The sequence below is a fragment of the Delphinus delphis genome, chromosome 16 (genome assembly GCF_949987515.2).
Source record: "Delphinus delphis chromosome 16, mDelDel1.2, whole genome shotgun sequence".
In the NCBI taxonomy this organism is placed as follows: domain Eukaryota; kingdom Metazoa; phylum Chordata; class Mammalia; order Artiodactyla; family Delphinidae; genus Delphinus; species Delphinus delphis.
In genome coordinates this window covers 44,029,431-44,101,519 of record NC_082698.1, presented here as the reverse complement: position 1 = coordinate 44,101,519, position 72,089 = coordinate 44,029,431, and the positions used below count along the sequence as shown (strand labels likewise).

Sequence of the window (72,089 nt, the reverse complement as noted above, 5' to 3'; positions counted from 1 at the left end):
TGCTGCTTTAGCACAACCTGGTGGTGATTAATTTTAGGTACAGTAAATGTCAGAAAAATCAATAAAGTTTTCTAGTTACTTTAACTCTACTTGTAGTAATATCATTTTAATTCAGAAATTTAAATATATACATTCATAGCCAACTATTTAAAAAAAGAAAGTGGGATTTCCAAAAAAGGAGTTAGCCAAAAGCAACAGCAAAATTACATGATTACAGTAGGCTGAATCTGCACATAATATCCCTTAAACATCAGAAAGTAAAATAATTACACACATACCCATCATCAATTTATTTCAAAAAATTTAATACTGGTACTCTAATGAACAAAAGTATAAACATCTCTTTATGACCAACTGCTCAGAAAAGCATAAACACTGCTTTCATTTCCTCAGCATCTTTTCCCTGGCACTATTCTTTAGCTCTTACAGCAATTACTTTGTTGGGTCAATTTAAGAAAAGTCTAAAAAGTAAGGTGTTATATGACTGGCCACTGGTTATTGATATAAGCTCTTATTCTTATAACAATAGAATATTTGTGTATATTGTTAAACTGGATGGCATTTGATATATGGCATGCCAGTCTTCAACAGGTACTGAAGTTTATTAAGAAAGGTGTGAAATCAGATTATCCTAATATTTAAAGTATTAATGATGACATTCTTTTAGAAACAAAAACAAATGCCACTGGTTATTGATATAAGCTCTTATTCTTTATAACAATAGAATATTTGTGTATATTGTTAAACTGGATGGCATTTGATATATGGCATGCCAGTCTTCAACAGGTACTGAAGTTTATTAAGAAAGGTGTGAAATCAGATTATCCTAATATTTAAAGTATTAATGATGACATTCTTTTAGAAACAAAAACAAATAAAATGATATCATAAAATGGTTTTGCTCTAGCTCCTTTCACTGTTTCATACTTTTCTTCCCTATATTAAGATGTAAATATTTAAGAACTTACCAGACACTGAACTTCCCAGTATATTCGGGAAGATAAGATTTGAATGTGTTTGCTATAAAATGATACAGGTAAATGCTAAAAGAGCTCAGAAAGTAATTGCAAAGATGTGTTTTATACTACACTTGTCCTGCAGGTGTTTACATAACTAATTTCTCTACCTCACCCATTCTATAATATTCATTACAAACACTGACTCCTATCTGCTCCCTAGGCTCATCTGACGCACAGAACACAGTAAATTATTTGAGTGATTATTTTCTCCATTCTTTGAGGATGATACAAAATCAGTACAATTCTAGATGCTATAGGGAATTAGGGCTTACTTCTCTCCTGGAAACCTAATTGAGAAAAGCTTGTGATAGACACTAGCACACGTCCTTTTCTTCCCTAACCCTTACTCTCCAAAATACTCTAGCCTCAGACCCAAGGTGCCTATCTACCTAATGGCAGACTTTGTCCTGTATTCCTATCCACAGGGGAAAGTTGTCTGAATACACTCAGCTTCATATATTTAACTCTTAGGCTTCTCTTAAGCTATATTTTTCTCTACAGTCCCTACCTTTGTCAAATTCAGTATGTAAAAAGTCATTTTTTCATGACTTTTAACTTATTTTCTATCCACAAACTACAAAAATCTTCATTTGTTTCTGGAGAGCTAGAATACACAATTTTTTGGCATAATATTTTGTATAATATAAATATTGAGTTATCTTATTCTTGTGAACTGATGATGACAGTAGAATATTTTGCTCAAAAAGCTGGTGAGGATTTTGAAAACCTTTGCTTGACTCTCCTAAGAGGATAAACAAATGCTAAAGGATGGTAAGGTTTATATGCTAACTGGCAAATTCTTAAGGATTATTTTACTGAGCCATAGCAAATAATTTAAGAGCATCTCATTCCACACTGTACGGGTCAGTCTTTGCAGGCTATCCATCTCTGTAACAACTAGTCAACTCTGTCACTGTTGCACAAAAGCAGCCATAAACAATGAGTATGGCTGTGTTCCAATAAAACATTATTTATGGACACTGAATTTCATATTAATTTTCATGTGCCTTGAAATATTCTTTTTTTTTTAACCGTTTAAAATTGTAAACACAATTCTTACCTCACAAGGCCATGAAAAGCAGGCAGTGGGCTGGATTTCACCAACAGGCCAGAGCTGGGTCCCGTACATAGGTTTTTGTATGTTATGCAAAATGTTTAAAAATTACAGGCTCCAAATCTAGAGACAGGAGACTTATGTTTTTTAGATCTCTCATTTTAAAACTTATACCAAATAAGTTCTCTACTTTCTGGATAAATATAATCATGTAAGAGAAAAAATAATTCAGAATACAAATTCCTACTTTAAAAAAACAAAGAAAAAAAAAAAACCCCAGAAAGCTGTAAAATGAATGTCTCACCTTAAAACATATAATTAGGAAACACTTAAATTTTTACTCTATGCAATATAAAACAATATGCATAGATATGGTACATAATTTTTTAGTTTTTAATTTAGGAAAAAAGATAATGAGGAAAAGGTTTATAAATTTCTCTATCCCTTTTATAAAAGTTGCAACTGACACCAGAAATCTCTTGCATGTACAACCGTCAACTCTGACTACAATATGAATTATACCTAGGATTTGGAATTTGCCAACATGAGTTCTGGATGCTCTATTAAAAACGAACAATTATATCACAGAACATTATGGGTTCTACAAACGTTGAGACACTTTTGAAAAGGAAACTCCTGCCTCCATAATATAAGGAAACAAGAATATTCTTTCCATAGTCATAGAGTATAAAAAAACTTCACAGTCTGATTTACCTTTATCAAAGGTAAAATGATTCACGGTTACATTTCATGGATTATTTTGATGCTCAGTGGTTCCTAAACACAAAATACATTCTGCATGAACTCTTATCTGTTTGGGTTTTCCAAAGCAAGACACCAATACAAAATGTATTGAATTGGCTGGCAGAAGTCAACGGGCTAAAGAAAAGAAATTAAATATAAATGTTTACCAACTTTTATCCATTTTAATTTTACAACAGCTTTGGGTATTGAGACCTAATTGGTTTCTTGTGTCTATCCATTATGAACATAATTCAATCTTCTATTTTAATACTTCTCAGGGTCACTATTTTGCTGTGTATTTCACTGACCGTCGTACAAGATCATCTCGTCCAACTTCAACCATTTGTTCTTCCCAAGATTTCATTTCGTTGTAATAACGAACTTTATCATCTTTAGCAAGTTGAATATATACCTGAGAAAAAGTATAATCGTTAAAATGATTTCTTTAGAGGAATCTTTGCAATTAATTTCTGAAATGCTTTCCTATATATACTCTAGAAATTACCTTACTATTCTACATGTGTAAGGGGGGATTGGAAACGAATGTTTTCGTGAGATAAAAATTAGATGAAAAAAGGTAAGAGATAAAGATTTTAAATATTAATGAAGTTGGTACAATTTCAGGGCTTGGAGTATGGAAAAGGAACAGGGGCCAGATGTGACCACCACTGGATACAGCGACACTAAGTTATGAGTGACACTGTTTTAAATACCAATTTTATTTGCAGTAAAAAACTACCAGGGGGCTTCCCTGGTGGCGCAGTGGTTAAGAATCCACCTGCCAATGCAGGGGACAAGGGTTCGATCCCTGGTCCGGGAAGATCCCACATGCTGCAGAGCAACTAAGCCCGTGTGCCACAACTACTGAGCCTGCACTCTAGAGCCCACGAGCCACAACTACTGAGCCCATGCACCACAACTACTGAAGCCCATGCCCTAGAGCCCCTGCTCTGCAACGAGAGGCCACCGCAATGAGACACCGGCGCACCGCAACAGAAAGTAGCCCCTACTCGCCGCAACTAGAGAAAGCCTGCACAGCAACGAAGACCCAACACAGCCAAAAATAAATAAATTAAAAAAAAAACAACCTACCAGGGACTTCCCTGGTGGCGCAGTGGTTAAGAACCTGCCTGCCAATGCAGGGGACACAGGTTCGAGCCCTGGGCTGGGAAGATCCCACATGCCGCGGAGCAACTAAACCCATGCGCCACAACTGAGCCTGTGCTCTAGAGCCCACGAGCCGCAACTACTGTGCCTGTGCACCACAACTACTGAAGCCCACGTGCCTAGAGCCCGTGCTCCGCAGCAAGAGAAGCCACCGCAATGAGAAGCCCGTGCACCACAATGAAGAATAGCCCCTGCTCGCCGCAACCAGAGAAAGCCCACGAGCAGCAACGAAGACCCAGTGCAGCCTCAATTTATGTATGTATGTATGTATGTGTGTATTTATTTATTTATTTCTATATAAGTAAATAAAAGAATCTGCCTTCCAATGCAGGGGACATGGGTTCAATCCGTGGTCAGGGAACTAAGATCCCACATGCCTGCCATGGGGCAACTAAGCCTACGTGCCACAAGTAGAGAGAAGCCAGCGCACCACAAGTAGAGAGAAGCCTGTGCACTGCAATGAAGAGCCCATGCTGTAACGAAAGATCCTGTGTGCCAGAACGCAGCCAAAAATAACAAATAAATATTTTTAAAAATAAAATAAAATGAAGCCAATTAAAAAAAAACTACCAAAAGAGAAAAGCCAAATTGGTTCCAAGAATATGAAAATGATTTAAAAATACTTTGTGTAATATAACATTGTTTTCACATGAATCAAGCCTTGCTCTAACATATACTCATAGATATTCTAACTAGACACTTGAGACTAAAACCATACTACTTACTTGCTTTTGAGAACTAGAGAGATTTTTCCAGCTTTCATTTATAGTTTTCAGCTTTACCTGTAAAACAACATACCGTTAAGTACCATCTTTACCTGTAAAACAACATACCTTTAAATACCAGATACAGGGATTTCAATGATTAAAGAAAAATGTTTTTTTATTATTCATTCCAATAACAAACACTCAAATATCAAGAATCACAAAGATTCATCAATTCTTAACATTTTTTCTAAGTAAAAATTATTAAACTGTTAAAATGTACAAATATTAATGGTATGAAGGTATTTTAAAAGTTATCTTTTTAAAATCTGAGATATAATTGACATATAACATTAGTTTCAGGTGTACAACATAACGATTAGGTTTTTGTGTATATTGCAGAATGATCAGAGTAAGTCTAGTTAACATCCATCACCTTACATGGTTACAAATTTTTGTGTGTGATGAGAACTTTTAGGATCTACTCTCTTAGCAACTTTCAAATGTGCAGTACAGTATTTACTACAGTCACCATACTGTACCTTACATTGCCAGGACTTATTTATTTATAACTAGAAGTTTGTACCTTTTGATCTCCTTCACCCATTTTGACCCCCATCCCCACCTGACAACTCTAGCAAACACCAATCTGTTATCTGTGTCTATGAGCTCTTTTTATAAGATTCCACATATAAATAAGATTATACGTTGTCTTTCTCTGATTTTTTTTCACTTAGCATAATACTCTCAAGGACCATTCATGTTGTCACAGATGGCAAGACTCCCTTATTTATGATGGCTGAATAATATTCTACTGCATATACACATTTTCTTTATCCATTCATCCATCAATGGACACTTAGATTGCTTCCATGTCTTGGCTACTGTAAATAATACTTCAGTGAACATGGGGGTGTATATATCTTTTTGAGTTAGCGTTTTAGCACAAGGGTTCCCTTTTTACCGCATCCTTATCAACACTTGTTATTTCCTGGGTTTTTTTGATAATAGCCATTCTAACAGCTATGAGCTGATATCTCATTGTAGTTGTAATTTACATTTCCCTGTTAGTGATGTTGAGCACCTTTTCAGGTACTTGTTAGCCATCTCTATGTCTTTCTTTGGAAAAATGTCTATTCAGATCCTTTGCCCATTTTTTTTTTTTTTTTTTTTTTTTTGCGGTACGCGGGCCTCTCACTGCTGTGGCCTCTCCCATTGAGGAGCACAGGCTCTGGACACGCAGGCTCAGCAGCCATGTCTCACAGGCCCAGCCGCTCCGCAGCATGTGGGATCCTCCTAGACCGGGGCACGAACCCGTGTCCCCTGCATCGGCAGGTGGACTCTCAACCACTGTGCTACCAAGGAAGCCCCTTTGCCCATTTTTTTTTTTTTTTTTTTTTTCTTGCGGTACACGGGCCTCTCACTGCTGTGGCCTTTCCCGTTGCGGAGCACAGGCTCCGGACGCGCAGGCTCAGCGGCCATGGCTCACGGGCCCAGCCGCTCCGCGGCATGTGGGATCCTCCCGGACCGGGGCACGAACCCATGTCCCCTGCATCGGCAGGCGGACTCTCAACCACTGCGCCACCAGAGAAGCCCCCTTTTGCCCATTTTTTAATCAGTTTTTTTTTTTTTTTTTTTGCTGAGTTGTATGAATTCTTTAAATCATTTGCAAATATCTTCTCCCATTTGGTAGGATGACTTTTCATTTTGTTGATGGTTGCTTTTCCTGTGCAGATATTTATCTTTTTGGATTCAGAAACATTAATAATCAAGTATAAACTACATTCTGTCATAGACTAACTTCAAAGACTAAGTGTTTTATTTCCTCTCTGTAGCTTAAAATTTTCTTCTAAAATTTGTGCCAACATGTTTAGGTGTAGTCACAGGAAAAATACAACACCAGTTCTTATTCTACTTAGCTGAACTTAACTATGTGACTTGGAAAAAGTCATATTACCTCCCTTAGGCTTGGTTCTTCATCTATAAAATTAAAGGGATGCAGGGATCCCATAGCGGGAGGAGAGGCAGAGAGGACAGTGAGTATGCGTCACACAGCTTGTGCTGTTGCTACCAGAGAGCAAAGACTGAAGGGAAAAATGGGTGGGTGGAGAATAAGGGGCAGAGAAGAGACAGAGGGATAGGAGAAGGAGAATGTGAGGGAAAGAGGGATATGGTTTGAAAAGTACCTGTTTAAAGCTAGGAGAATATCATTAGTGATTTTAAGGAGAAGTAGAGTTAAAACAATGAACTTTACTATTCTGACCAGAACTTTGACTGAATTTTATTTTCCTATTAAGAAAAAATGAGGTACCAGATAGTATCCGAGCCTATGTTTTGAATATTTTAAACTTACCTTTATAAACACATTTAGTATATTCAGGGACGGTTACTAAATAACTGTCCTCTTAGCTTTGGAAAGAATTGCTTTAATGCTCTCTTTCATAACATATCTTTTCTTTCATAACATATCTTTTTCATAACATATCTTTTTCCTTGTATTTAATCCATAGGGACTACCCTGGTGACACAGTGGTTAAGAATCCGCCTGCCAATGCAGGAGACACGGGTTTGATCCCTGCTCCGGGAAGATCCCAAATGCCGCAGAGCAACTAAGCCCATGCTCCACTACTGAAGCCCGTGCGCCTAGAGCCTGTGCTCACAAGAGAAGTCACTGCAATGAGAAGCCAGCACACTGCAACAAAGAGTAACCCCCACTCGCCACATCTAGAGAAAGCCCGAGTGCAGCAACGAAGACCCAACATAGCCAAAAATAAATAATAAAATAAATAAATTCAAAAAATATATTTAATCCATAAAGTTTCACACTCAATGCATTAAACAATAATTTATGAAGTTGCATGAATAATCTTTCACCTAAAAAAATAAATCATGAAAAAAAAGGGATGGAAAGACATTTACTTCTGTTGCTTCCTAAAACCCCATTAAATGAGCCCTTCCACCATGTGAGGACACAGTGAGAGGTGCCAGCTATGAACCAGAAAAGGGCCCTCACCATGATGGTGCCTTGATCTTGGATTTCCTAACCTCCAGATCTGTAAGCAATACATTTCTGTGGTTTATTTATTTTTTAAAATTAAACTAAAATTTCTTAAGGCATAAAAACCATATGGACAAAGACAACAGGAGAGGGCAGTACCAACACAACATTTTGGAAGCTGAAAAGCAGGTGGAGAAATGATACCTAAACCCAAAAAAGTAAAAGGCAAATTGATTTACAATGCAGAATTCTCAAGTAGCTCAGAAATTTGGCAGCACCAGACAGGTATAAAATAGAGGTGAAGGTCAGGCTAAAACATGAGATCGACTGAAAGTCTGTTTAAAAAAGAGGTTAAATCCCCACCATGGGCAGATTCTACGATATTCATCCTCTTAAGAGGGTAAAATAGTTACTCTGTGGATGCCCAGTACAGTTGGGGCAACAGTAACATGCTGAAAACAGGGAGATTAAGTGAAAACGTATATCCCAGAAAGAAATGCAAAAAAGGCCAAAACAATACAGAAAAGCTAAGAAAACTAAAGGACCAGTTCAGAAGATGCATAAACAAATAATAAGAGTTCTAGAGAGTCTGAACAAAGAAAAAAGAGAAGGGGAGAAAAAAGAAAACAGATCACAGTCAAAAGACCAACAATCAAAACGGCTTTATACTTCTCGAAAGCAATTTAAAAAGCTACCAGAGAAAGGAGCAATATTTTTAAATTTTTCAAAGAACATGATTTCCTAGAATTCTATGTCAAGTCAAACTATCAAACAAATGTAGACAAGCAAGAACTCAAAAAATTAATCTCCCATGTACTCTTACTGGGCTGGGGGAGATGCTGTAATAGAATCAGTAAACCAAGAAAGACAACAGAAGAAACAAAAGCACCACAAGGGTGATGATGAAGATCCAGGATGTCAGCTATGCACTAAGCATAGAAGGCAACAACCAAACTGGAACATATCAGAGGTTCTGGATTGAAACTGACAGAATATTTAATGCATCTAAATGTACTCAAAGCTAGTGAATATTGAAGAATTTGGGTGGAATTATGGATAGTACATAAAAAACTAAGCAAATACAAAAACAAGACATGGGGCTTCCTTGATGGCACAGTGGTTGAGAGTCCCCCTGCCAATGCAGGGGACACGGATTCGTGCCCCGGTCTGGGAAGATCCCACATGCCGCGGAGCGGCTGGGCCCGTGAGCCATGGCTGCTGAGCCTGCGCGTCCGGAGCCTGTGCTCCGCAACGGGAGAGGCCACAACAGTGAGAGGCCCGCGTACCGCAAAAAAAAAAAAAAAAAGAAAATCAATTTCAGGGAAAGTTTTGCAAGAAAGGAAAAATAATCATAGCAAATGGAACACCTCAGCTATGAATATGGTTTACATTATCATAAAATATTAAGTACTCTATATTGATCTAAACAAAATTATGATAACTATATTGGGGGGTAGGATGATGGAAATGTGAACGGCGGAATAAGAAAGAGTTAAATGTTCATCAAATAGTGAGAGGTAATGCCTAAAATACATGTAATGCTTAGAATTTTTTTAAAAAATCAGGAAGTAACAATACAGAACATTATTTAGAGATATGGAGGTAAATACCACAAGAATCGACTAAAACAGAATGTATTAGTCGTAAGGAGTAAGGAATAGATAGAGTAAGGAATACGACAGCACGGTAAAACTAGTATCTTTCATAACAAGTCTCATTTTGATTCTTTAAACTATATGGATGTATTTTTTACATGAATAAAAATGATATAATTGAGTTAATTTTAATTTCCAGGGATAAGGCCCAGCCATGAAGCTTCTGAAGTGATTCCAAGATGCAGTCAGAGTTGAAAACCACTGATTCAGATTCTCAAGCATATAATCTTCTTATACTAATAAGAAGACTATCAATAAATCCAAGGTAAGTTAGTGACTGAGCAAATTCCAACTAAAAAAATAAATAGGCTTGCTTTTTTAGTAATGCAGGGCCATGGAAACTAAATTTAAAATCCCAAGGGGAGTAAATCAGTAAAAGTATATAGCCAGGAAAAAGTACATCACATATATACATTATTTAATCATATGTTCAACAGGATTTGTAAAATGATCTAAGTAACCCAAAGAGGCAGAGTGGCAAAAAACCTTCATCTCAGATTGACAAGAATTAGGAATCTGAACCGACTTCTCTTACCATGGCTTATTATAAAAGGAAAAATACAATTGTCAATTTGGAGCCTCTAAGAAGGAAATAAATGCAACACCAAGTCACAGCAGGAACGACAAGCTTTTTTTTTTCCTGCACATTCCTATGACATTCACATGTGTAATACATTCCTGTGGGCAAAACTAAAATTTTATTAAAGGATGTAACATGAAGCCATAGGTTACACTCAAATCCCAGTACAAAATATTACACCTCAACCCTACTTTCCCAGTGACTGTAAAACAGTTAAGAACTGCTGGATAAGAAGTCTCCAGAACTTTAACAACCCTATAAAGCTGAAAATTTTATGTTTTTTTGAATTTTAAAAGTTGACTCTCTCTCTCTCTCTCTCTCTCTATATATATAGGCAACTACATATTCAAATTACTTGTATGTGGTAAGAAAAAGGATTCTTCTTTAAAAGAGATACAAGAAAGAGGGCCTTATTTGTATATAGTATTTGTTTATAGTAATTTACCACTTTTCTTCACCATTTGACATGTGGCACCCCTAAAATTTCCTGTCTAGGTATTTTAAAAATTAGAATAAACAAAAATTTTAAAAATAAACAGTTCTGTTTTACCTGTGATGTACCATCCTTAGCTTCCTGAAAACGTTCAGCTATAAAAATGTTATAAGCTGAGCGAGGTCTTTTTGGTTTTCCAAGCATCGTTAACTCCTAAGTAATAAAAATGGAAGAGTGAGATAAAGTTTTAACCTCTATGAGACTTAATTTCATCTACAGAAAAACTTTATTCACTACTATGCATTACAGAATGTTCTTTAAAGTGAACATTATGATTCTTATATAAAGTATGTGATTGTTCCCTCTTGGGGTCAGAATTTTTATAGTAATGTTTTGAAAATTCTAATAGATTTTGTGAGTTATGTTTCATACAAAAACATTTCCTTTACATATTATTTTCATGGTCTCCATGAACTGAATAACTGAGCACATATGTACAAAATCTTTTTGTACACCACCATCTCCTTGGCCAAAGCACTACATGTCTCCACCACTCCACCACAACTCAAGAACATTAGAGTATCTGTCTAATAATCTCTCATTTCATTTCCTTCCCTGCATGTCTCTCAACCTTTAACCCTCAACAGATATGTTAATTTCAATTCTTTTTACTATGTATCAAAAGGGGTCGGGGGATGCATTATCTAATGAAAGATATTGCATCATCTTAACTTATTTAGTTGCTGAATTTGATAGTAATTTGTAAAATGATGGAGCTTTTAATGGCAATTTGGTTACAGTCAATAACAAACCCAACTTTCATTCATAAGTAAAAGTAGGGCTTCTCTGATTTACATGTAGAGATCACTTTCTTGGCCCTGAACCTCTCAGTCAGAAAACTAGGCATTTTACAACTTAACTATGCATTTCCCCTTTTGTTTCTAGAGCTACTGCTAGGGATTTCTCTCCTAGGTGCTTCACCTGCAACTTCCTGATTCCCACACTTCTCACCTACTCTCTAACTAGTTGGAACTGGGACTCTAATGGAAAGGAAAATTCCAACAGAGAGAAAGAAAACACTCAGACTTCAGGTTTCCGGTTCCACATGTAAGGAGTTTGGATGTCACCACTCCATCCTAGCAAGTATAAAGCTGAACAGACTGCAAAATCAACAACTCCTCTTGGATGCACAGAAGAGAGGACACATGGCAAACTGCTGCCCCCAAGATTGAAGAGACAGACAGAGGGGTGAACACAGGGAGTCGAGGCTTACCGAAGCAGAGACTCAGGAATGGAAACCAGTGCCGGGGAGGAAACTGAATTGCAGTTAACAAACTGCTGGAGGCTCCATGCGGACAACTCTGAGAGTTACCCAGTCATAGGAAGGACCTCACATTGTGAGGTTTATCCCCAGGAACTTGACCAGATTCCAACAGTAAATATCAAGAAAAATCCCCTCCTGCTTTCAGCAGGATGAGAGGAAAAGGAAACATTTTGAAATGCCTGAGCATTTTATTATTCTTAACAAGGCCTGCCCTCAGGGGAAACTAGTTAATCAGAACCTAACCTGCTGGTATACTATCAGAGCCTAACTGACTTCAATGAAAGGAAATACCTGACTACGGCTTATTCTAGCCATCCTGCACCACCTACAAAGGGGAGAAAAAACTGAGAAACACTTGTGAACTTCACAGAGCCAAGGCAAAGGCTCATTAAAAGACCAAGACCTAATCACAGGACTGTAGAATGCTTCCCTTGTCCCCATGCCTCACCACATTACTAAGGCCTATATACAGCATTTCTTTTTACCCAGCACATCATGTCCAGCTATCAAGAAAAAATTTCAAGGCATACTAAAAGGCAAAAAACCTAATTTAAAGAGACAAAGCAATCCTCAGAACTAGATATGGCAGGGATGCTGTAATTATCAGACCAGAATTTTAAAACAACTGTGATTAATATGCTAAGGATTCTAGACAGCTTGCAAGAACAGATGGGCATTGTAAGCAGAGATGGAAATCATTAAGAACCAAAAAGAAGTGCTAGAGGGACTTCCCTGGTGGCGCAGTGGTTAAGAATCCACCTGCCAATGCAGGAGACATGGGTTCGATCCCTGGTCCGGGAAGTTCCCAAATGCTGCGGAGCAACAAAGCCCGTGAGCCACAACTACTGAGCCTGCGCTCTAGAGCCCGCGTGCCACAACTACTGAAGCCCATGTACCTAGAGCCTGTGCTCTGCAACAAGAGAAGCCACCGCAGCGAGAAGGCCGCGCACCACAACGAAGAGTAGCCCCCACTCGCCGCAACTAGAGAAACCCTGCGCACAGCAACGAAGACCCAACCCAGCCAAAACTAACTAAATAAATAAATAAAATAAGTGCACAATCATTTTTTTTAAAAAAAGAAGTGCCAGAGATAAAAAACACTAACAGAGGGAATTCCCTGACAGTCCAGTGGTTAGGATTCTGAGCCTCCACTTCAGGGGGCACGGGTTTGATCCCTGGTCAGGGGGCAAGCTGCATGGCGCAGCCAAAAAAAAAAAAAGGATCCTCGAAAACCCAAAAGCAAAGAGAACAAAGACTGAAAAGAAAAGAAAACATAACAGAATATCCAACAACCATGGGACAACTACAATAGGTATAACACACATGTAATGAGAATATGAGGAGAACAGAGAAAGGAACAGAAGAAATATTTGACTAGGAAACCCCTTATATCTGCTCAATCCTCATTTCTGGTCCTCCCCACTCTAAATACTAGTTTGGGTGCATTAAGGAGAAAGGGAGAGCAAAAAAGGGAGAGAAAACCCTAGTTCTCAATCCTCCAAATACCATCCCTATGCGGAGACTGTTATTTCTCACTCTTAGTATCTTTTCTGGCTTCCTTTTACTAATTGGATCAGCAGTCTCAGATTACTATCATTGACATGAAATTGGGTGAGTCCTCAATCCGAGTGCTAGGAGGGCTTAAGACATTAGGGTTAGGGAGAAAGATCCTAGCACCTCACATTAAAGGCTAGAATCTACTTTTCCAGAGAAATAGTTTTAACTCTGATGACCCTTTTCTATTGTATATGTACTGGACCAGCAAGTTCTCCACCTCACACCTAATACTACAGAAAGATGTAGTCTAACTATTAAACAGTGGAATTTATAATGGATTAATACCTTAAGCTGGAAACCACTAATTTTGAAACATGTGGGGTTTTTTTTAATGAGGAAAAACAGGATTTCATCCTAAAGGCACTTCTTATTTGATTAGATACAACAGGCACTTTTTAAAAATTGTTGAGTTAATTCAGTCTATTCAGCAATATTCAAAATAAAATTCACCATTACCTATAGAACAATTCAAATCAGTAGGTTATTCTAGACAAGACCCAGAAGCAAGATTCTTGCTATTCCTGATTTGGCTGTTTCACAACTCTGTTCCTACAGCTTTCCTGCCAGTCTTAACTATATATCTTAAATTCAGATGCATCCAGAAGTAGCAAAAAGGGTTTCCAAAACAGACTCAAAGGCAAGTGGTCCTAGTGGCAGAAGGGAACTATCCTATTTTTTCCTAACTAGAGTACACTTGATGACATTCTACCATGTCATCAAAATAAGACAAAAACACCTATACTCATAGATATATATATATATATTTGTTATTTGCCAAAGGAAAAGAATATTTCAATGATACTCACTCTCTTTTTTATTAACGCTTTCTTTTTTAAACGTTTCTGCATGATTTCTTTTTCCAAAGATACCAGCTGACTTGGAGTTAGTTGTTCTTTAATTCTGTTTATCTCTTCTTTGTATGCCTGCCAGTCTGTCCTGTAAGCATCTTCGTACATCTATAAATAGAAAACTCATATAAGAAGTCAATAAACTGTTGTTGACTAATTAAACATAGCACACCTGTCAGAGAAAGACAACTGCATGACTTCAGGTAAAGACAGACTGAACCACCAAGTGAAAAATGTGCTCTTGGATCACATTTATAAGTCACGTATTTTTCATATACATGATTACTGAGGTGAAAGTCCAGTAATTAGCCTTCAACTTCAAATTGCTGCCAACCCTTCATCGCCACTCCCATACATCCATATTCTCATCATTTATGTGGATCAGAACATATGAAGTTCCTTTGTAGATAACTGATGTTAAAAAAAAAAACTCTGGGTCATCTGGTTCCTTAAAGGACATGACAATTGTTCTTAACTACAGAATAACTGGTCAGCAATGTTGAAAACTTATATGCTTACCTTTTTCTCTGCATCAGGAAGTTCCCTCCATAGCTCAGCGATTTTTTTAATTAGTTCTGAATTTTTCGCATCTATGAAATGAAATAAAGTAAAAATTGATGTCACAATTTTATGTCTCAGGATCAATTTCTAAAGACTTCCAGGGAAGCATAATCCATTAGCTCTAAAATTAAGTATTTTTACAGATACCTCTATACCACACAACTTAATACAATGATTTAGCTTTTTTCTAACCAACTAATTTAAATACGATAAATAATTTAATATTTTCTAACATTGTTAAAGTCTGTTATCCAATAATTAGGGATTATCACTTACCACCAAAATGGTCTTCAGAAATTGACTACTAGTTTAAGTCATTGCATAATCAGTGTCTATAAGCTTTTTACTTCACATTTCAATCAAAACATTTTTCTTTTTTTTCAAGTCTTTCAGGAATTATCAAGTTCATTAAACCTGACTAAACAACAAAATATAGTCTTGATTCATGTAACACTACCTTGTATATCAATTACAGAAATACCATTTGCAAACAAACTAAATTATACTAAAACCAATTCATTATTCCCCATTGCCTTCCTCATCTTAACTGGAATGACAGGGTAAAAATGATTTAACAAACCACTTGTTAGTTTCAACTCCTACATTTTAAAAGATGTGAGTACTGAGGCATGTCTCTTAAACCAGTTCTTTATAAGGTAAGACTATTAACAGCTCATTTGATTTTCACAAGTGCCCTGTGATGTACTGCATGTGAAAAGGCTTTAGAAATCATAAGCAAAGGTCAGCAATTACTAATTTAGTCATTATCTTTACACTGTAACCTAAATAAAGACCCACACCCTTTCTAGGGAGTCAACAAACCTCCTAACTGGAAATCTTTCAGGAACTCAAGAACTGACTTTCAGTGAAAAAGCTCCTGAAATTAACAGTAATTTGTGTAGAGCTTTAAAGTTTACATAACATGTCCACATAAGTTATTTCATTGCAACTTTATAAATAATTCCCAGTGGCAGAAGCAGGAGCTAAGCAAAAGGTAAAATGATTCATCAATGGTCCTCTGAGCCAATGGCAAAAAAGCCCAAAATTCAGCTTTTTCATCCTCTTCCCTGGGTGCTTTCCACTCTGCATGCTATTTTAAAAATAACTTTCACTAGTTCTCAATTACATTTAAAGCATTTTTATTTGGTAAAAAATATGTTATACCTCCTATTTTACAGAACATCAAACAGAATGGTTATGTTTCTGCATTCACTGGATGCTTTGGTAGAGAAAATCAAGTTTCCAATTTAACTGCTTAGTGGCCTCTTTATTACATCAAAGAAGAGTATATAGCCCAAACTCCTCACCTGGGTTCTGAGCTTTAAATATGGGTAGCTGTTCCTTAGAAAATCGAACGTATGAAGTCATAGGTTTCTTTGGATAACCAATGAAGTTAGATGAAAACCATCTTCGTACATTCGCAAAACTACATACAAATAAAAATAACCATTGTTAAGCATTTAAGTGCCCATATTCGTAAGGATCTGAACACAGATGCCAAACAAGATGTCATCAAGATGCTATGTATCTGACACCTTCGACAAGAAATATAATGACATTTAAAATTCTGTCCTATCCAGAGGCAAAAGCTTGCAAAACTTAAATCTCAAAGTCCTTACCTCCTAGGAAGGTAAGACAGTGGAGGAAAGCGTGTACACTCCAGCTCCTGGGCCCCGCCTCCTTAACGCCTAGATGAAGGCAGGAGACTCTTGGAGCGACTTCATAGGGGACGCCGAACCGGGTGCTCCAAGGTTAGACAATAAAAAGGGGCGGGGAGGAGGGGAAAGGTAGCCAGAAGCAAGGCACGGGGTACTGATGCAGTAAGGCCTGGTCTCAAAGCCACCATCCCCATGGCAAGGTCGAGGTCTGAATCACAGGGCCAACTCGGCCCTGACTTTTTAGGAGTGGCAGAAAACGGAGAACAGCGTCTACATTCCAACCCCAGGGGGTCCTGAGCCCTGCCGCCTCCGGAGGCGCAGGCGAGCAGTCCTACCTGAGAGGAGAGCGCAGTCGACTGCCACATCCCGCGCAGAGGTCCGCTCCTGACTTTCCCAGAGCACTCAGCACGCCCCACACGCCCCGGAGAAGCGCCATTGCATCCGCAGACGAAGCACTGACCAGGCCCCAGTCTCGTACAGCGCCCGGGCACAATAAAACAACTCCAACAAGGACGACTTAAACCCGCGAGCTAACCCCGAAACTTGCTATCAGGCCCGCCACTCGCAAGGCACTATGGGACGTCGGTTAACATCCGGTTTAGATGGGGGCGGGGCAAGGAAGAAGGCGCGGGTGCCGTAGTGGGTTCCTTGGTGGGCGGGACTACGAAGAAGTAGGAGGAACTCGGGGGCGGAGAAGGGAAACGGCCGCACGGCTCAGCAGTTCCTCGAGGGGACGCTGCTGAGCCGCCTCTACCCCCATCCGCAGCCCGCCCTCCGCAGCCAGCTCAGCCGCTGGCCCAGGAGGCTGATGGAGGCAGGGCGGCGGCCTCACCCGGACACTGTACTTGGCTGGCCTGTGACGACGGAAAGGACTAGTACGTAACAGACAATTTTTACCACAGTGTAGCTGTGCCGCCCACGCTTCTTTGAGGTCAGGTTGCTGGGTGCTACGTGCCCAGCAGAGTCCCTCAGTTCAAGCAGGAGGTGGAGCTCAGAGTCCAAAATTACTGCCGAGGAGGGGGGTGGGGCATGGTTGCAAACCTTAAAATGCAGATTCCCAGGCCTTGCAGCAGAGCCAGATTCAGTATGTCTGTGTGGGTCCCAGGTTCCTCAAGGTTTAACAAGTTCTAATGCCAGTGGTAATGGGACCACATTAAAGCAATACCGATCCGACCATCACCCCATCCACTGTCCACTGTCACTACCGCTGTCGCAGTCTTCAAGCTTGACATCCAACCCCTGCTTAATTTGTGGGGAGGAGACTTTGGCTAGTTAGTTGTCCGGAGACTAGAGTTCTAGCTTCAGCATTAACGTCTTGATCCGGGAATGTCGCATCCCCTCTCTAGGATTTAATTCCCCCACTGCAGCTGAGGACGCTGGACTACGTCAGCGTTTTCCCACCCAAAGCCCTGAGAACGTGTGACACGTATGCCTTCAGATTTTTTTCTTTTTTTTATACATTTATTTTATTTATTTACTTTTGGCTGTGTTGGGTCTTCTTTGCTGCATGTGGGCTTTCTCTAGTGGTGAGCGGGGGTTACTCTTCGTTGCGGTGCGCGTGCTTCTCATTGCGGTGGCTTCTCGTTGCGAAGCACAGGCCCTAGAGCGCGTGGGCTTCAGTAGTTGTGGCACGCGGGCTCAGTGGTTGTGGCTCATGGCCTCTGGAGAGCAGGCTCAGTAGTTGTGACTCACGGGCTTAGTTGCTCCACGGCATGTGGGATCTTCCTGGACCAGGGCTCGAACCTGTGTCCCCTGAATTGGCAGGCGGATTCTTAACCACTGTGCCACCAGGGAAGTCCTGCCTTGAGATATTGATAGATGTGCTGTACAACCATTTTCCATGTGGACAATGGCATGAAGAAGATTGGGAAGACCTAAACTAAAGCTATGGAAGGGTCCTTCTACTCTCACGTTCCATTAATTTCAAAGATAGCCACCTCCTGAAACAGCCTTTCCTCTGTTGGATAGCTTTGTTAGAAAATTCTTACCAGTGTAATATTGAGCTGAGAATCTGTAGCTTTGAAACATTGATCCTTCGGTGCCATAGAAAATTAAGCCCACTTCTTCTTTTAAGTGGTAAGCAACTATCACCACTTCCTTTTCACAGATTCTCAGGATTGAAAGGGACCTTCCAGGTCATCTGTTCAAACCTCTCACCCTGTCATGGAAGAAACAGGGCTGGGTTTTATTGTTTGTTTTTTTCTGAGTACATATTATGTACAAGGCCCCAAACAAATATAGACACAGCATTCTCCCCACCTGCAGTGAAAACTAGTGGCAGAGGCAAAGAAAGGAAGAGTTGCAGTACAGTGTCAAGATAGAGGTAAGTATAGGCTAGAATTCCTTATAATTACATTTTAGCTAATTTCTGAAATAATTTTTCTTTATATTTTTCTAGGGTGTTTTTATTCTTTCAGATGTTTGATATAAGGTTAAACTTCTTTTGGACATTTAAAAAGCTTTTTGTTGTTTTAAAGTGTCATTTTCATAAATCTTGCTATAAAGTTCTTATAAAACTGATCTATAACATTTCTATTTTCATCAGATTCCAATATTCTTTAAAACTCATATACATTGCAGTGATAATTTTATTCCAAACTCAGCATTTACACAGAAAATATAATTCTACCTACTTACACTGTCTTTGAACAAAAAGGCATATGGCTTCATGTATATTTATTTTATAAAACTTGAAGACTTTTCCAGGGCTCTATCCCTTTATTTTGTTTTAAAATTTCATCTGCTCCCAGTGTTTCAGTCCCAACTGACTTCAACTATCAGTTACATCCTCATGGTTCCCTGTTTCATACTGAATCCAGACCTCTCCTTTTACTCTCACATCTATTGGGTTGGCCAAACAGTTTGTTCGAGGTTTTTCGTAGCCGTAAAATCTTACAGCAAACCCGAACGAACTTTTTGGGCAACCCCAATATATAGCCACTGGCATCTTTACCATCATGTTTCACAGATACCTCAGTTTTCCCTGAACAGAATTCACTATCTTTCCCCTATCTTGAACTCCTTCTCTTGGTAAGAGGCACCAGTATCCCATTGGAATCATGGAAGCCAATAACTTGATAAACTATTATATAATCTCCCTCATTCACACTCCTCACCCATCAACCAACTAATGATAAGTATTGCTGATTCTATTTCATTAGCCCCTCTAGTAAATATTTCCTCCTCTTCCATCACATTGCTATAGCTTTTGATCAGGCCAGTAGTGTATTGGTAAATCAGCTCTCCGAAAAGAGAACCCTAATTTGTAGTTTTTGCTGAGATCTATGGTGTAAATAAATACTCGCATGGCTGATTTCAAACCACCAACTGAATGTCACTGAACCTGAAGTTGGGAAGAGATATATATAATTGGCTTTTTAAGCCAGTACCAGTCAGCTCCTGTATGCCACTGGTTCACAACGGCTCTGCTATCTTTTCCCAAAATCTTACAGTAGTTTTCCTACTTTCTTTCTTTCTTTCTTTTTTTGGCTGCGTTGTGCAGCCTGTGGGATCTTAGTTCCCGGACCAAGGATTGAACCCATGGCCCCTGCAGTGGAAGCACGGACTCTTAACCAGTGGACTGCCAGGGAAGTCCCCAGTTTGCCTACTTTCAGTCTTACTTCCCTCCAAACCATATTTCACACTGTCACCAGGTCAGTCCTTCTAAAAGGCAAATCTCATTCATTCATTTGTTCATGAAGTATGAATGGAGCAGCAACTCTGTGCCAGGCAGGCAATGATCACATTTCTGTACTTGAAACCTTCAATGGCTCATGATTACCCACAGAATCAAGTTTAAATTCTCATATATGGCATGCAAGTCCTCCATGAACTGGCCTTTCTCCTCCCTCTAAAGCTTCATTCCTCCCTTCAACTTTGCTTGAAATAGTTTATTATTTACATATCTATTTCTTGTCTGTTAATAAATACATCAAAGCACTTCAATTTGGCTCTGAGTTTACCATTGCATTTTGTGTGATATGCCAAAGTTATGGAAATTACTGGATAAGCATACAGACTTAGTAGTTAGACAGATCTAAGTTCAAATCCCGTGCTTGTTATTACCTGTGTGACCTTGCTAAATGAAAATCTCTCTGTCCCAGAGTTTTCCCCTCTGTGAAATGGGAACAGTGATAGTTGATTCTTAGGATTGTTATGAAGATTAAATTAGAGAGTGTATAAAAAGTTCCTGGCACAGAGTAAAATCTCAATAAATAATAGCTATCTTTTTTTTTTGGCCATGCCATGTGGCGTGTGGGATCTAGTTCCCTGACCAGGGATGGAACCTGTGCCTCCTGCATTGGGAGCACAGAGTCTTAATCACTAAACTGCCAGGGAAGTCCCAACAGTGGTTATCATTATCCTTACATTATTCATAACACTTATTATTAGCTTCTAAATAATTATAGATGTAGTATGGATTGTATCCAAACAAAAAAGTCATATTTGCGTCACAGCCCTGTCTTTTATTTTGTCATTTCCTCTCCCGATTAAATAACATATGAATTATATACCAGCATTGCTCCTCTCTTCCTATTGAACTTTTAACATTTCTTAATTATTAGTGGTGTTTTAGCATAAACACTATGGTAGGTGATGAAAATTTAAAACAACACACACTTAGGTTGGAATTGTTCTTTAATGTTTTCAGAACATCTTTATATAACTGTATTTGATTATATGATTCATGAATTGAAGAAGTAGACAGAGCAAGTAGTATCATGATCATGGTTCCCAATTTACAAATGAGAGAAATTAAGTTCAGAAAGCCCATGTCACAATGTTACAACAGTTAATAAGATGTGGAAATGAACACCTGGTCTTCCAATTCATTGTCTTGCACTTTTCCCATTATATCAGACTATCCCTCAGACTCAGTCAACACATCACATCATTCCAGCCCCAAATATCTTCCTTGGATCTTCTAGACTATGTGAACTCATATTATTTATTTGTGACATATCATATAGCCCTCTGGTTGTTAATCTTTTTTTATGTGTACATATTTTTTCCTCAATAGATGGTAAGCTATACTTGAGGACAAGACTAAGTCTTATGCTTCTTTCTGTCCCCTATAATACTAGCATAGTACATTGAGCATGACGAATGGATGGAGGGAGGGAGAGAAAGAGAGAGAGGGCGATTAAAAAATGTAAAAAGATTAGTTTTTCACAAATAATTTATATACAAATTTGGCACCACAGAAAACAGCAGCTACCTGTTAGAAGTGTCATTTGCCAATAGGAGGGACAGTTATGTGTGTAGATGGGAGCAATGTAAAATTTGGGAACATATGTATGAAAGCAGTGATCATGGTTTATTGATATTGCACACTAGTAAAGCTGAAAGTAGCACCAATAAATAGCAGCAGCAGCAGTCAGAGACCACGATAATTCCCTGGTGAATAAGAGTTAGATCCATAGTTATCACTTGAAGAAAAAAATATTCCTAAGAGAAAGCAGTCTTGCTTTTGTAATTATAATGGACAAATAATCCAGCTACAATAGGAACAATCACCTAGTAGGTTTAGCATGAGGAATAGACGTAATTCTGAACTCATAAGTAAAATATATTTCTAGAAATAAGGTTATACTATAAACACCACATCTAAAGACTGTACTCATCAGCAATTAAATAGCACTGTGATAGGCATTGGAAATGGTACAAAAAGGATAAGACATCGTTCCTGTTTTAACAAGTTTACACTTTGGGGAAATAAAGTATAAACACACACAAGTTATAAAAGTATAACAATTCTTTGCAGCAATATAAGAAAAAATTATAATCTGAATATCTCCTAGCTTTCCTGTAAATCAAGATTTTAATAAAGTATGTGAAGAAAACTACATGTATAATTTTTTCCTTCAAACCATTTTCATTCACTTAGGGTCTATTATCACCTCAGAGCAGTTTGCCTTTTAAAACAGTACACATGCCGTGCAGTGCAGCCAAAACATAAAAAACAAAACAAAAACAAACAAACAAAAAAACCCCAACAGTGTACAAAATGATGGAAAGGAGAGAAAAATTCTAAAGAAAGATCTATTGCATGTTAATAGTTCCCAGATATCTAAATTAGTTTATGAATTACTTCTCAATTAGAACAAGGTATGCAACCTTAATTATTAAGAGGGTATCAGAGGGGCTTCCCTGGTGGCGCAGTGGTTGAGAGTCCGCCTGCCGATGCAGGGGACACAGGTTCGTGCCCCGGTTCGGGAAGATCCCACATGCCACGGAGCGGCTGGGCCCATGAGCCATGGCTGCTGAGCCTGCGCGTCCAGAGCCCGTGCTCCACAACGGGAGAGGCCACAACAGTGAGAGGGACGCATACCGCGAGAAAAAAAAAAAAGAGGGTATCAGAGTTATTTTTAGCCATTGCTATAGCAGTATTATGCAAAATAAATATAGGTTTTCTATTTTAAAGCTGATTCTATGAGTCAGCAGGAGGAAGGACAAGTAAAATGGATAACTATAATTTTATGCAAATTATAAAACCCAAATTCATATTGCTGGATATTCCTGAAAGCCAAATTAAAGAGTGGAAGAAATTCAGAATGATTATATTGAGGGAATAATGCTATTAATAAACAAGATAACCTACATTGTCTGCCCTCACATTGTAAAACACTGGATCAATACAAATGGTAATAATTATAATTTATCACTCAACTACATGGCAAGCATGTTAATATATTTTGCTTCTAATCCTTTCATAAATCCTACAAAGTGGAATTATTTGTATTGTACAGGTATGAAAACTGGTATTCAGAGAGAGATATATAGGAAGGATTATCTTCCTTGTTGCATCTTGTTAAAAATTTCCACCTATGAATCCACAGTTTGCAGCTTTGAAATTATATTTGACTCTATGTAAGTGTAATATAGGCAATTCAGTGATGAAGTTGCCATAGTTTTTTTGTTTTTGTTTTTTTTTCTGGCTGCACTGTTCAGCTTGCAGGATCTTAGTTCCCTGACCAGGGATCGAACCTGTGCGGCCCTGCAGCATAAGCGTGGGGTCCTAACCACTGGACCGCCAGGGAATTCCCAGTTTGTTTGTTTTTTTTAATATTCCCTTACATTTTATTGTTTCTTTTCTATCCTTGTAAAGACTCCTTCTTGAGACTTCCCTCATGGTCCAGTGGTTAAGAAAGACTCCACACTACCGATGCAGGGGGCCTGGGTTCGATGCCTGGTCGGGGAACTACATCCCACATGCCGCAACTTAAGAGTTCAAATGCCACAACTGAAAGATCCCACATGCCGCAATGAAGATCCCACATGTTGCAACAAAGACCCAGCGCAGCAAAATAAATAAATATTTTTTAAAAAACAGTTAAAAAAGACTCTTTCTTGACTTATTTAACTAATTTGTGGGTTGCTAAAAATAACATCTGAAGTTCCTTTATTTCCTCATTCATTCAGTCATTCAGGCTTGAATTTTTTAAAACTATACTCACACATACGCATGTGTGTGCATGCATAAAAAGTGTGCAAAATAATACAAACAAAATTGGGTTTAATGGTGATTATACCTTAGTATTGCAGGAATGAGTAGATGGTACTCAATTTTTACTTTATATAGACCTGTATTGTTTTACATTTTTTTCCAAAATACAACGGTAATATTTATCATTTTAAATATATTAAAAAGAAGACTCCATTCCTAGTAGAAGCCAGTACTATGCTAGATACTGCAATAAGTTCTAAAAATACAAAGGTGACTAAGGCATGATCCATCTGTTTAAATCTGCTGGGAGAGTAGGGAATGGTTTCATAGAGTAGGTGACATTTGAACTGTTTTTTTCAAGTGAGGAAGGGTGGAGGTGCTTTCCAGAAAAGGGAAACAGTATGTGCAAGTCGCAGATATGCATGAGGGCATGCTGTCCTTAAGAAGACAAAATATATGTGAAAAGGAGTTAGTATGAGACAAGTCTAAAGAAGTTGGGTGGCATTAGGTTGTGAAGGGCTGTGTGTAATATGCTAAGGAGTTTGTTAGCAAAAGATGGACAAATAACTTTTTAGGCAGCTTAAACTCATTTTTAGAAAAACCTCTTTGGTAGGAGCACTGAGAGTGATGGAAGTGAGGAGACGGTAAAGAAGGAGGTAAATTAGGAGGTTATTGCTATGATTTAGGAAAGAGATTGAGATTCTGAACTAAGATTCTGCCATGGCTCATATGCCAAAGGCATTTCTAGTACAATCAGCAGGATTTCATTCACAGGTGGAAGCCAAGAATGATTCCGAGGATTCTAGTATGACAAATTATTCCAATTCCAATTCTACACTCTGCTAAATAAATAGCCCCGAACGCATGCTTTTATTACATCATTTTGTTGATTAAAAATTTACACTGATCTGGAACCTAGAAAAATGGAACAGATGAACCGGTTTGCAGGGCAGAAATAGAGACACAGATGTAGAGAACAAACGTATGGACACCAAGGGGGGAAAGTGGCGGGGGCTGGTGGTGTGATGAATTGGGAGATTGGGATTGACATACATACACTAATATTTATAAAATAGATAACTAATAAGAACCTGCTGTATAAAATAATAAAATAGAATTTAAAAAAAAAAAACTTACACTGATTTCTTAAGGCCATCAAATCAAGTTTTCACATCTAATTAATCTGCCTTCTCCACCTAATCTTTTCTCTCAATTGCCCATAGACCAAAGCCATTTTCACTTATTTTTACTTTATTATCTTTGGTTTCTCTTACTTGAATGATTGTTACTTTATTATCTTTGGTTTCTCTTACTTCCCCACTTAAATATGCCATTTAAAATCCCAAGTATCGGGGCTTCCCTGGTGGCGCAGTGGTTGAGAGTCCGCCTGCCGATGCAGGGGACGCGGGTTCGTGCCCCGGTCCGGGAAGATCCCACATGCTGTAGAGTGGCTGGGCCCGTGAGCCATGGCCGCTGAGCCTGCGCATCCAGAGCCTGTGCTCCGCAACGGGAGAGGCCACAACTGTGAGAGGCCCGCGTACTGGAAAAAAAAAACTCTTCATCAAATCCTCCTGGGTTGGGACACATAGTTTTTCAAGGCAGGAGTCTGCTATGTCCCCCTTTGCCTGGCAAAGTAATAAAGCTACTCCTTTCTACTCCTCCAGAGCACTCTCTCTGCGTTTCTATTCAGCACCGGTGAACAGAGGCTGAGTTTTTGGCAACAATGAAAGCTAATTTTGGCATATGGCTAGTGAGCACACACAGAAAGCCAGCCAGAATCTGCAGGCCGGAGAAAAACCCCAAACTTGAGCTTTAGCACCACCTTTGGGAAAACAAAAGGGAAGATATCAGCACTGGGAGAGATAGTTAAAGGATTGAAGAGGGCATTTTAGGCACCATGAACAGTTTGACCGAAGTCTGAGATTGAGAAGCACCACTCTATACTGGAAGTGGAAGAAGTTGGGAGCCAATGGGAGCTGCAGGAATTTTGGTGGGAGGCAGAGTGGAAAATGAGTCTGGAGATGCAAGCCATATCTGATCACGAGAGTCTTAAGGAGTTAGTACTTTATTCTTCTGGTTGATGATTTAAACCAAGGAAATGAACCTGTGAACCATAGGACACATATATAGATCCAATAAAAATGAGCATCACTGTTTGAAGTAGAAATGTATGATTCACTTCCACTGCATTTTCTTTCCCAGCATCTCCATTTTCTTTCCCAGACTCCTCTGCAAAACCACTATTGAGGCTGTGGGGAAATATTAAACCTCATTTTTTGGCCATGCCATGCAGGATCTTATTTCCCCCACAGGGATCAAACCCGCACCCCCTGTGATGGAAGCGTGAAGTCTTAACCACTGGACCTCCAGGGAAGTTCCTAAACATTCTAAATTTTTTTTTTTTTTTTTAGAAAAAGGGCTTCAAATGCTTGGCTTATTTATTTATTTATTTATGGCTGTGTTGGGTCTTCATTTCTGTGCGAGGGCTTTCTCTAGTTGTGGCAACCGGGGGCCATTCTTCATCGCGGTGCGTGGGCCTCTCACTATCGCGGCCTCTCGTTGCAGAGCAAGGCTCCAGACACACAGGCTCGGTAGTTGTGGCTCACAGGCCTAGTTGCTCCGTGGCATGTGGGGTCTTCCCAGACCAGGGCTCGAACCCTTGTCCCCTGCATTAGTAGGCAGATTCTCAACCGCTGCGCCACCAGGGAAGCCCCATTCTAAATATTTTTAAATGATAACACACAAGATAAAATTTCAGTTAGATGGAATACTTTGACATTTCTGAGGATGATTAATTTGAGGGCAGTCTGAGGGTAGGGAAAAAGATAGGAGGTTGTAGTAGCACTGCATTCAAAGAATGAAGAGGTTAGGGATATCTGTTTCCAGATAGGTGGTCCTACTGAAAATCAGAACTGGATGAAATATATCAAAGATCAACTCTGAGTATTTGCAGTCATTCTTCTCCTGGAGTACAGGCTAGAGCTGAGAATTTGGGCTTAGCACAGGCCGCAGGCCACTGCTGGGGCAGAGAAACTAACAGAGTTTTCTGTGGTTGCACAGTGCTAGAGTGACAAAACTGGAAACTTAAAGGACCTCAACATGCAACTTGTTTTCTCAAGATATGTACCAGAATCTTAAGCTATATTGGTAAAGAAGCTAAAGAACTAAACTTTTGAAAACATGGTATAATTTTCTGCAGCCTTGTAGCATTGTTAAGACAAAGGACTGCCAGAGGACAGGGTCTCCAAAGAACACAATAAGACTGAAGTGGAGAACTGACACTAATGATCTACAGTCCCCCTTTTACCTGGGGCACTTGATTTGGATGGGGTGTAAGGCTGAGAATTCAGGCTTGATCTCTGACAGAGAGCGGCTATTCATGACAGAAAAAATAGTAGTACTTGTGGTGGTTGCACAGATCAGAAGTGACAAAATGGTGGATTTGAAAGACTTCAAACATATGGTTATTGCCCCATCAGGATGTTTGCCAAACTCTGCAGCTCTAAGAAGAAAGAAGCTAAAACTGTGAATCAAAAATACTATTTAAAAGCAGAGTGGGGGCTTCCCTGGTGGCGCAGTGGTTGAGAGTCCGCCTGCCGATGCAGGGGACACGGGTTCGTGCCCCGGTCCGGGAAGATCCCACATGCCGCGGAGCAGCTAGGCCCGAGAGCCATGGCCGCTGAGCCTGCGCATCCGGAGCCTGTGCTCCGCAACACGAGAGGCCACAACAGTGAGAGACCCACTTACCACAAAAATAAATAAATAAATAATGAATGATTTAAAAAAAAAAAAAAAAGCAGAGTGGAATTTCCTGCAGTCTCTCTGGTCTGAGAAAACAAAAGACAATGCTAGAGGGCTGTGTGCTATGAACAAGGGTAAACCAGACATAGATTGAATCTGATGAAACTGCAACCAGCCTCAACTAAGCACAGACCCTGATTGCCTTAAGGTGATCATCTCTGCAAACTATTTGTCTAGCAGAGGAGAGGGTGAGCCCTCTCTGGTGGAAGAGAACATCATCTAGAGACTACAGTTTTTTGTGTTTTTTTTTCGGTTTTTTTTTTTTTTTTTTTTTTTTGGCTGCATTAGGTTTTCGTTGCTGCACGCAGGCTTTCTCTAGTTGTGGCGAGCCGGGGCTACTCTTTGTGGCGGTGCATGGGCTTCTCATCGCGGTGGCTTCTCTTGTTGCAGAGCACGGGCTCTAGGCGTGCGGGCTTCAGTAGTTGCAGCACATGGGCTCAGTAGTTGTGGCACACGGGCTTATTTGCTCCATGGCATGTGGGATCTTCCCGGACCAGGGCTTGAACCCGTGTCCCCTGCATTGGCAGGCGGATTCTTAACCACTGCGCCACCAGGGAAGTCCCAAGAGACTCTACAGTTTTTATACACAATCCCAAGAGACTCTACAGTTTTTATACACAATGTCCGGCTTTCAATAAAAGTGTAAAAGCACACACACAGGTGATTCAGTTCCTTGAAGTTAACAAAGTCTTTAAAAAACTGTGATGAAGTACTTCAAAAAATAGAAAAAAAAATAGACAAAATAAACAATTTTGGAACATAATAGAAAACTAAAATATGTAAAAAAAATCAAATGATAGTTCTAGAACTGAGAAAGACAATCTGAAATTAACTACAGTATCTGAAATTGAGGGGATGGGTTTAAGAGTAGATTGAACATGCAGAAGACAGGATTAGTGAACTGGAAAAAGATGAAAACAAAATTTCCAAACAGAAGCACAGAGGAAAAAAGAAAAAGAAAAACACAGAAAATAGGTTAGGAAACAGGTCTAATACATTTTAAACTGGAGTCCTAAAGGGGAAAAATAGAATGGGGCAGAGGCAATATTCGATGAAACAAGGGCTGAGATTTTCCAAAACTCATGAAAATGTATCAGCCTACAGATCAAGAAGCTCTGTGAACCTCAAGCAGGATAAAGACAAAGAAAATTATACCTTGTAACATCATAGTAAAAGTCTTAAAGTTTAAAAATAAAAGTATATAATCTTAAAAGTAGAGAAAATAGACACTTTTTAAAGCTGCAACAATAAAAAAACAGGTGATTTCTCAACAGAATTGTGGAATCCAAAGACAATGGAATGATACCTTTAAAGTGTTGAAAGAAAATAAGCTAACTTCTATTCCCAGAGAAAATATCCTATACAGATGATAGCAAAATAAAAACATTTCAAGAAAAAAAAAAAGTATTTGTCACCAGAAGACCTGCACTAAAAGCAATACTAAATGAAGTTCTTTAGTCAGAAGGCAAATGATCTCAGATAGAAACATGAAAATTCAAGAAGCAATGAAGACCACTGGAAAAGTATATATGGAGGTCAGTATACTGGCAATAACATACAAAATAAGAATATTAATGTCTTGTGGAATTTAACATACATGTAGAATCAAACTTCATAATGATAATGCAAAAAGTGGGAAAGAAGTAACAAGGCCCAAATAGTTTAAGGTTCTTACATTACTGGGAAAATGGTATAAGTAATAATTTATATTAAACTTAATAAGACAGATGGATCTTTTAATTCAGGGTAATCACACACATAAAAAAATAAAAGGATGTGGAACTAACAAGTTATTTTTTTAAATAAATTTATTTATTTTGGGCTGTGTTGGATCTTTGTTGCTGTGCACGAGCTTTCTCCAGTTGTGGTGAGTGGGGGGCTACTCTTCGTTGTGGTGCGTGGGCTTCTCATTACTGTGGCTTCTCCTTGTTTCCGAGCACGGGCTCTAGGCTCACGAGCTTAGTTGCTCTCTGCCACGCGGGATCTTCCCGGACCAGGGCTCGAACCCATGTCCCCTGCACTGGCAGGCGGATTCTTAACCACTGCGCCACAGGGAAGTTCCCTAACAAGTTATTAGAGGGAAAAAAATGGGACTATTTTAAAAATTGATTAATCCAAAAGAGGGCAAGAAAGGAGGAAAAAATAAAACATGGTTTAAAAAAAATCAGCACAGGAACTCCCTGGCAACCCAGTGGTTAGGACTCGGCTCTTTCACTGTTGTGGCCCAGGTTCAATCCCTGGTCAGGGAACTAAGATACCTCAAGCCACGCAGCGTGGCCAAGTAAATCAATCAATCAATCAATCAATCAATCAGGAACGTAGTAGGTAGAAACCCAACCAACATCAGTAATTCCACTAAATGCAAAGGACTAAATACTCCAATTAAAATACTAAAATTGTCATACTGGATAAAAACCAAATCAAATAAAACCAAATAATGGTTTTATTAAACTCACTATAATGAGTGCAGGAGACATTTTTAAAAAGACACAGAAAGGTCCAAAGTTAAAGAACAGAGACAGATATACACTGCAAATACTAGCCAAAAAGAAAGCTATATTAATATTAAAATAGACTTTAAGCCAAAAGCATTATTAGAGATAAACAAAGACATTTCTTAATGAGAAAGGGATCATTCTGCTAGTAAAACATCACGATTTCATGAGTGTATTGTGCATGCGTGTGTGTATGTGTGTGTATCCAATAATATGACTTCAAAATCTTTACAGCAAATATAAACTAATAGACAATTTCACAATCATAAACGGGAAACTTGCACACATCACCCATAATGGCTGTGAGAAAAAGCAAATATTGTGAGCACAATTAACAAACTTGATAAAATTGGCACATATATAAACTCTGCACCTAATAACAGATTCATATTATATTCAAACACAAATGGACCATTTATCAAAATTTACCACATTCTGGGTCTGAAAGCAAGGTTTAAAAAATAAGGTACCAAAGGATAACGCCAATGAAAAATGTACAAGACCTCTGCACAGCAAACTACAAAACAATCAGAAATTAAAGACAGCCTAAGTACACTGAGTGATCTATATATTCATGGAAGATTCAGTAGGATGTGATGGTGACCCCAAATTCCTTCTCATGGAGAAGTGGGAGTCTATGTTCCCTTCCCGTGAATTTGAGAGGGTTTGTTACTGCTTCACACAAGAAGTGACACTATGTGACTTCAAAAGCTAGATCATAAAAGGTCATAGGACTTTCTCCTCCTTCTCTTGGTAGACCTGATCTCCAGATGCTGCCTGTTGGCACTGAGCTGCTATGTTGTGAGAAGTTCAAGCCACACAGAAAGGCTTTTATTTATTCATATAAATTTATTTATTTATTTATTTTTTGGCTGCGTTGGGTCTTCGTTGCTCTGCACGGGCTTTCTCTAGTTGCAGCAAGCAGGGGCTACTCTTCATTGTGGTGCACAGGCTTCTCATTGCGGTGGCTTCTCGTTGCAGAGTACGGGCTCTAGGCACGCAGGCTCAGTAGTTGTGGCTCATGGGCTCTAGAGCGCAAGCTCAGTAGTTGTGGCACAGGGGCTTAGTTGCTCCGTGGCATGCGGGATCTTCCCGGACCAGGGATCGAACCCATGTCCCCTGCATTGGCAGGCAGACTCTTAACCACTGCGCCACCAGGGAAGTCCTAGAAAGGCTTTTAATAAGTGCTCTGGTAGACAGTGCTCATCCAGGCGCCAACATCTCAGAAGCCTCCCAATGATTTCCGCCTCCAGCCATTTGAATCACCTGAGCTGAGGCCCTAAGTACATGGAATAGACAAGCCCTCCCTGTGCCCCATTCCAATTCCTGACCCAACAGAATTTATGAGCAAGAACTGTTCTTTTATATCACTTATTTGAGAGTGGTTTGTCATTCAGCAATAGATAACCAGGACAAAAATGCCAACTTTACCAAAACTGCCCTAGAGATCCAATAAAACCTCAATGAAAATCTCAGCAGAAGAAATGGAAAAGCTGATCCTAAAGTGCATTTTGAATCACGAGGGATATGAATAGTCAGAACAATATTGTAAAAGAACAAAGTTGGAAAATCCACACTTCTTGATTTCGAAAGTTACTATGCAGCTACAGTCATCAATGTAGTATGGTGTTAGCATAAGGCATACAGGTCATTAGAACAGAATTCAGAGACCGTAAAAAACCTCTAGGGTCAGTTGATTTTCGACAAGGGTACAGAGACCTTTTCAAGGGGAAAGAACAGTCTTTTCAACGAATAGTGCAGGCCTGATTTTTAGAAGGGCTTACCAGGTTGGCCTTCAGCTGGCATCAAGGAATACGGCTTTTAAAACTTTCCCTATGTGATATAAGGTTCTATCTGCTATGCTAGCCTGGCTAGACTTTTTAAATAAACAATGTGATTTCAGTGAACACCTGCTGACCTTCTGGGAGCCTGGAGTTTTGGTGGGCAAAGGGTGCCTACATGGTTTAGCCCCTATTAAAACCCCTGGACTTTGCATTTCAAACAGGCTTCCCTGGGCAGAAACACTGTGCCTGTGTTACTGCATTTCACTGTTGGAGGGAGAGTGAGCTCTGTGTGGCCCCTTCAGAGAAAGCTTCATGGTTTCCTTCATGATCTGTCTTTTCCCCTTACTGAGGGAGCTGTGTATCTTTGCTGTGTCGCTATAATAAATCTTAGCTGTGAGTATGAACATATGCTTAGTCTGGTGACTTCTATTGACACACTGAATGTGTGGGTGGTCACTGGACCACCTAAACGGGTGTATCAGGAGTGCTTACACAAGTGGTGTCACAACTGTTCCCCACAATATGTATATTAAGTTTACAATAAAATCTTACATGCAACTCACAGTGATCTTTTGCACTAAAAAGATTTTAACAAAAGCAAGCAAATGATATGAGGAAGCATAGCTCAGAACATGTGCCATCATAATAAAAGCAACTTCTTCCTGGGGTAAGAAAGGCACATTCCTCCCTCTACAACAGTAGAACCTAAGAGAGCGCTAAGTTTTTTAAAAAATGTATCTTATAAAAATGCCTCCAAGTGCTAGAACTTTTAGGTGAATATTCCCTCTTCCTATTAGTTCAGTTCATTTACAATTTAAAACCACATTCTTACATATATAACAGGATAATGAGAGCAGAAATTTAAATGTAACATGATACAAATAAGTGATAAAACACTACTGTGTTACAAATTATTTCTATTACCCAAAACGTCAGCTGTCTACAAATTTTCAGTTATCACTACTACTGAAAAAACTCCTGGTCAAAGTGTATCAATATACAGTTTAGGAGTTTGCAGATGTCAGTACAAAAAAAAAAAATTTTTTTTAGAAATGACTAGTTATCTATACAGATGAATTTTTACAAGTGAAATTAGATGAATCTCTACCTGCTGCCCTGTTTGTAAAACACAACTGTCAGAACAGGCAAAGAGAAGCACTGTAAAAAATCAGAACTTTCACAAATAATATGCATTACATTTTAGGGCTATTAAACTGCAATTAAACTTCTGCTTTAAAGAAAATTTTTGGCATAGTTTACATTGATAGAGTGCTAGAAGTAAACTTTTAAAATTCTGTTTATTTTATTATATTAATAACCACAAAAGATTTAAACAAACTAAAAAGATAAGTGCTGTATCTTAACAGACCAAAGTCAACTAAAAAGATAACTGCTGTATCTTAACAGACCAAAGTCAACAATTTGAATACACTGAAGCTATATGGCCGTGGCTAGAGTATTAATCACATTTTCCATGGCTAGTCCTAATAAAAATGAGTAACAGGACCAATGATTCTACTACAGAACTCAAATTTTAAAACATAGGACTGGACTCTGAATCCAGTTCAAAATGACTACCAACAAAGAGACAGGATATAAATAGCTTCACCAAGAATCTCTCTTAATCCGAGAGGAAAATTCATTTCCCCAATCTTTCCACCTTAAAAATACAGAACTGTGAGAGAGCAGGATTCTATGAAACATCAATGACTGGAATCATGTACAAAGAAGATAAACATATCATTGTGATAAAATGATGAGAAATGAAAAACTACATGTGGTATTGTTTTTATTAAGTTTTTTAAAAAGTTACTCTTTTTATTTTGGGCTGCATTGGGTCTTCGTTGCTGCGCACGGACTTTCCCTAGTTGCAGCGAGCAGGGGCTACTCTTCATTGCGGTGCGTGGGCTTCTCATTGCGGTGGCTTCTCTTGTTGCGAAGCACGGGCTCTAGGGGCGCGGGCTTCAGTAGTTGTAGCACGTGGGCTCAGTAGTTGTGGCTTGCGGGCTCTAGAGCGCAGGCTCAGTAGTTGTGGTGCACGGGCTTAGTTGCTCCATGGCATGTGGGATCTTCCCGGACCAAGGCTTGAACCAGTGTCCCCTGCATTGGCAGGCGGATTCTTAACCACTGCACCACCAGGGAAGCCCCAAAAGTTACTCTGAATATTAACTCTTAGGGTTGCCCTGGTGCTTTGTGTTTGTGTTTCTCACCTAATACCTTTTGATCCTTTGAAATTGCTTAACTGACAAAGTAAATTTAAAATTTTCCCTAACAGAGTTCATGGAGGGGTGGGGGTATAACGTAAAGCAAAAATGAATAATTGTATATGATTTACATATGCATGTGTAAAGCTTGTTCGGAAATTAGAGATAGTTGGGGGGATGAGCGTGAGGTTACCCCTTACAGCCTGTATCATGGATTTATTGTATGTGGCAGTTACGAGTGTTCAGAATCCAAGACTTCAAGAGGTAGGATCGTAAAACTCCAAAAGACTTTCCATTTTCCTCACTCCCAGGAGGTCCTTAAATTAATGGTTGATCTATGGAGGAAGGTCCTTGGCTTCGGATTTACAGTTAGGTAACTGATGTACCCTTTGTTAGAATTAAACAAAACAACAAACCCAAAATACTGATCTGGCTGATCATTATGCCATTGCTGAACTTCTAAGATTTTTAAATTAATTATGAGAACTTGTGCTCACTCCTCAAGAGAGTGGTTGTACAATTCAGATGTAAGCAAAGGCAAACAGAGTTAGTGTTCGGCAAGTTTCAAAACTTTAATACAGAAAAAAAAAAGACATTTCCAAAAATAAATGCCACACAAAAGTTTTTTAAAAAGTGAAAGATATTCAAGAAACAAAACCCTTTATTATCAAAATATACTAAATACTTAAATCTAATGATGTTGAGTGTTCAAATTCTGGGCCAGTGTAGCTTATAATAACATAGTAGTATTCTTCATGATATGGCTGTTTCAAGACATCACTTAATATAGTTACTTTTTAAACCTATATTTTCTTAAACATCCATTACACAATTCATTTAATTATTTTACATTCATTTATAAAAACACATTTTTTAACAATGGGTTATTTTGTGCTTTATAATAATGAACCATGGTAAAATACTTAAGTGATTTACATTCTTTGCTAATGACTACACCCATCACAGATTTTTGTACACTTATACAGCTACTGAAATAATCAGAAGAGCTACAACTCTTCTTAAAAATGACACTCAAGTTTGGTAAGCATGCTAATAATTAGAGACATTTTTTTTCCAAGTTAAAACATTAGAACTTTCTAGCTTTCTTTAAAATCTGCAAAGATAACCTGCTCATTTAAATCATTTTAACTGACAATTTATAAAACAGAGGGAAAGTGTCATTTTAGAATTTTCTGTATAACTTCTACGGTAAAAAATGGATGTCCTCTTTCAAACTGTGATGGCATTAAAATTCTATTTTAGAAATTCTAGATTTTAAAATGTTAAGAAATACAACATCAGTTATATCTAGAGGGGCATTTTAATGAATTACCTAATTATTCTTCAGGTCTATAAAGACTTTTCTTCAATGTAGGTGACACTGTCTTACATTCATCTCAGTACCTTAGAAAATAATTCATTTTAGATGTGATCCAAGACAAATGCCAACATATCCTAAATTCTTTTCAATAACAAGGGACCAGTGTATATCATCCTCTAGATTGACAATTTAGTAAACAGATATCAATACAAACCTAAAGCAATAAAATTTATATAATTAATGGTGATTAGTGCCAAATACAACAGACTTCATTCTTACAATTTGGAATTAATTTCCATGCAAAATTTTATATAGAGTATTGATCCTTACTTATAAAGTAATTTTTTATCTTTTTAAGTAATCAAGACAAATAGTAGAAAAAGCATTTTATTTAAATGGAAAAAGCTACATTAAGATCTGTAAAAGGTGTCAATATAATATTGCCTATACAGAAAAAAATTCTGATGTGAATAGCAACAAATAAAAGTTACACGTCTTCCTACTTAGCAGTGCAATTAATTCACATTGTAATAAAGTTAAGTCAAGTATAACAAAATCAAAACAAGTGTTTCTCCATAATCAGTATACTGAGAATTACAGTGTAAAGATCATTTCAGGTTTAAGGAATCTGCAATCAATCTACAGAATACCCTAAGACAAGGGAGACGGACAGTTAATTCATTTCATTATCAGCTGTTGGGTTTTTTCAATACTGTTCACAGGAAAAAAGTAACGAGTTGACATACATGTAAATAGAATATATTTAGTCTATACAGTAAAAAAATACAAATTATAAAGTGAGCTAACAAAGAATGAAATCTGAATACAGATTTATATAACTGACGACATCTTAGACAACACATACAGTATTTTTCATGTAAAAACATCTAGTTTCAGCAAAAAATAATTTGGTTGCTTTTCAGATGCATTGTAGATCTTGTAAGCTGAAGATGCAGATGTCCAAGTATCTTAAAAACCATAATAAATGTCTTTCTCAATGCATACAAAATGATAAACGCTCTCATCACAGTCTCAAGAATATTTTTGGAAGTTTGTTTTGTCTTGCTTCAGAAATACATTTAAAATGGGTAAAAATCAAAGGATTTCATGGTACAATGAAACAGTAAACGGTGCTCGATTTACTGCTAATGTTGAAAAAAACCTAGATTTTACAGTACTCTGGTATATATGAAAATTTTTTTGATTTTACATTGCATATTTCTGAGTCCATTCTCTTGCGTGTCTGTTGTATCTGTAGACATACAAAAGGGATATAGTAAAAACATACAAATTAAATCTTTTAGAAGATCTATGTAAAACTGTATACCTTTTTTATGCTTAACTGCAATAATCATACATACACCAATTACTGGGTCAATGTGACTTAGGTTCATGCATAAATAAAACAGAAAACATGAGCGATTTTTTAAACTAATGGATCTCTTTACAACCTATATGAAAACGTACCTAAGTTATACACAACGAAATAAAGAAATCAATTTCTAATACAAATCTGTAAATGACAACCCTGAATGGTCATTATCTGTAAAATGCAAATGAATCAATGGTGCCAGCAAGATGTAGCACCTTGAAAATTAGGTCAGTTTAGGGGTAGTTAAGGATAACTTTTCCTGGGAGAAGGTAAGGAATATGATATTCAGTAATTTCCAATTATCAACTTTTTAAATTGTAAATTTACTACTTAGAATTATAGATAGTTTGATAGTTACTATCAAAAAACATGCATACTATGTAAATGCAGAACAAGTACTATTAAATAGTAAAGGATGAAACAACAAGTGGGAAGGGATGAGTTTTTTTGTAAAAGGAGTTAATAGAATTTAAAAAGAAAGGTTTACTCCACTGGATAGATAAACAAACTTAACATAAACACAATAAGCATAACTAAATGTACTTCAATACATTGATAATACTTATGTTTTGGCAGACTACATAGAAATGCACCCAAATAGAAACTAATATAAGCAAACACTTACTTTTCTTTGTCTGATTTATAGATTTGTGCAATATCTGGTACTAAGGGGTCATCTGGATTAGGGTCACAAAGCAGAGAACATATGGACAATAAAACTAGATTTAAAAGAGAACATCATATTAAGTAATGATCTTTCTATTTTATATGAATTACACATGTGAAAATAATTTTACTGAACAATAAACTTACAAAGAAAAAAACAAAATGAACACATTAAATTACATTTGAGATTAATTTTGGTTGGCAGCAAATATCTTTAATTTTTTAAATTACAAAATTACCATACAGTGTATATAATACAAAATTATTATCACTTCTGCAATTTTAAATTCTGTTTGAATTTCTATTTATTTTAAAAATGTGAACCTCCAAAGTAGCTATTAACTTTTAAACTCAAGAGTTCTCTACAAAAATATTTTTTAGGTAACACACTACCCCGGATGGTACATAGTTGGAAAAATATTAGAATAGCATCTTAACTTTAGATGTTTCTTAGAGATATTTTTTTACTTTAATAAGAAAACTGTCCACTTTTATTCTACTTTAATGCAGAAAATCTGTGTCCTAAACAGTTCAACGTAAAGCAATCAAATTACAGTTAACAGTTCAAACCGCTTTGGGAGATGAAGCTCATGCACTGTTTTACTTGGGCTTAGAGCTAAAGAAGGAATATCTGTAAGATTATTTTCAGTGAATTTTTTTTATTCCATGTACATTATTTGTGGCAAATGCATTTAAAAATAATAGGCATGGGCTTCCCTGGTGGTGCAGTGGTTGGGAGTCCGCCTGCCGATGCAGGGGACGCAGGTTTGTGCCCCGGTCCGGGAGGATCCCACATGCTGCGGAGCGGCTGGGCCCGTGAGCCATGGCCGCGGGGCCTGCGTGTCCGGAGCCTGTGCTCCGCGGCGGTAGAGGCTGCAACAGTGAGGGGCTCTCGTACCGCAAAAAAAAAAAAAAAAAAAAAAAAAAAAAAAAAAAAGGCACAGCTATCATTACATAACTTGTATATTTTTAAATATAAATGAAAATTGATAAATTATAGTAGTTGTTTCTTGCATGTTGTATCAAAATCCTAATGCAAATAGCTACACTTAAAAAAATAAACAACTAAGTGTCTGAAAAAGAAGGAAACAAGGACTCTGGTTCCTCATTTGTCTGCTTCCATGCCACCACTTCTGAGGGGATACATGGTATCTTTGGAACAACATTCCATCTTCACCTTCCTCTACTATGTTCCTTTATCTTTTCCTACTCTTACAAATCCAAAGGTGAATTTATAAGGAAGGCAGAGTTGATTCTTTTTTTGTTTGTTTGTTTTAAAGAAGACGTTGGGGGTCGGAGTTTATTAATTTATTTATTTATTTTTGCTGTGTTGGGTCTTCATTTCTGTGCGAGGGCTTTCTCTAGTTGTGGCAAGCGGGGGTCACTCATCATCGCGGTGCGCGGGCCTCTCACTATAGCGGCCTCTCTTGTTGCGGAGCACAGGCTCCAGACGCGCAGGCTCAGTAGTTGTGGCTCACGGGCCTAGTTGCTCCGCGGCATGTGGGATCCTCCCAGACCAGGGCTCAAACCCGTGTCCAGGCAGATTCTCAACCACTGCGCCACCAGGGAAGCCCCAGAGTTGATTTTTAATGACTTGGAAAGGAGGTGCTACGGGCTAACAAAAACTAATATTTCATTCATCTTTTTAAACTTTCATCTGCCCAATGAAATTTCAAGCCTGTATATTAAACCAACTGGGTAAGTTATCTGGGCTCACACCTCCAGAAAGTTTCCAAACTAAACTCATGATAAAAAGCGAAATAAGACATTTAAAATATTAAAAAGTGAAAAATGTACAAATAAAGAAAATATAAGCTACTTTATAAAATAGGCAAGAGGGAAGTTCCTCATCTCCCCACTCCTGCTGCCAAGAGCCCTGTGCCCTGATTTCACTATTATGCACACAAATCAAATGTTTTCAGATAAGGAAAAAGATAACAATATATAACATCCATTTGAATGCTTACTATGTGCTAGTTGCATAGTAACCATATGTGGTAATACTATTATAATCCCCATTTGACATATGAGGAAACTGAGGCTGTTTGAAACTGTTCTTAAAGGACAGTTTCTAGAAGCTAACAAAACTATTTTTTATGAAAAGCGACCAACGGCAGAAGGTAAGTATTCAACATCTGGCAGTCTGCGCTCTCTAAGTATTTAGCTGCATATGCTAAATGAATTTCATTTTGTGATCCTATTCCAGGAAACAGAATATTAATTTGAAAAACCCTACGACACAGTATCTTTCCTATATCTAGTGTGTAACAGTTATAGTATGTGAAAGATTTTTAAAAGAACACTAGAATCTACATGAACGTTTTATAGGGATATGTTAGATCAGAAAAATTGCCATTCATGAATAACTAACCGATCTGAACGGCTGTTACTTATCTAATACTTGAAATAATCATGGCTATGGACACTGCTTCCTCTAAACCTTATCAATTTTTAAAACAAGCTATATATTCAGGTAGCATTTATTTAAAAATTTTTTTTTAATGACCATGGATTCCTCCCCCAAATCCTTCAAGAGAAACAGTTTTCTTAAATTTTATAAAAAGGGAAAACTACCAAGTTGCTTCCAGGGGTAGATGGTTCTAATTCAAAACAATAACTCAGGCTCTTTTCTGTTAGAGAAACAAGACAAAATTAAGAGGCTGGCAAAGCAAATAACATTAGCTAATGAAACAAACGGCTTCAGATGCCCTATATACACATCTCATAATTTAGCAAAGAATAATGCTATGCAACTGTGAAAGTTGAGAATCTGCATGGATTATGTATCAGTCCTTACAATGATGCTACTGATTATTTGAAGTTTAGACTAACATGCTATATATACTACATTACTCTAAAGTGTGAAATATGTCTTTCATTTTTTTGGCCACACCATGCAGCTTGTGGGATCTTAGTTCCCCAACAAGGGATTGAAGCTGGGCCCTCAGCAGGGAAAGCGTGGAGTCCTAATTACTGGACTGCCAGGGAATTCCTGTCTTTCATTTTAAATCATTTACTTTATCTGCCAATCTGACATTTCCTCTGAGATGAAGTAAAGGAGATGTAAAGCTTTACTCATCATGTCAACAAATAATTCCATTTAATGAATGGGACATCTGGTTCTAAAATCTTGTTTTTATTTCTGTGTCTCTCTCTCTGTCCCTGTCTCTTTCTTTTTAAAGATAAAGCCCAAACTAAAGGGGTGAAATGTCAACAGTCTTATCCCCAAATTCCTAGTTCTAACATTTTAAATTTCTCTCATTTCATCATTTAGATCTGTCCATCAACCCCCCCCCCCAAGCAAGAGTAATATAAAAGCTATGAAAGCAAAGCAAAAGCAAAGCAGAAGAAAACACAGTAGATTGGTTTTTTTAAACTTTGGTCCCTAAGATATTTCTGCTGTATTTTTCCTGTCTCACTGTTATCAACTGTTGTAAATCTGATAAATGAAATTACCTTTTGATACAGTCAGAGCTGGTGACCATTGTGACCTCAGGATATCAAGACAAATACTTCCATTACTGTTTATGTTTGGATGGTAAATTTTTGTTGTGAAAGCAATCTAAACATAAAACAAAACAAAACAAAACTGTGACAATCCATGAACTATGAAAGCAAACAGAATGAATTTGCTCTAGAGTAAAATGTCCTCAATTTTATGTGATCTTAGAGGAGAGATGTATTCAACACAAATTGGATGAGCATCTACTTTATGTGCACGTGGCTTTAGCTACTGATAATGTGAAAGCAAAGTCAGTTTTCTGCTCTCCCCAACCCCAAGGAATTGAGGAGTATTTTGGAAAGTGTGATAAGTAAGTCTATAATAGGTGGTATGACTGGTTGAGTAGCACCTGAAGTAATTAACCATGGCTTTCATCAACCCTCAAAGCAATCCTTTTCTTAATTTGATTATCAATTGATACCTGGATCTAGAAATAGGCTGCTGACCTTATTCCAGAGGAAAGTTGAGGGGCCCCAGCTTATTACCTGCCCTAACAAATCCACCAAGAATTCTAATCTTCCAAGAGAGTTGTTACATCGTTTCATATGTGATGTTAATTAGGTGTTTTTAAAAATCTAAAGTAAATATTTCCTCAGTGACAGAATTTGTTAATGATTTTCTCCCTCATTGACACCCCCATCATTTGTTGGCTTCCTCTTTAGATTTAAGCTAAATTTAATAAGAATGTGTTTTAATCTTTCCTCACTAAACAAAAGGGCTATGTCTTTTTACTTTTGTATTTCCCAATGCAACAGAACATGGTAGGTGCTCAATAAATGTTTGTTGAATACTTAAAAACTGAGAAAGAAGGGTCAACCTAGGAAAGATAATCCCCTGAATGGAAGAGTCTAACTCTTGACCATAAAAACTTCCCAAACTACACATACCTAATGCAGAGGGAAAGACAGGTAGGGAAGCTAATTTCTAGCCTAACAGATACTGCCTTCTGTTTACAGACATAATACAATATTTGAGTAAGAAAGCATTTTAGATTCATTGATTTTACAGAACAGTTTGAACATGCTAACCTACCCACAGTCTTTTCATGAAAATATCTCTGGATAGAGAGTAAAACCCCTGACACAGGAGTCACGTCAATCATAAAAATAAAAATACCTTTGGTGGTTTAAAAGGATAGTCTGTCGGAAAATGTACAGTGAGAAAGAAGACTCCACCTTGATATGCGCTATCAGGCTGAAATTACAAAATAATCACATCAGTGTTTTGATTACTATATTTATTATTAGTAACCCAAGATGATTCCCTCCAAATATACCAGTTTGAAAAAAATGCCATCATTTTGTCATAAGTTCAAATCATTTACCTTAAAAACAGGTTTGTCTTTGCAGGCATGAAGGAGTACTTTCCAACAATCATGCCAACATCATAGTTTAAAACAAAACAAAAATAGGACACACACAGTGGAGTGGTGTGACTTGCCCAAACAAATCTGTTCATGAGTATAGACTGTTAAAGATCAGTAAACACACAAGACTGCTGTGAGAAAAGAATAATTTTCTGTAGCAGTAATCAGTATAAAAGAAAAGGGTTGAGGCTAGTGTTTTTCTTCTTAATTATAAAACTTAAGTTCTCATGACCTTTAAGGGGCAAGAATAGAGATGAACTGAAAGGACCAACTTATGAAAAGAAAAGGCTAAGTGACACTGTTACATAATTTAGACCTCAAATCTTCACTTAGTAGCAGTTTACAAAACAACGTGGGAAATGCAAAAAAGCCCCAAACAAAACTAGATAAATTCAGTTTCATAGAATTATCTAATTAGGAATGAACTTTACAAGAGGAATTTAAGTTTGGCCATATCCCTTTATAGCAATTAGGAAATATTTATAATGTTACAAGCAAGAAAAAAAAAGGATGATTAAAAAAAAGGAAAAGGGGGAAAAAGTAGCAAAAATACCTTAAATTCTATTTTAATTCATTTATATTTAATTAAAAGTATCATGTATATTAACATTTTGGTAATAACAGCAAGGCTATCATTACTTCCTCCTTAAGTTTCTACATATACATTAGAGGACTGTACCATATAATTATTCTTACTATACACATAGTTTAATTCCAGTTCATCAAGAATTATAAGGAATGTAGAAAATGTAAGTTAATTACAATCAACAGATATGGTCTTCTTAGATGTTCAAATTATATTATTGAGTGGCATATTTACATTACTACAATAAAGAGGGTATGAGTAACATAATTGTAACCATTTGCTACATGTGATTCACCTGAGAAATATTTGTGATGAGCTATAATTCAAATGGTAAGGGTAAGACTTGATATTATTTTGAAGGTTCTTGGTAAGCAATGAAAATCAAATAACTAGATTCTTATTAAAAGTTGTTAAATAAATATGTTGCACTTCACCCTTTAAAAAACTAACTTAATAAAACAATTTAGTAATTTAAGACACTTGCTCAGGACTCCTGCTCTGAAAATTCAATAACTGTTGTATTTTTTAAAAGCTAAGCATGAGGCCATATGATTAAAAACACTATGGCTGGGCTTCCCTGGTGGTGCAGTGGTTGAGACTCCACCTGCTGATGCAGGGGACACGAGTTTGTGCCCCGGTCCGGGAAGATCCCACATGCCACGGAGCGGCTGGGCCCGTGAGCCATGGCTGCTGAGCCTGTGCGTCCGCAATGGGAGAGGCCAGGACAGTGAGAGGCCCGCATACCGCAAAAAAACAAAACAAAACAAAACAAAACAAAAAACAACACTATGGCTTACTAGATAAAGATCTTTCAAGGGAGGGAGGAGAGAATGATGTTAACAGAAACATGTTACTAATGCAGTCTTTACTCAGAAAGTAGATTTGAGCTATCAGTGCCCATTCTTATGCAATCAGATTTTTGCCCACAGAAAGAAAAGTCATGGCTGCTTCTCAGGTGTAGAAGGAAATAATCTTAACAAAGGTAATAAGTATGAAGAGAAGCCAGTCATAGAATAGCAGGTAATTCTGAGTTCAGGACAATGCAACAAAAGAGGCAAATTCATGATGTGGCAACAATAGAGCCATTGCAATATTTTATCCGTTCCTCTCACACACAGGAACAGTGATGAAACTTATTGCAAATTGATACTTGTTACTTGTAGGAATTCCATTATTGGGTTAATTAGACTTATTTCTAACCTACTAAAATGTTGATGTGAGAGTAATTACACTTAGTTCGGAACAACTGACTTTCTGTGTTTAAAAAAAGATAAACACGCAGCCTGGTTGCAAATTGTGGGTGATTCATTATTATGCATAATGATCAAGGATTTGGCAAAGTGTTGTAAATGTGTTCCTAGCAAGTATTTGCCACCAGGGCTCTAGAAAATCATCATAAATCCTTTACTCACATTTTGCTTTCTGAGAGATTCAGAGTACAAGAAAGTTCAACCCTAGCCAAAAACATCTGATAAAAGGTGAAATGCCAAGAATGAAGGATGGCTGAGGGGATTAATTTCACACAAATGAATCATACTTACAGGCCCCATAATAGTTGCTTGCCAGTGGAACACTGAAACAAACAAAGGAGTTTTGGAGTCATTAACAAGTGTTCAAACCTGTATTATTAATGGTAGCAAAATCCTAGCAAGAGAGCAAAGCTTACAGTCATCTCCCACAGGTCCAGCCGAACAGTGAGCAGGTGGGTCGCGCTGTAGATCACTCAATTCCTGAAACAAAGCAAAAATACTTAAGGTTAATTCTTTTCCAGTGAAACAAGCATAATAATCCATGAAGACACAAACTACTCATTTAAAAATCATTTTAGGCAGTTCTATTCACAATATGGACACGTAAAATATATTGTCACTGATGGGTAGAAGAATATGGAATGAGGTAGTAAATTCCTTCATGAGATAGCTCCAAAACCTGAAAAAATTAAATGGATTAAAAAATTGTTTTTCAAAAAAAAAAAAAATTGTTTTTCTTTAGCATCTCTAAGACAAACTATTTTTGAGTGTCTATTATATGCAGGGTAACTTATGTAAATGCTAGGTGTATAACATATAAAAAACAGATCCTACTTCAAACAGTTTATAATCTAATTTGGGAGAGTGAAGGCTCACAGAGAGATGGATATTTAAGGAACAACGTGAACGTTAAATGGAAAGAAAGGAGAGCAGTTGGGCCATATTTTTAAAGGCTAGCACATTGATTCATACGCTCTTTTCTGCTCTCAAGGAAGCAAAGGAAGGATCATGGAAATGGCACAGCTTTAGTTGGCCAGTCCTAGGCTGGCATTCCAATCCTACCATAACTAGCTCTATGACTTTGGGGAAATAATTTACCTTCAGTTGGGAAAGAAATGATCACCACCAACTATGAAAGGTGTAAATTCAATATAAAAGACTATATATTAGAACTGAAGAACCTAATTTAGTTATGAAGATAAGGGAATGTCTTTGAGAAAGTGACATTTCAGCTGAAATCAAAAGGATGAGTGGGAGTCAGTTTTGGGAGAAATGAGTAACGTGAGGCAGAGTGGCACAAGATGAGGATGAAAGAGTAGGCAGAGGCCAGGCAGAAAAGTGAGAACAATATACACCATATTAAGGATTGGGGGTTTTATACCAAGTGCATTGGGAGGGGTTTTAAGACATAGCATAATCTGATTTAAAAGATGGCTCTGACTGGTGTATGTATTGAATGGATCAAAGATGGGAAAGAGGAGAAGCTACCAGATCAGTTATTACAGGCTATAACAGGGGCTTGGACTGGAGAAGCAGCAGATAAAAAAGAGGATGGATCTGGGATATTGTGAAAGGCCTACTTATCACAGGATTGACGATGAATTACATGTACAGAGGAAGGAAAAAGGTCACGAATATATATGTTGAAGACTAGCAGCAGCTAATATTTACTCGATGTTTTACCATCTTAATAATCCTGAGAGGTAGGTATTATTATGCTTCCCATTTTACAAATGAAGAATAAAGGTGACATGCTTCACTGTGTACTCACAGAACTAGTATAGGGTGGAACTGGTATTCAAACCCTGGCAGTGGGACTTCTAGCTTTTTAGCTTCTACAGGTGTAGATACCATTTACTGAGATGTGGGAATATACTAGAAGACATGTTGAGTTGGAAAGTAGATACACTGAATCTGTGGTCCTTGTGAAATCAAAGGAAAATTTATTCAACATACAGGGCTAGAGCTTAAAAGAGGATTAGAACAGAAATCAGAAAAATCACTGCATATACCTGTTATTTAAAAACTATGGGACTGATGTAAACATTTTCATGGGAACACATGTAAACAAATACTGCACTCATCAAATCTAAGATGCCATTAATGGTAAATCACATCCTTATTTTACGTACCAATAATTAAGGATAAACACTGTCAATTAATTTTAAGACACCAACAATTATAAGACGCGTCCAGATTTTAGAAATGTTAAAATGAAAAAGATGTACACCTTAGAATCACTGCAATCAGTTCAGTGTCCTAATAGAGACAAACAAGGAGTAGGGAAAGGCTTTCCTAAGAAAGTGATATATGAGCTAAGTAACCGAGCCAAGTGCAAACTCAAGTCTCCTTCCAAGTCTTCTGGTCTTTTCCAGTATACCTCAGTACTTTCATTTTTGTTTTTGTTGATTTTTCCCCACAGTTCTTGCTGTCCTTCTCTTCCTGACAAGAATTAACTAAACAGAGTTAGCAGCTTCTTTGGTCCTGGTATAGTTAAACAATAAAGAGGAAGATTTCAGTGACAGTGATTAAAAAGCAGGGCTTTGGGGCTTCCCTGGTGGCACAGTGGTTGAGAGTCCGCCTGCCGATGCAAGGGACACGGGTTCGTGCCCCGGTCCGGGAAGATCCCACATGCCACGGAGCGGCTGGGCCCGTGAGCCATGGCCGCTGAGCCTGCGCATCTGGAGCCTGTGCTCCGCAACGGGAGAGGCCACAACAGTGAGAGGCCCGCATAACGCAAAAAACAAACAAACAAACAAAAAAAGCAAGGCTTTGAAGCTCAAGTCCAGGTGCCATCACTCATCTGCCTCATGATCTTGGGCAAAACTCTTTTTTTCCTCCTCTATAAGCCTTAGTTTTCTTTAATGCAAAGTGATATTACGACTTGCATCCACAGTTTCTATGACAAACAAGTAAAATGATATATATGAAGCATACAGCAGTCTCTGGCACATAGTAGGCATTCAAATAAATTGTGAAGTTAATACAGGATTCATAACAACTATCCAATTCTCTAGTAGCTGAATACAATTACTGAACCAGTTTAAATGACTGGGGGAAGAGCAGTTCCCAAGCCATAGCCCCATTTTATTTATTTATCTATTTATTTATTTATTTATTTCCTCACCAGGTGGCTTGTGGGTCTTAGTGCCCCCACCAAAGATCGAACCTGGGTCCCCTGCAGTGGAAGCACAGAGTCCTAACCACTGGACCACCAGGGAATTCCCCATAGCCCCATTTTAGAATAACTGTGCTTTACTTAACTGTTTTCTAATTCAGTCTTTTAGGAGATTGCTTTTGAAAAGATTCATCATGTTGAGTTTTCCAAACATTAGTGTAAATGGGTAAATTGAACTTCTTGGCCCTTATTTTTATTTTTTTAAGAGATAATTTTCTCAAATTTTTATTTATTTATTTTGGCTGTGCTGGGTCTTCGTTGTGGCATATGGGCTTTTCTAGTTGTGGCGTGTGGACTTCTCTAGTTGCAGCATGCAGGCTTAGTTGTGGTATGTGGGATCTTAGTTCCCCGACCAGGAATCGAACCCGGGTCCCCTGAATTGGGAGCACGGAGTCTTAACCACTGGACTACCAGGGAAGTCCCTCTTGGCCCTTACTTTAACTAGAAAACTAGTTAATAAGAAAATGATAATCTCCTATGAAACAGAAACAGAATCACGGACATAGAGAACAGATTGGTGGTTGCCAAGGGGGAGGGAGTTGGGGGAGGGGTGGAGTGAGAGGTTGGGGTTAGCAGATGCAAGCATTTTAAAAAAAAATTTAATTAATTAATTAATTTATTTTTGGCTGCATTGGGTCTTCGTTGCTGTGCGCAGGCTTTCTTTAGTTGCAGAGAGCGGGGGCTACTCTTCATTGCGGTGCACGGGCTTCTCATTGCAGTGGCTTCTCTTGTTGTGGAGCATGGGCTCTAGGCGCACAGGCTTCAGTAGTTGTAGCGTGCGGGCTCAGTAGCTGTGGTTCGTGGGCTCTAGAGCGCAGGCTCCGTAGTTGTGGCGCACGGGCTTAGTTGCTCCGCGGCACGTGGGATCTTCCTGGACCAGGGCTCGAACCCATGTCCCCTGCATTGGCAGGTGGATTCTTAACCACTGCACCACCAGGGAAGCCCCAGGTGTAAGCTTTTATATATAGAATGGATAAACAACAAGGTCCTACTGTATAGCACAGAGAACTATATTCAGGATCCTATGATAAACCATAATGGAAAAGAATATATAAGAATGTGTGTGTAGGGACTTCCCTGGTGGCACAGTCGTTGGGAATCCGCCTGCCAGTGCAGGGGACATGGGTTCAATCCCTTGTTGGGAGGATCCCACATGCCACGGAGCAACTAAGCCCGTGAACCACAACTACTGAGCCTGCGCTCTAGAGCCCATGAGCTCCAACTACTGAGCCCACGTGTTGCAGCTACTGAAGCCCACGCGCCTAGAGCCTGTGCTCCACAACAGGAGAGGCCACCGCAGTGAGAAGCCCACGCACAGCAACGAAGAGTAGCCCCCACTCGCCACAACAACGAAGAGTAGCCCCCACTCGCCACAACAGCAATGAAGACCCAACACAGCCATAAATAAATTAAAAAAAATAATGTGTGTATATATATCTATATATACATATATATATGTATAACTGAATCACTTTGTTGTATAGCAGTAATTAACACAACATTGTAAATCAACTACACTTCAATTAAATATAATTTAAGAAAAAGAAAATAATCTCTAATTGTGGTTAAAAAACTGTAATGATTTGCATGTATATATTTTACAGAGTAATGTATATGCGAGTAAATCATACATAAATACATACAAATTTATTTTGTTTACTAATAAAAAAAACCCAAACCATGTTTTACATGGAATAGCCCTGAATTGTGTTCAAATTTCAAATGTCAGACTGTTCTTTCAAATCCCTTCAAAATAGGATAGAAAAATATTCACTATCATGTTCTTATATTTCTGTGCCCTGATTTTACCTCTTGATAGAAGTTAGACCTAAGGATGAGAAAGATAAAATCTAACAACTGAACTGCAAAGGCCAGGTTCTTTTAAAAAAATTAATTAATTAATTTTATTATTATTATTTTTTTGGCTGCGTGTGTCTTAGCTTTGGTATGCAGGATCTTTGTTACGGTATGCGAGATCTTTCATTGTGGCACGCGGGGCTTCTCTCTAGTTTTCACGTGTGGGTTTTCTCTCTCCAGTTGTGGTGCGTGGGCTCCAGATCATGTGGGCTCTGTAGTTTTGTGGCACACAGGCTCTCAAGTTGAAGCACACGGGCTCAGTAGTTGTGGCGCATGGGCTTAGTTGCCCCGCGGCATGTGGGATCTTAGTTCTCCGACCAGGGATCGAACTCATGTTCCCTGCATTGGAAGGGGGATTCCTTTTTTTTTTAAAATTAATTAATTTTTAAACATTTTTTAATTTTTTGCTGTACTGGGTCTTCGTTGCTGCTCAAGGGCTTTCTCTAGTTGCAGCAAGCGGGGGCTACTCTTTGTTGCAGTGCACAGACTTCTCATTGTCGTGGCTTCTCTGGTTGCAGAGCACGGGCTCTAGAGCGGGGGCTTCAGTAGTTGTGGCACGCGGGCTCAGTAGTTGTGGCTCGCGGGCTCTAGAGCGCAGGCTCAGTAGTTGTGGCGCACAGGCTTAGTTGCTCCGTGGCATGCGGGATCTTCCTGGACCAGGGCTCGAACCCATGTCCCCTGTATCGGCAGGTGAATTCTTAACCACTGTGCCACCAAGGAAGCCCGGAAGGTGGATTCTTTACCACTGGACCACCAGGGAAGTCCCAAGGCCAGGTTCTTTTTTTTTTTTCTGAGGATTACAGTTGCCTTTACTTTGTCATTTATCACTTTCAATACTTTATTACTTGTTTCAGAGTGAACATACATTATATATTATACATTATACATATACATCATAATCAGAATTCAAAAGCTTTGTTTTAATTTTTAAAAGGAAGGCAGGTGGGTAGAAAAAGTGAAGAGCTGGGAGCACAGAGCTGGACGTGCTAGGCTCCGTGTCTGGGCCCTGGGCAGTGAACTCACACAGCCTTTCTCCTTTTCTCAGGACCATGTTCTCTGTGAAGCCAAGGCCAGGTTCTTAAGTTGTCTATTTAAAGCTCACTTATAGGAAAGAGGCAGCTGATGGTACATCAAACATTCTTAATAGTCACATCAATCATTAAATTACTACTAATACTGACACAAGTGCTTTGGTGAGGAAACTTACGCATCCTAGACTTTTTTAGGAGGGTCTAAATTTCTAATGTTATTTTTATCAAAATATGTGTCTGCTGCTATATTTAAGATGGATAACCAACAAGGACCTACTGTATAGCACAGGGAACTCTGCTCAATGTTATGTGGCAGCCTGCATGGCAGTTTGGTGGAGAAATGTATACATGTATATGTATGGCTGAGTCGCTTTGCTGTGTACCTGAAACTATCACAACATTGATAATCGCCAAACCCCAATATAAAATAAAAAGTAAAAAAAAAAATATGTCTGGAAATATGCCCTATTACACTGTTTGGAAATACGCAACTGAAACTATGGTGCATATGCACAGACAGAATGACCAACAGAAAACAAAAGGCACAATACACACCCTCCCCTGCCTACAAAAATAGAGACCTTAAATTTGAAAAATGAAAAATTCTGAGTTGTGCTAAGGAGGTGAAAATATAAAACAAATAAAAACTATAACCAAACAAATCAAAACCCCACCTTTTTGCTCTTAGTCTATTCAGAAGCCAATATGCTTTTAGACAAACACAAGAAATCAAGGACCACTTATACTTTTCCCTTTTGATTTAGTTTACACAAAGTTTTTCAGAAATCACCCAATTACCTGATTTATGCTTTCTCTACCATAACTGGCATTCTTATTTATCTACTTCTAGCATCACAGCCACATACGGAGTACTAAAAATAATTTAATGATTCTTATGTTATTTCAAAAGGAAATGCTAGGATCAGTAATCTCTTCCTTTGCTCTTCTCTCCACTCTTTAAGAATTAACACTGAATTATACAAGTTGCTCAAGTCCATAGGATCCTCATAAGATCCAATTTATCCCATGCTGATTAACAGTTAAAGGTCTCAAAGACAAAGCATTTAAAACCATTCATTTTTTTTTCACATCTTTATTGGAGTATAATTGCTTTACAATGTTGTGTTAGTTTCTGTTGTACAAAAAAGTGAATCAGCTATATGGATACATATATCCCCATATCCCCTCCCTCTTGAGCCTCCCTCCCACCCTCCCTATCCCACCCCTCTAGGTCATCACAAGGCATCAAATTCATCTCCCTGTGCTCTGCAGCAGCTTCCCGCTAGCATTCCATTTTACATTTGGTAGTGTATGTATGTCAATGCTACTCTCTCTCTTCGTCCCAGGCTTCCCCTTCCCCCGCTGTGTCCTCAAGTCCATTCTCTTTGTCTGCGTCTTTATTCCTGCGCTGCCACTAGGTTTATCAGTACCGTTTTTTTAGATTCCATATATATGCGTTAGCATATGGTATTTGTTTTTCTCTTTCTAAAACCATTCATTTTTAATTATTGTGTGTGTGTGTTACAAAAGCAAAACAAAGCAAAACAGTGCTTTGTAGGGAAAAACAAGAGAGAGCAATGAATAAATAGTCAAACATCCATAAGGCCATTACCCAAACCAAACCACTGTCACCATATTAGAACACCTCCATCCATGGCATCGGCGGGAAATAAGCATGTCACTTGCTGTTGGAGGGAGTGTTAGTTGAGATAGAACCTTTTGGAGGGAAATTTGGCAATAATTGTGAAAGTGGGGCTTCTCTGGTGGCGCAGTGGTTGAGAGTCCGTCTGCCGATGCAGGGGACGCGGGTTCGTGCCCCGGTCCGGGAAGATCCCACGTGCCATGGAGCGGCTGGGCCCGTGAGCCATGGCCGCTGAGCCTGCACGTCTGGAGCCTGTGCTCCGCAACGGGATAGGCCACGGCAGTGAGAGGCCCACGTACCGCAAAAAAAAAAAAAAAAAAAAAAAAATTGTGAAAGTGGAAAATGCATATGATCTCTGATGCAGGAATTTCACCTCCTAGTAATAATCATCCAAACAGACAAAGATAGATATATATATAGATATATATATATATATAGATAGATAGATAGATAGATATAAAAGGATGTTTAGTGAGGCATTCTGTGTAATTATGAAAGACTGAGGATAACCTAAAGGCCCATCAATAAGGGAATGGTTCTATGACATAACCATACTATGAGATACTACAGCCACTAAAAAGAATGAGATATGTATATGTTGACATCAAAGAACGTTGTATAAAACTAATATAGTTTTTGGGCTTCCCTGGTGGCGCAGTGGTTGAGGGTCTGCCTGACGATGCAGGGGACACGGGTTCGTGCCTCGGTCTGGGGGGATCCCACGTGCCGCGGAGCGGCTGGGCCCGTGGACCATGGCCACTGGGCCTGCGCGTCCGGGGCCTGTGCTCTGCGATGGGAGAGGCCACAGCAGTGAGAGGCCCGCGTACCGCAAAAAAAAAAAAAAAAAAAAAAAAAATATATATATATATATATATATATATATATATATATAGTTTTTGAGTGAAAAATATATGTGGTAAAAGTATGCTCAAGAGATCCCATAATACTATACATGCATAGAAAATAAAAAGAATACACACCAAACTATTAACAGTAGTTATATCTGGCAGTGGGCCGTCACTTTTTATTTATGTCTTTTACATTGTTTCAATTTTTTTTTTTTTTTTTTTGGGGGGTACACGGGCCTCTCACTGTTGTGGCCTCTCCCGTCGCGGAGCACAGGCTCCGGACGCGCAGGCTCACCGGCCATGGCTCACGGGCCCAGCCGCTCCACGGCATGTGGGATCTTCCCGGACCGGTGCACGAACCCGTGTCCCCTGCATCGGCAGCCAGACTCTCAACCACTGCGCCACCAGGGAAGCCCTGTTTCAATTTTTTACAATAATTTTTTCAACTTTTTGAAGAAAAAATAATGGTTTTACTCAGGTTCTTATGCATTTTAAGAGAGATGAAATGACACTGTTTTTTCCCCACTACATATATTATAAGCATCTTCTCTCTTTTTTATTAAAAATTTTTGCAAGACAAGGAAAGACTGAGAAACTGTCACAGATTAGAGGATATATATATATATATATATATATATATATATATATACACACACACACACACATACACACTAAGGAGACACAACAACTAAATCCAATGTGGGATCCCAGATTGGATCCTTGGACAGCAAAAGAACAGTGGAAAAACTGGTAAAATCTGAATTAGGTCTGTAGTTTAGCTTACAGTACTGTATCACTGTTACTTTCCTCATTTTGATAACTGTACAATGGTTATATATATTGTAAAAATTAGGGGAAATTAGGTGAAGGATATGAGAGACCTTTCTGTACTATTTTTGCAAATTTTCTGTAAGACTAAAATTATTTCAGAATAAAAAATAATGTAAAACTTTTTTTTACATATTCCAAAACTTAATTCACTATTTTCCTTCCCAAGCTTGCTTCTTTTTCTATGTTCCCTATATTTATTAATAGGATTATTAGTCTCCTAGTCACCACGCTCATTTTGACTCCCGTTTCTCTAGTTCATCTTGTCAGAGGAAGAGTATAATATATTCTACCTTAATACCTATTACATTACCTCAAAAATCTATTACAGTTCAACTATAATTGCTTCCCAATACTCTATGAATTACTTGCATAACAATCTTCTAAAAGCACAGCTTGGTTTATTTCATTTTTCTGCTTAAAAGATGTCAGTGGCTCCCCATTGCTTATTAAAGACCAAACTCAACCAACTCTTTTCATTATCTAGTCCTAACCCTACACTTTCAATTGGGTTCCCCTTCACAAACATCCCAAGTAATTCTCCAAAGAATGCCCTTGGGTTTTCTAAAACACTTTCAGGAGGTCTGTGAGGTCAAAATTAATTTCATAATAAAACTAAGATATTTGCCTTTTTCACTCTCAATTATCTCATGGGTATACAGTGGAGTTTTCCAGTTTAAGAATATTTGATACTGTAACAGATTGAATGCATGAGCAGATGTGAGAATTCAACTGTCATTTATAAGCCTGACTATAATGAGATCTGAACACGTATAAAACAATGACACTCTACTTTTATTTGTTTTGGAACATACAGTTATCTTTAATAAAAATTTTATTATTTTAATATGCAATGGGTTTATTGTTATTTTTAAATTACTAAATATTTTTAAATTTGTTTTAATTTCTCATATGGTAAATATTAATACATATAGCCTATACAAACAAAAGCTCTTTGAGGCACTCAATACTTTTAATATAAGGGGGTCCCGAGACCAAAAAGTTTGAGAACCATTTAGTCAGGTCTAGCCTGCGTACTTGGATGTTCCCTGTACGTGACTAAAGTTTTCTGACCTTCATTAATTTTCCTTCTCTAAAAATAACCTTCCTTCTAACTCCCTGTGCCCAAATTTTATCCATTCTCCTTAACAGTGGCCGTCTTCTCAATGACCACTTCAAAAATATGAGTTTTGGAGTCAGACCTGGCCTTGCTACTGACCCTTACTAGCTATGTGACCTTGGGCAACTCACTTAACCTCTTGCTCAAATGCCTCATATGGGAACATCACTGGAAGAACTATACTGAGAATTAAATGAAAACACATAAGTGAAGTAACTAACTTAATACCTGGCCTATATAATAGATGCTCAAGAAATTCTAATTTCCTCCTTCCCTTTCCTCTTTTACCAGAATATTATTTTAAAACTAAGACTTTTTTGCATTTTATTCATGAATTCCTCCACAATACTTAGAACAATGCCTTTCATATAAGGTGCTTGATATTGTTTGAGTTAAACAATATAATTTAAGGAATAGCTTGATACAACCCCTATGGAGAACAGTACGGAGGTTCCTTAAAAAACTAAAAATAGAACTACCATATGATCCAGCAATCCCATTCCTGGGCATACATCCAGAGAAAACCATAATTCAAAAAGAGTCATGTACCACAATGTTCATTGCAGCTCTATTTACAATAGCCAGGACATGGAAGCAACCTAAATGTCCATCAACAGACGAATGGATAAAGAAGATGTGGTATATATATATATATATATATATATATATATATATATATATACAATGGAATATTACTCGGCCATAAAAAGGGATGAAATTGTGCCATTTGCAGAGATGTGGATGGACCTAGAGACTGTCATACAGAGTGAAGTTAAGTCAGAAAGAGAAAAACAAATATCCTATATTAATGCACATGTGTGGAATCTAGAAAAATGGTACAGATGAACTTACCTGCAAAACAGAAATAGAGACACAGGTGTAGAGAACAAACATATGAATACCAAGGGGAGAAGGCAGGGTGGGATGGACTGGGAGATTGAGATTGACATATATACACTACTATGTATGAAATAGATAACTAATGAGAACCAACTATACAGCACAGGGAACTCTACTCAGTGCTCTATGGTGACCTAAACGGGAAGGAAATCCAACAAAGAGGGGATATATGTATACGTATAGCTGATTCACTTTGCTGTACAGCAGAAATTAACACAACATTGTAAAGCAACTGTATTCCAATTAAAAAAAAAAAAGGGAAGAGCGTGATCAGCAGAGCATAGATACCTCAAATTTCTATTTTTTAGAAATGCAGGGGCTTTCCTGGTGGCACAGTGGTTGAGAATCTGCCTGCCCATGCGGGGGACACGGGTTCGAGCTCTGGTCTGGGAAGATCTCACATGCCGCGGAGCAACTAAGCCCGTGCGCCACAACTACTGAGTCTGCGCTCTAGAGCTTGCGAGCCACAACTACTGAGCCTGTGCACCATAACTAATGAAGCCCATACACCACAACAAACAGTAGCTCTTGCTCGCCGCAACTAGAGAAAGCCCACGCGCAGCAACGAAGACCAATGCAGCCAAAAATAAATAAATAAAATAAATTTATTTTTAAAAATGTAAATGATTAGATTTGGCAATAGAATCAGAATTAATTACTCCCCTATGCAGATATGCGGACTGCATATAATAAAAAAATCTTAATAACAGGTGTTGAGAGAATAGTGCAGGTCACTTAAAAAAGACTGGGGTGGCCTTTTAAATAACATACAATAACATCTAGAAATGAACCTCAAAAGAATATTAATCATTAAGGTATCAAAAACACATGCCACTGCCACAACTATTTTCAATTTACAGAATGTATGATATTCTAGCAAAGTGTCCAAAGCCACACAAAATTCTTGTGAGTCTTTTTTGTTGTGGTTCTTCTGATTTAGGAGACCGCAAAACTCTAAATATGCCATCCTTATTGTTTATTTAAGATGCTGCTGACCTACTTTCAGGACGTAGCTTTGGGCTGCTTTTCCAAGAGGAGTTAGGGGTTTGTGCTGAGCTGACCTAGTCTCAAAGTTAAGCTGTCTTCCAAACACTGGCAATCCTTGGTGACAGAGCTACGCATACTCAGAGCTGCAGTCTGTGGCACGGACTGAGTTTTTTTTTTTCTTACTTGTTCCAAGCTCAATTTAACCAGCTGAACTAATTATAGCAGGAGTTTGTTTATTAAGCACTTCCACATCCTTTCTAATAGGGATCATGACTCTGATTTTATACTCTCGTCCCAACTCCAATGTTTTAAACATTTATTTTTAATGGTATAAGATTATGATAGTAATAAAAATCCTCACAAGTCACTAGTCAGGCACATTTGTTGATGATTGAACTGGGGCATGAAATTCAAGGAGAACTCATTTGTGGAAAAAAGTAACTTTATAAGATATATTGGGTTGGCCAAAAAGTTCGTTCGGTTAGTGAATACATTGTTCAATAAAGTTCTTCATGAAAATGAAAAACATGCCTTTTATTTTTACTTAAAACTGAATGAACTTTTTGGCCAACCCAACAGTTTAAAAGATATAGGTTACAAGTAGTTGTGCCTCCAAGAAAATACATATAAGAGTAGCTACGAGCCTCAAGGGTCACCTTCTGAATGTGTTCATTAAAGTTTAGATCACTCAGGGGAGCCCTAGAAAGAAAGTTCCTCCTAGGACAGAAGTGTGATCTAGGAAGGAACTGGTATAAAATATCTTGACTGACACAAACTACTTTCTTTCTTTTTTGTTAAATTAATAAACTACTTTCTAAATAAAAAATAAACTCAAATATGAAACATTAAAAGGTTGTAAGAGCTGGGAAATTCTGAAAAGCCACATGGATTGCCTCAGAGTTTCTTTCTTACTCCACCCCTTTAAACTTGTGGCGCACCACAGTAATCGAACACAAATAACCCTCGTTTTACAAACGAGGATTGCTGGAGCATAGAAAAAGATCATGTTTTATTTACTTATTTATTTTAATTAATTAATTTATTCATTTATTTTTGGCTGCATCGGGTCTTCATTGCTGGGCGCATGCGGGCTTTCTCTAGGTGCGGAGAGCAGGGCCTACTCTTCGTTGGGGTGCACGGGCTTCTCATTGCAGTGGCTTCTCTTGTTGCGGAGCACGAGCTCTAGGCATGCGTGCTTCAGTAGTTGTGGCACACGGCCTCATTAGTTGTGGCTCGCAGGCTCTAGAGCGCAGGCTCAGTAGTTGTGGCGCATGGGCTTAGTTGCTCCACGGCATGTGGGATCTTCCCGGACCAGGGCTCGAACCCGTGTCCCCTGCATTGGCAAGCTGATTCTTAACCACTGTGCTACCAGGGAAGTCCCAAGATCATGTTTTTGTTTTTGTTTTTTTTATAATTTGCCAGTTATTACAAGCAGCACTCAGGGCTGCTGCATTTGCCCCACAGGCCATGTATGCCAACTCCAAGGGGCGCCATTCACATAGATTTCAATGTGAGTGGTGCTCTCTGGGGCTCTACAAAGCTCCATTACAGAAAGCTGCACATTTTAAAAATGGACAGCATATCCTTTAAACCCAATTTAGGATATTATCACTGTTTTGAATAAACAAATAGCACTTCCGATGTAGAAGCAAAAGTGATGGTGTGTGACATCTGAGTGGTACCATGAGCACTTATTTTAACTTCATCAATGTGCTGAAAATGGAAAGAAAATGGCAAACTTGGAATTCAAAAATTAAAAGTGAACACAGTGACATTCTAGTGGAGGGAAAAGGAAAAATTTTTTCAATAGGTGGTGCTAGGTCAACTGGGTATCCATATAGAAAAAGAAAAAAAGGGACTTCCCTGGTGGTGCAGGGTATCCAAATGGCCAACAAGCATATGGGAAGGGCCGCAGCTTCATTAGTCATCAAGGAAATGCAAATTAAAACCAAAATACAATGTCATTACAACCTCCAAAGGTGAAAATTAAAAAAGAAGAAAAGTACAAATGTTGACAAAGATGTGAAGCTACTGGAACTCTCATATGTCACTGGTGGAAGAGGAAAAGTCTGACAGTAATCATTAAAGGTGAACATGACCCAGCAATTCTACTGCCAGTTACACAGAGAGAAATCATATAATGTAAAAGATGGCTATCAAATAATGAGACTAGTTATAACTCCATATATGAAAAGAACTCGTTATAGTAAACACGCTGTGTGTATACATGTATTTTGTGTATCTTCCAATTTCATTTCCAGTGGCTTTTTAAATTGAAAATTGAAATACATAGTTTTAACTTCTGTCTTCTCCTTTTAAACAAAGTAAGCTTAAAACAAACCAATCTTATACTTAAACATAGACCATGCAATAAATATCATCAATATGGTGAAAGTATGCCCCCAGATAGTCTGTATCAATGAAGCAGTTTTCTATTCCAATCTGACACTCATAAAAATACTAATTAAATTTCAAAATAAAAATACAAGATACAATAATGAAAGGCAGATTATAAGATATTGTCCCTATCTAGATAGTGTCCCTAGACTGGCACTATGAGTCCACAAAAACATGTACTTAAGGAATTTATATAGCCTTACATGGCTAAGCACCTCCAGTCTAGTTCAGATTTCTATATCGAACTAGACACAAAGAAAAGTACTGAGAGGCCTGAAACTGAATTTTAAATTGGCACAGATGGCATGTTTATAACATCCCCACAATATGCTGAGTGTTCTCCATAAAACCAAACTAGACACAGTCCCTGCCTCTAGGGGACTTAAAATCTAAAAGTAGATGAGGCAGCCTAATTCAAAGAAAGTAAACAAATAAAAGGAAACAAAGAAGGGAATGTAAGAGCAGAGAGGCCTGCATTAATCTCTCAGCTCCCCGAAGGGTAACAGGCCAATCTGGACAGTGGAGAAGGAAAGCTAACAAGTCAGTTTCCTTATTTACCATCATACTTAATATGACACTGTGCAGTAAATATTCTCTAAAAAATTGTGCTGACCAGACTGAAAATGCTTTGTTGTTCTCTAGTTTCAACATTCAGAAAGTCTAAATCTCCATAATAGATGTAATATATACCCCACTGGGTGTGTGTAAAGGACATTAAACAGCCCATGCATAGTGACTGATTTACAGTCCAAAATCTAAATTACTGAATCCAAAGCACATGAAAGCATTATTTCAAAAATCCTGGCTCAACAGGCAATTAATTAATGTGACACAACCATCTTTATATCAACACTTCTAAAACAAGACAGTGATTCTTACTGGATTGCATTTTTTATGTTGTCTCTAAAGGGATATATGAGCTATAATTGGTTTGTCTGTAAACAAACACTTCATGGGCTTATAATTCAGACTCTGATCTCCTTATCCAGTTGACTAGAGCTATTTCAATAGGGAGATGTCAAACAATTCTCAGAAATGTCTCTGAATACAGAACCCCTCTAAACACTTGAATTAAAATATCTTTATTTTAAACTGTGAAGATTCTTTCCTGAAGACTTCAAAATGCTGATGACATCCAATTAACTAAGTTATAGGAACCAAATTCACTTCAGTAAACTGGTCCTGGCTGCTTCGCTGTCTCTTTGGATCAGGTATCTCTGGCAAAGGCTGTTTATTAAAAATAATGATGATAATGCAGCCAAATTCCACACAAAAGGAAGATGATGAAGAAAGCAATGACACTATTGAGTTTGCCACATCAAAGTAATATTTATTAAATTTGAACTATAAAGAGCACAATTTAGAATAAATGTTTGAGGTCAGGTTAGGGACATTATCTACCCAATATCTCAGATCTGAAACCACTTTCCCCCATGCTCTCTAGAGCAACCATAATATGACTTTCAATTTCCCAAAATGCTACCTTGCCTGTAATTTAAAACATGGCTTCCTTTTAAAGGGAAGACTCAACAACCTCCCTTTATATGTAATATTTCCATCATAGGAATTACATAAATAAAAATATATTTTGGACAAATACAAGGTATCCCAGTAAAAAAAATGTATTTGAATCTACTTTATGAAGTATTATGGTAAAAATGCACTTATTCCAGGAACCCAAACTCTAAACCTTGAGATCACCATGATTCCTTCTTCCCTTCACACCCCATCGTCTACACGAATCAGTACCAAGTTGTTTAGATTCTCCTTTAGTCCAGATCCTCCCACTGAAAGGGTTCTAGAAGGAGGCCCATCCTATAGAAAAACTGAGGTCCAAAGGGCAGAAGAGTTGGAGAAAAGCCAGAGGAGAGACATTTCAGGATAAGAAGCCAAAGGTTTGAACCAGGGAGACACTATTAAAGAACTGGTCAGTAGATGGAGGGGTCTGAAGAGACTGCCCAGATTACTGAGCCTTAGAGATTTGACTTGAAAGGCCAAGCAGGGGGAGGTACGGTGGGTCAGACCAATTCAAAAAGGCCAGGTGGTACAAACACCCACAATTTTCCTCACATACTCCCTTTTCCAAATGCCCTCTGCCACCAGGATGGCTCAGACCCTCCTGGACCTCATTTGAACAAGTGTAATGCTGTCTTAACTAACCTGCTGTCCTCCTACTTCTCTACCAACACACTGTGGTCAAAATCATCTTCTTGAAGTACCATGTCAAACCCTTTCAATGTTTTTCCATTAGCCTTAATAGAAGATTTATAAATCCTTAAAATGGTTTCCAGGATCTGACTGCTCTCTAGCCCCACACTTTCCCCCAACATTCTCTGCACCAGTCACAGTGACTCTCAATTCCCCAAAATGCTGTCTTGTCTCTAGTTTCAAACATGACTTCCTTTTAGATAGAAGACTCCTAATCACCACCCCCCTCAACTTTCACTTTCATGTCTCATCTTAAACATCATTTCCTTAGGGCGGCTTTCCTTGAACCCTCCAAAGGGTCCCTGCTATATTCCCATGGCACTCTTGTACTTCCCTTTTCGTGATGTACTACAAATCTATAACTACAAACAGTAAAGAATCTTGTGTTCTATGAGGGCAAGAATGTATACCTAGCAATAGGATTAAGAATGTTTCTTCTTTACTCAAAAATCTTCAATGGCATCCCCCAACTCCTGCATTAAGTACACATTTGTCAGCATGAGTCTTCAAGGCCCTCCACAGTATGAACTTTTATGGTCTAATATTTTCTGAATGCTTCCCAAAAGCATGATTATCTGTTCCCTTCCAAATAAGCCATGTACTTTCCAGTGCCTTCATTTCTGTAGCTTCCTCTATGGACCTAGCTTCCCTGTCTTAAAAAATGCTATTCTTCCAAATATGCCATTCTTCCAAACCTATATCCAATTCCACCTTTTCCGTATAATTTTTCCTAATTTCCCCAAAATATATTTGGCCTCTCCCACCTTTGACTCCCCTCCTGCTCAAATGTTGTATTTTCCTTATGGTACTTTCCTAAGTCTACCTAGTTGTTATGGTACATCTCATATCCTTACTAGTTTAAAATTTCTTAGATAATGTTGGTTATACCTTGCTTTTCCATATATCTCCTTATCACATTTTGTATATGCCTTATATACATAAGGTGCTCTATAAGTGCATTAACTTGAATCTAAAAAATCTACTACATGTAAAGCAGTTGTGTAAGGCAGCTGTCTAAATATGTGGATAAAATAATCTTTTAAGTACAAAAGATACCTTTGAAACAGATGGATGCTAAATGGAATTAGAAAAGCTCATTATGTTACCCATACAAAAACAGAAATACATCTTATTTGCATCTCAAATAAATGCTCTTTAATCAAAAAGTAATATATCTTTAGAGACTCATTCATCTTATATTATACATTAAGATGCCCACATTTATTTCAATACTGACAATTTAAAATAAATATAATTTTAACTCAAGTTTCATGCAGCAGTAGAGCACAGTGTCACTGCTCAATATTTATTTTTGTGACCATTTTTGCTGTTTGCTGGACAAAAGGAAAACAGCAAATAACATTATTTAGATGTGCTTAAGATTGTAAGTCAGAAAAGACCACAGAAGTTATCTAGTTCAACTAATTATATTTCTAGATAAAGAAAATAAAGACTATGAGTTTCTTGGCCAAGGTCACAAAGCCAAAGCCAGGACACAGGCTCAGACCATCTGACTTCCACTCCAGCACTCCTCCCACTCCAAAACAATACTCACCTCAAGGCTGTAATAACTAGAGCACATTATTTTCAGTTGACATTGGAGCCAACAATACTCCAGTACTGAATGAAGGACATCTGCACATTTTCAGTCATGCTCAAGAGAAACAAAAGTGTGACAAATGAAGAAATGAAAAGGAATGCTTATTATCTTTTCCCAGGAGCCTTCTTTCTTATAAATGGTTAGAAATGAACACTACTTCACAAACTTTGAGAGGGTCTGTGTTCAAAGACACTCTGAAAGGCGAGAAAAACATGATAGGAAATTACATACACAATAGAATTTTGACACACGATGGAACATGCAACACAACATTTTAAATGCTACATTATCAAAAGTTACTATTTATTTCATAGTAACCAAGAAAGATGGTGCTTCAGGGAAAAAGAAAAAAGGTAGCAGCCTATTTCTCAAAACCCACTTAAAACACAAACCTATCTACCAATATGTACTAAATATTTACCTTCTTACAGTTCTATCCCTAATAACTGGCACATAGTAGGTACTTAATAAGTATTTTCATAATAAAGTAATTAATCTCTCTTAGTATCACCCAGTACTATTCTTGAATACTGCAATTGTACATCAGTGACTATAAAATGCTGCTACTTGTAGCAGAAAACAATGAGCATTGACAGTTTGTATCAAACAGAAACGTTCTAAGACTAGCACATTTTACAATGTGTGTGAATCTATATCTGTGTATGTGTGCTTGTATGTATGTATATAGGTTCATTTGTTTTCTCTCTATATACATATGTACACATATATGTATATGACATGTATTTTTGACAATAGTGATTTTACCTAAAGATCTTATGCTATGGGACAGTGATTTTCAAACTTCCCTTACAGCAAGTCATAGTAAGAAAAACATTATATACCACAACCTAGTACACATAACACATACACGCACAGGAATACATATACATAACTAAAACAAAGATTTCATGAAACAACACCATTACTATACCCAAAGCACTAATGTTTTCTATTCCATTTTTTAAAATGCAGTTTGTGTCCCCCTAAACTGATTTTGTCACCCCTGCTCTGAAAGCTCATAAAAGTGCGAGAAGACACTAAAACATTGGCAAGGTGTAAATGTCTTAGTTTGGCATTCATTACTTAAACATAGCCTAGGCTGTACAGACACCAAACGGACACTGGCAAAATGAAGACAAGAAATTATTGAACATTGTTCATTGAAAAGCTATGCTGAAAACCGGAAGGACGTTACCATTGTGTAAGTAAAAAATAGAGACCACATTCTGGGCCATAAAACAAGCCTCAAAAATTTTAAAGGAGTCAATAATAGATATTCTGATCACAATGGAATTAAATTAGAAATCAATAACAGAAAGCTCTCTAAAATCCCAATTATTTAGGAAATAAATAATATATTTTTAAATAACTCAAGAATCGAAAAAGAAAACAAAAGGGAAATTAGAAAATATTTTTAACTAAATGAAGATGAAAATACAACACATCAAAACCTGGGGGAAGCAAAAACACCAGTAAGAGTTTTACTAGTTTATGGGACTTCCCTGGTGGCGCAGTGGTTAAGAATCCACCTGCCAATGTAGGGAACACAGGTTCCTGGTCCAGGAAGATACCACATGCTACGGAGCAACTAAGCCCGTGTGCCACAACTACTGAGCCCGTGTGCTGCAACTACTGAAGCCCGCGTGCTCTAGGGTCCGGTGCCGCAACAAGAGAAGCCACCGCAGTAAGAAGCCTGTGCACTGCAACGAAGAGCAGCCCCAGCTCGCCGCAACTAGAAAAAGCCCACCCACAGCAATGAAGACCCAACTCAGCCAATAATTAATTTATTTATTTAAAAAAACAGTTCAATCAACATACATTAAAAATAAATAAATTAAAGAAAAAAAGAGTTTTACTGGTTTAGAGAAGAACAATGAGCCCAGGCCACCAAGTCTGCTGGGTTACCTCTAGAGCAATCCAAACTACTCACAAAAGGAGGGTGGTCACCTGGAGTGAGAACCATCAGGTTAATTTTACTGCGAATAAAGTTTAAGGTGAACAAACCCCCCACCTCACCCCAGTTAGAAAGGCTTTCCTAAATCTGAAAGACTAGGAATCTAATAACAATCTGCCGTCAGTGAAGGAGAAGAGCCACGCAAACAGGGATAATATGAATACAGAACAGTGGGTGAAATATCCAGAAAGAGGAAAGACAGGAAGCTGCAGAGCATAGTGTGATCCAACGGGCAGTGCTAGATGGAGTTTTTCAGGATGGTTTCTTCCCCATACTACGGACAACTCCTGGAACATAGGAGCCTCGTACTACTGTCTAATGTATGTAACTGAACCTTCACAGATTCATCCCAAGACCAAATTAAATGCAGAAAAAAACCCTCAGCTTCTCAGAGGCCATCTAGATCAAAGCAGGCCAGAATCAGAACCTGTTTGGCCTTCATTTGTTCTGAGGTGGTCTGCGGACCCCTCCAATCCTGAAACCCTGAAAATCTGGGTTATATTATATATTCCAGTATTTTTTAATCCAGCATACAGGGTTAAGAGGAGAGAGGACAAGTATCTCAATACTTAATTTTTTAATTACACATAGCATCAGTTTACCCACTTTTTAAAAAAGGGGTGGGGGGAGCTAATACATTACAGACAACCATTAACTCAGTTTGATGCAAAGTATTAGGCTGATCATTTTGATTAGCGGTGCTCATTAAATACATTTCCTACATGTATTTCAGGGAACTAAAATGAATAAGGATGCTATTCTGCTTTGCTGGAAGCGATCCCACATCCTGCTAGGTTTGGTTTTTATAACATGTGCCTGGCTTCCTAAAGCAGGCATAAACAGCCTTATTAGATCTATGCTATTTATTTCCACAGAGGAGAAACCTCCGAACTTTTAAACTAGGATAGGTTATCTAATCTTTTTACACCTTGGTTGTGATAAAGGAAGAAAAATATATGATCTTGGCGGCAAAAGGAAGACTGAATTTAATTACAAAGATTTAAATGCAGAAAAATGCATACAGTGGCTTTTTAGAAAAAGAACACTTTCTTCCTTTCATCTCGAGGCAAACCATTTATCTACCAAGAAGCATGAATAGTGTGTTCTTTTTAAAATGTTTTTAGAAGTCATATCCTTTTTTACTGAAGGAACCTGGAGTCTTGGACTTAATCTTGTAATCTGAAAGTCTTTCTAATATATCTGTGTAATCTGAACTGTTGACTACTATTCAAAGCCATTATAGGAACTAAATAGCTAGATCAATTCGTAAACCATTTTCTCAAATGAAAACCTCACAATGAAATGATACTTTTGACAGAACATTTATGAATTACACCAATTTTTCTAAATCCTTTTGGAGGAGAAACATTTTAAGTGATGGAATAAAGATGAACAAAGTTACATTATTCTTTTACCATGTTAACCGGTCTAGTGCACATTACCTCAGAGCAAAAACTTACAATGCATAATCAACAAGCTGAGTGATGCATCAGTGAAAATGATTAAATATGCCAAGGTCTTAATTATAATACCACATTACATTTGTACAGAATATTCCAGTTTGCAAAACACTTACATCCATAAACTCATTTGACTCTATGTCCTTCAGTTTAAGTACAATAGATAGAAGATGTAAGTCTACCTGGATATACTGAAATAGTTAAAAGCAGGGACTCTGGAGCCAACTGTCTGGTTTGGGCTCTTAGTGCTGCCACTTACAATTACAAAATGTGATTCTGAGTACATTACTCAACATCTTTATGCCTTAGTTTTATCATCTGTAAAATGGGGATAATAATCGTTTCTACCTCTTGGGCCCACTAATGATTAAATCAATTAATATATGTCAAGCACTTAATACAGTATCTAGCACAGAGGAACCATTATATATTATACATGCTGGTTGTACTTATCAGCAGCTGTATGGATAGGGAAACAAGCTGGTAAGTCACAGAGCCAGGAACAGAAACCAGAGCTTCTTCTCCCATCTGATGCTCCATCCACAAAGGGCTGGGTTTTTTTTTCTGTTTGTTTTTTTGAAGTATCCTAAGGTTTTCTAGACTGACATAAAATAGTTTAATGCGGAAGTGTACAAATCAAAAAATTCAACAGTTCAGAATACTTATAAAGTATTTTAATTTATATATACATTTTAAGTTAAATTGATTATTAAAAATACAAATATTCCATTTTGGCAGCAGAACTATATACTGAGGAATAGTCATCTGTGTTGCTATATTTGCAAAATAAAACTCAAATCTAGACGGAAATATACTAAGATGATAACTGTGTTAGAATTTCCTTTCTTTTTTTTTCCCTTTCTGGTTTTCAAGACATTCAGTATTGTGATATAACATTCATAATTAAAAAAAATTATTTCCAGGGACTTCCCTGATGGCGCAGTGGTTAAGAATCTGTCTGCCAACACAGGGGACATGGGTTCGAGCCCTGGTCCGGGAAGATCCCACATGCCACGTAGCAACTAAGACCGTGCACCACAACTATTGAGCCTGCACTCTAGAGCCTGCGAGGCACGACTACTTAAGCCCATGCGCCTAGAGCCCATGCTCCACAACAAGAGAAGCCACCACAATGAGAAGGCCACGTGCCCAACAAAGAGTAGCCGCCGCTCGCCGCAACTAGAGAAAGCCCACGCGCAGCAATGAAGACCCAATGCAGCCAAAAATTAATTAATTAATTTAAAAAATGATTTCCAAAAAAAGTTTACCAAGGTATGAAAATAGTATTCATAGAATAAACACTTCAAAATTAATTCTAGAAAATAATAAATGTCCAGCTGAAAAACTGCCCTCTTTTTTCAGACATGTTTTAGGGGATCTTTCCTCAGACTTTGTTCAAATTTTTTCCCTTTAGTGATTCAGGTGACTGTGACAACATCTTCCATTGTGTCTAAAAATAGGGCATGGGTGTGTAAATTTATGAGCCGAAATGCAAAACTGGCATTGGATGTCTAAATCAGAGTATTAAATCATTTAGCATACTCTAGCATAAACATATATTCTGAGCACTCATATCCACATGCTTTGTATATTCATACAATTTTAATTCAACTATCTTTAATCTTTTCAGACGAAGTGAAGTTATGAACTTTTAAAAACATGCCAAATCACTTAAGATATTAACCTGGACAAAGCACTCCACTCCAAACCTCAAGCTCCTTCTCTAATAAGGAGAGTAGACTAGAATGTCAGTCAGTGGTTCACAACCTTCTTTCCACCCCAGCGCATCTGTGGGATTCAACATCTCTCCATTTACAGCAGTGGGGACAGTCTGAAAATGTCCCACAGGTGATTCTGATACACTACCTTATAACAGGAGTCCCCAGCCCCCAGGGGCGGACTGGATACTGGTCCATGGCCTGTTAGGAACCGGGCTGCACAGCAGGAGGTGAGCAGTGGGCCAGCGAGCGAAGCTTCATCTGCTGCTCCCCATCGCTCGCATTACAGCCTGAACCATCCCCCCCATCGCTCGCATTACCACCCCCAATAGAAAAACTGTCTTCCACAAAACCGGTCCCTGATGCCAAAAAGGTTGGGGACCACTGTCTGTAAGCTATTCCCCTGCCCTCCACCCCACTCCACTCCTGCAGAGTTCTTTAAGGTTCTGCACAGTTCTAAAGCTTGCCACTGTAGGTACACGAAAATCACAACCCAATGACCTGGAAGGTACCTGACAGTGTTACTTTATTACATTTTAAAAGAAAGGCCGAAAGTTAATTATGCGTATTCTTTTGTTGAAGAATCTGTAAACTGATGATATCAAAGACAGCTTTTAACTTAACTGTTCATATGGCAAACAGCACAGCTCCCCTGGAATTTGCTTCTAGTCAAGGAGGTAGGTAAAGAAAAAGGAAAAGTGGGGAATCAAATAAAATGCCTCCTGAAGTTGAAAGAATGGCTGGAAAAGAGATTTGTTCAAGTTAACTTTTCTGATAACAGAGAAGAAAAGCCAAAGACTGATATGCAGAGATGAGATATTATGTGATCCCAAATTTTTCTTTTTTTTTTACAGACAACTCTGTTATAAACTAATAATAACCAATAGCTACTAAAAATATGATTTTCATATATGCCATATTATAAATATAAGCCAAATATATTGTCTTAGCATGGTGATTGATAATTGCCCAGTATATCTACAAATAGTGTCGATTTTCTTTGAATGCTTACTTACTGTGGACAAATTCTACGGTATTTAAAAGCTACTGGATGTGCGAAGTCTTGTGAAAAATTCTCACAACTAGGGAAGAAGGAAATGGAATCTTAAGACTTCCTTGCAAAAATGTGTTTACCTCAAATGTGAGCCAACATTACATCATCATTAATAAGTACACAAGACATGGCAAAGATGCTGAGTGTGGCTTCAAAATTAGTATTTTCTACATGAAAAAAATGTGTAATTGCATTATCTTCAAATCAGAAAACACATTAATCAATAAATGCTGATGATTAGCTATGTGTATTGTAGTGAGAGGAACCTTAAAAGGCACAAAAAAATAACAGTATTTCACAGATTTAGTATTTGACCTCTCCCCCACCCCCGGCAAACCGGCTGGGTCTGAAAGTTGCTGTCCTCTGTACCAGAAGATGACACCAAGGGTAACTGAGAATACAATGTATACATCTCTATCACTGCTCTGTGGATTCATGCCTGAAAAAGTTGACACAAATTTTTGGTAGGATTTCTTTTGAAATTCTTTGCAAAACATGCTGTCCACTGTTGGCTTAACTTGCTGAACGCACTACCCATTAAAAAAAACAAATTCTCAGTGTTCTCCACAGGAACCATAACAGTAAAAACCTAAAACTTGTGTCAGTGAACAGACGTGATAACCCAAAAAGAAATAAAAGTGAAGAGAAAGAAAATGCCCCAACCTCAGTTTTGTAAGATGTTCACATTAGAGACTGTAGCAATAAACATTATGCAAGAGAAGATGATTCCTAACACTGAGTTGGGATGGATAAATATTTGTTTAATGAACATACACATTTCTTCCTCATTCTATAGCCATGTGTCAAAGCATCAAACAATTTAATTTGTGGCAGTTTCTGTTGTGTCACAAACTTTACATATAAGTTTATCACAAGGGGAAAAAAAACCTGCTTGGCTTGACTCACGATGAATCACAGCCAAGAGGTCATCTTGTTGTGTATCAGCAACTATGTTTTCACTACAGCTATGTGACCTAAAGTGGCAGCAGGAGAGGCACCAAAATAGAAGAGGCAGGAGGTTTCTCGGCCCCAAAAGAGCTTTTCCACCCCATTCGGGCATCTGAGCAACAGCCAACCACAGAGGAGAGAAAGAACAAACCCAACAGCTCCGCGGAGGAAGGCTGCAGGCCCAGGCCCTCCCGGGAGCCCGGGGAGGCAAGCACATAAAGAGGACGGGCTTAAGAAACAGCGTGGAGAAAGCAGCATGACAAGGGCCAAAACTAGCCGGTGTAGGGCAAAATCCAGCAGTGACCGAGCAGCACAGACTGCGGGAAGGTCTGGAGACCAAGGAGGCTCTCCAGCCCGGGCTCGGGGCTGAGCTCCGGCGCGAGCGCACAGCGGGCCCCCTGCCTCCAACAAACCTCCAGCACACGGGACCTACCGCTGCTCCCACCTCACCTGTCGGGTGCCCGCTGGCCCCGCCGGCGTCTCTGGCCCCCGGTCCCCGCCCCGGCCCATCCTCCCTTGACGTTCCCTCGCGGCGCGTCTCTAGGGGCCACCGCCGGGGTCAGCGTGGGCAGGGGGCCGAAGCCCGCCCCGCCGCCCCAGGCCTGGCCCCGGCACTCACTTTCTGAATCCGCTTCAGCGCCATGGGTCAGGGAGGGCGGCTGGGATACCGGCCGGCTGGGGTCGGCTGCGGGGCTCGGGGGCGTGGGGTCGTCGCGGGCCCGGCTCGCCGGCTCCTCGGCTGGCTCAGCCGGGTGAATCCCCAGCTCGCCGCTCTCTGGCTCGCTCTGGGTGCCGATGCCTGTTCCTAGGGCGCCCGAGCGCGAGTGTGCGCGAGTATGCGGGCGGGGACGCCGGCGAGACTCTTTTGTTTCCGCTTTTGCTTCTGGGAAGGAGCCTGCGCCCGCCCCGCCCCGCCAGGCACACTGGGAAGTGTAGTTTCTGCGCCCTGCTCGGCCGCCGCCCCGGGCCGGGCTGGTTACTCACCGCTGACCTCGACCCACAGCGTGGGCTCAGAGCTGCCGGCTCTGGAGTTGGTCCCTGCAATTGGATTTTGATCAAGGTACTGAACCTGGAGTTCCCAATCTGTAAAATGAGGATAACAAATTAGCTCGAAAAACATGTACCGGATTCGAATATGTGCTACAGCTCGTCTTGTTATTTTTACCTTTACAGATTTCACTGTTCTCAAATACATGAATTGCCTAAATTTCTCACACATGCACAGACTCATTCCAGTTATGACGCCTTACTTACCTCCTTAGTTTCTGTTTCAAAAGGCGCCTCTTCTGTCCGACGCTAATCTCGCATGCCTGCTCCTCCTTGGAACTGTGAATTCTGAGCTTCGTCCTCACTCTTGTCTCCTTTTCCGTTGGCAGTACAATGCCTGCTCAATCCACATAGTGTGCTCGCACTCCTCACTCCCCCAATTCTTATGAACTTGTGTGCTCATTAAAACTTGCCTTCTGCTTTCAGCAGCAGAATTCGGTTTTCACCAAAGTTGAGCCTGAGCTTCTAATTCCCGAATCCAATTCACTCCTTTTCCTCTGTGATGTTTTTGACCCATTTGATTGCTGGCTACCCTTGCGCTTTTCAAAACGCTCACCGCCTCCCGCTTCCGGAGCACCAGGGTGGTTGGCTCTTCTACTTCTCTGACTTACTCTTTTCTGTTACCAGCTCCTCTTCTCAAGAGTTAGAGTGCCCTGGAGTTCCAATCCCTGATCTCTCACCATCACTATCTTCCTAGAAAGTAGACTTCGTGTCCTCCCATGTCCTGGGAGGCCACCCAGCATGGCTGGAGGAGCTTGGGCTTCGTAGATTGACCCCCTATCCTGGAGTGGAATCCCAACTCTGACCCCTACCACTGTGTGACCGTGTAGCTACATAAACTCTCTAAGCCTCAGTTTCCTCATGTCCAAAGCGATAATAATCTCTAGATATGTTATTGTAAGAATTCACTGATATTAATGTAATGTGCCAAACACAGTACCTAATATGCTGAAAGTGCTGTATAACAATTATTTCCTTATTTGTTTTTATCTATATGATGATGCCTTTAAAATCTGTCTTTCCAACCAAACTGTCACCCCAGTTTCAGCCTTTTATGTCCAAAAGTCTACTGGACATGTGCAACTTCCTCCCCTGTGGCCAGGAATCAGAATGTGCTACCAGGTGAGGGCTGAAGGGAAAGCTTTTCAGGAAGTCCAGAACAATAGCTACCATAGCATTCTAAAGGCTTACAAAGAGCAAGGAGCAAAAATCCATT

At 38.6% G+C, this 72,089-nt stretch overlaps 2 protein-coding genes across 4 annotated transcripts in view; both read right to left on the bottom strand.

Annotated features, from left to right (window-relative positions):
• The window catches only part of TFAM (transcription factor A, mitochondrial), a 17,249-nt gene extending 393 nt beyond the window's left edge, over positions 1–16,856 (bottom strand). Inside the window, exons 1-7 of one of the 2 annotated variants that reach the window (XM_060034598.1) lie at positions 16,638–16,856; positions 15,952–16,070; positions 14,603–14,673; positions 14,042–14,191; positions 10,472–10,567; positions 4,710–4,766; positions 1–3,229 (exon numbers count right to left, since the gene is read on the bottom strand). The exon at positions 1–3,229 is cut by the window's left edge and continues 393 nt beyond it. In XM_060034598.1, the coding sequence (XP_059890581.1) occupies positions 3,101–3,229; positions 4,710–4,766; positions 10,472–10,567; positions 14,042–14,191; positions 14,603–14,673; positions 15,952–16,070; positions 16,638–16,738 (723 nt within the window). In that variant the 5' untranslated portion in view covers positions 16,739–16,856 and the 3' untranslated portion in view covers positions 1–3,100. The remainder of the gene's footprint in view (positions 3,230–4,709; positions 4,767–10,471; positions 10,568–14,041; positions 14,192–14,602; positions 14,674–15,951; positions 16,071–16,637) is intronic. The other variant, XM_060034599.1, reaches the window with a different exon arrangement.
• Positions 16,857–36,340: 19,484 nt separating this feature from the next.
• UBE2D1 (ubiquitin conjugating enzyme E2 D1) lies at positions 36,341–70,671 on the bottom strand. 2 transcript variants are annotated; one of them, XM_060034595.1, is made up of 7 exons: positions 70,446–70,671; positions 44,513–44,576; positions 44,388–44,419; positions 42,011–42,088; positions 40,849–40,954; positions 37,352–37,445; positions 36,341–36,606 (listed from the first exon to the last, which is right to left on the bottom strand). In XM_060034595.1, exons 1-7 carry the CDS (start codon positions 70,467–70,469, stop codon positions 36,561–36,563), a joined length of 444 nt encoding a protein of 147 aa, XP_059890578.1. In that variant the 5' UTR covers positions 70,470–70,671; the 3' UTR covers positions 36,341–36,560. The 2 variants fall into 2 exon arrangements, with proteins under 2 accessions (XP_059890578.1, XP_059890580.1); XM_060034597.1 differs by lacking the exon at positions 44,388–44,419 and having other exon boundaries at positions 70,446–70,476.
• Positions 70,672–72,089: the final 1,418 nt, after the last annotated feature.

Excerpts from the sequence above, each read along its gene's own strand:
- UBE2D1 (XM_060034595.1), bottom strand. The coding sequence starts at position 70,469 with ATGGCGCTGAAGCGGATTCAGAAA. Across the intron at positions 44,420-44,512 it reads TGGACCTGTGGGAGATGACT|TGTTCCACTGGCAAGCAACT; the intron begins GTAAGCTTTGCT and ends TGTTTGTTTCAG. Across the intron at positions 37,446-40,848 it reads AGCTCTGACTGTATCAAAAG|TTTTATTGTCCATATGTTCT; the intron begins GTAATTTCATTT and ends TTTTAAATCTAG.